Below are 51,946 nucleotides of genomic sequence, written 5' to 3' on the forward strand. Positions count from 1 at the left end.
TCCCTTCTCTCCCTCTCTTCCCTTCTCTCTCTCTCTTCCCTTGCTCACCGCCGCCGCCTCCGGCCGGATTCCACCGCCGCCCCACCGAATCGCCCGTCGCCGCCTCACCGTTCGACATTTATCGGTATATTTTACACACTCCGGTAACTTTTTTATTGTTTTTATGTGTTTTGTTGAGTTGTTTGTAAAGTGTTTGTAAAAATGTCTAAATGAAGTTTCTAAACATTTACTATGAGGCTGTGTAAATGTTAGTTTATGACGTTAATTTAGAATTATTTTTGAACTAGTGGTTAATTTATTAATTTACATTATTTGTTAACATAATTAGATTTAATGCCGAGGAATGAAATTTTTTTGTGTATTTAAATATGTTACTCTAGATGTTAATAAAATGTTAATTTCGGTCACGTGAAATTATGTTCGATGTTTCAATTTGATGTAGGCATTTGATTTTTCACCTTCATCGTTGTTTGCCCGGTTTCTCCGACATAATCCCGCTATTTTCAGCCCCCGTTTAATGGGTTTAAACTTTGTAAGTTTTTTATATTTATTGTACTTTTAGTTTAAAATTGTTGTAGTTTTTGGTTGTATGAATTCGGGATTATAATTTTGATATTTGAACTATGATTTTCTTTTATTGTTGAAATTTAGTATATGTTTGTGATTCTTGTTCTGGGTGGCACATATTGCAGGTATGGTGTGCTGAAATCTTTTAAAGTTATTTTTCTGCAGGTTTAGATTTTTGGATCATAAGAAAAATAAGCCGTTATGTTACCGAAATTTAGTTAGAAAACGAGAATTTTAATAAGTTCATTAACAAACTTTAATGAATAAAATTTAATTGTGTTAATAAAGAGTAAAATTAAAATTAGTTAAACACATTAATAAATTGTTATGTCTGTTGTTGTGTATAGTTGAAATGCCGATTGACAAAAGTTAGATTTATTTGAGGAACCGATTGTCGGATCAATATTGGAATAGGTTATCTGCTTTTATTGAGGTCGCCAAAAACTATGAAACTTCAAGTGGCCATATCAGCTGTCCTTGGCCATATCACGTGAAGGTGTTAGAGTTGATGGCTAAATTGCAGCCCAACATCCAATTAACTACGATTGATCGTCCAGAACCAGTTGACCTAGACGCTCCTCTGCCTCCTTCAGATGATGACGGTCCTGATGATGATTCAGATGCTGGCGATGCTGCAAACTTAGACGATTAGTTCCGTTATATGTACTTTTTTATTTTTCACTTTATTTAGACTTTTATATTTGTTTAACATTATATATGCACTTCATGTAGTATTCATAATATATTTTATAAATTTATTTAGATTTACTGTTTTTAATATTAATTTATATTTCACTTTTAATGTATCTTAATAAATTCTATTCAGTATGTAACATAATAATGTTTAATTAAAAATATTAAAAATTAATTAATTGCCATTTTTTAAAAATTATAAAAAAAATTAATTTTAGTTTTTTGCGATGACTTTTTTAGACTTGTCGTCGCAAAAAAATAAGATTATTTGCGACGATAAGTTGAAATCTCGTCGCAAAAAATGGATCATATTACGAGAAATTTGCAACGACGTATTGGCGATGATTGTCGTCGCAAATACATTTGCGACGACACCATGTCGTCGCAAAAAACGTTTTTGTGACGAATTATTTGCACCGACAAATTTGGGACGACGTGTCATCGCAAAAAACCTTATTTGCGACGACATTCGGGTTTTTGTGACGACTTTTTGTCGTCACAAAACCCTCCTTTTTCTTGTAGTGCCAATACGGAAAGATAGAAGAATATTGTATTAGATTCTTAAGTGTGTGTTTGGTTGGGGAAATGAAAAGGAATTAATGTTCATTCTAATGTTTAGTTGATTTCAAGAAAAGAAATGAACATTCAAAATGAAATGATTTTTTCATTAAATGAGTGAATCATTATTTCTTTCTTATATGAGAAGAATACTAATTCTAAGCTCTTTTAATTTTCTTTTCCATCATTACTCTTAAATATTATAATTATAAATATTTATAATATAATTAATATCATATTATAATAATTTATATTATAATGTAATTCTATCTTATAACATATAATATAATATATTATAATTATATACGTATATTAAAATAATATCATATTTAATGGAAACTCCATACTGCTGCACTTAAATTAAATAGGAGAGTTGACCGAGTAGTTGCAACGATTCAGCTAAATGTTAATTCAAAGACTTGTAATCTGCGGCATTGTCAGGTTCATCATCTAAGTTATACAACAAAAGCAAAAATCAAAGTTCCACCCACATCACACCGTAAATACCGACTGCCGAACTTGAATCCTAGCCATTTCCAAGGATTTCTTTGCAGCATTTATTTCCATTTCTCTTTCCTCGTGCAGCCTCTTTGCTGTTTCTGCTTCCTGCAATTTCTTTTCTAATTCCAGGATGTCCTTTGAAATCTTTCTTGATCTAGTCTTCAGCTCTGCATTCTCTTTCTCGAAATGCCTCAACTGATCCTCAACTTGAAGTAGCATTTTCTTCAAGCGTGAAGCCTCTTCCCCAAGTGACTTCAGCCGCTTATCAGAGGCCGTAACTGCAATCCTTATAATTTTATATATATATAATATTAGTTATTAAATGATTATATTAATATATATGATATTAGTTATATTAGCATGATGGGTAATTTTGTCAATATGCTCATTTCATTGCATTTATAAAAGTAGAACCAAACAAATGAATTATCTTTTCTTTCCATTCTATTCTATTATCATTCCTATTTCTATTCTCTTACCATTCTTATTTCTATTCCCATTATCATTCTCTCACTGCAACTAAACGCACCCTTAGGTCACCCAATATGGCTAAAGGTGCACCAAGTGGAATATGCCTAGAACTTTCCGTTTGCCTTTTATTTAGGTCTTAAGCATAAATATTCCATTTTTCTTTTGCACTTTCTAACTTTCTGAGAGCTAGTTTGTTAAGGTCAGACTTCGACGTTTCTATTTTGGTCAATTTCCAATACAAAGCAGAGTAATTACATCCAAATGCACAATCATATAGTCAACTAGTTAATCTTGATTCTAATTAATACAGAGTTTATGAGTTAATGGTGATCAATTGAGTGGAAAATTGAATATGGTACGTTCGAAAAAGTTTTCAAAGGGTGGGATTCATTTATATGGTATTTATATATTTTTAACCTTTTTTTTCTAATTTGTTTGGTATTAGTACTATTTCATAGGACATTAGTGTTCTATAGTTCTATTGCATTGCATAATGGACAAGTATATATGCCTAATTCTAAAGAGGAAACGAGACAAATTATTCTTATATAAATAATGCTATAAGGACCGGTTGTGTTGAGCACCATCCATTACTAGAATGTAGGTTTCACTATATAAAATTTACGGTTGGAGTTTATTTTCTATTAATAGTAGTACTTAACACTGATAGTATTTCCAAATTTTTTTTTTAATTAAAGCGTCTAAGAGAGAGAAACATATGAGTTGTAAGCATTATTACGGTATTCCTTGTGTTAATGTAGGTTTAGGTTCTTTAAAAATCCTATTTCTGGAAACTTTTTTTCCCCTCTTTTTGAATCTTAGCTTGAGCATTTATCATTAATATAATCTGTTATTAATCTTATGGTTTGTTTTTTTGTTAAATTATGTATTGTTTCTTAATGCTTACGCCAACTCTGAAAGTTATGTAAAGGAGTGAGAGTGGGCTGTTATCGGAGATTTTTATCTCCGAAGAAAAGAAACAAGTATTCTTTAAAGTATATGGATTTAGATTTTTAACTTTTATTTTTAATTAATATCTTTTTAAGTCAAATAATTATATTAATTTAAAAATATTAATCAATAATAAATAATAAAATTTCATACTCATTGACTCTAAGACAAGTTCAGTAATTTTTTAAATTTCTCTCCATGCAAAACGTTCGTGAAATACGCCAAAAGTTTCATATACTGGCTTCCTTGTAGGCTTGAACTTTTGTTTTTTGTCTGGGCTCCATATCTTCTTTCGTGGCCTATATAAAGACGAACAAGGACAATGCAGGCCCGAGTTTTTTCCATGCAGATTCTCGTTTTTGGAAGGTTTTATATTCGCCCCTGCTCCATAAATAATTTCCTTCCTCAGACTCTGGAAACAAAAAAATAAAAAATAAAAAAAATTCATATCTTTTTGAGGTTACTTGTACATTTAAGCCATGAAATTGTGGTGTTTTGGTAACTAGCTTTTTAAAATTTTAATTTTGGTAAATTGCAAAAAATTCGTAATGTGTACCATTTTAATAATACTTATGTTAAATTAGTGATAAAAAGCATATTGAATAAAAATTTTAAAATCCCAATTTAAACCTAAGAAAAATCTCTTAATTGTCTAAATCTCAAACCCTTAAATCTAAAAATAATCAGAATAAGATTGATAAAATAGGACACATTATAAAAAGTAAAAATACAAACAAATCTAATTAAAAAAAAAAAACAGAAATAACGCATTGGGTCACAAATCGACCATGAGAGAGTAAAAGAAATTAAATGGTTTCATAAATTTCCTTAAAAGCTTTTAGCATTGTAATAATGTGCTCCTGAATTTGAATTTGTATCATTCGTTTCTCAAAACTTCAAAGTTATATAAGGGCTTGTTTGATATTGTTTTTAGAGGTTGTTTTTAGCTTTTTAAAAAAAAGCTACAACAAGTTAAGATGTTTAGTAAATCCTGCTTTTGTCCAATAGCTTTTAAAACCTATTGTTGAACAACAAATTTAAAAAGCAAGTGAGGCGTTGTTTTTACACAACATATTTTATTGTCATTGTCCAAATTCACTGAGATAATCTTAATAATAAAACTTATTTCTTAATCTACTTATTTTACTTTTTACATACCAAATTAAAAAATATACATTTTTAATATAATTATTTGAAAATTAAAAAGCTTTAACAATTATACTATGCTAAATTTTATTCAAATATTTTTAATAATTATCAAAATGTTTAAAATAACAACATTAAATAAGAAAATCTATAGATGAATAATTTTTCCCTATCAATAAAAGTAATTTATTTTTAAGAAATATTTTAATTAATACTTTTTTTTTCATATTTTGAATATTGACCATAAGAATAGAAACAAAACTAACTATAAATATGTTCTATAGTATGTCTACTTTCGTCATTATACATCACCACAATAATTTTATACACAGTTTATAAAACACATAAATTTTAACTTCTGGTATTCACAATAATTTTGTAAAAATATTTACTAAACACCTATATGCTTCTAGTCACAACAACTTATTACTAACAGCACACAACAACAAAAATTTTCAACATAAACATGTGAAGGTCACATATCCTTTTTAGGGTTATTAGGTAATTTCAAACCATAAAATTGTTTAACTAAAGTTTATTAGAAAAAATCGAAAGATTAATAAAATATTATAAACTAAATTGTTTAACTAAATATTGTAAAATATTGTAAATATTGTAAAGTTTACTTAGTTATCTACTTACGATCTTAACATGTTGTACTAGATTTTTTAACACACTAAAAGAATGGGCTCTAAATTTTGGGCAAAGCCATTCCGGAAGATTGTGGAAGTAGAAGAAAATGCGAGGAAGCTTCAAATGGATTTGTGTTTCAGCCGAAATCATCGATAACACATTAATTCTGATCAACTAATATATATATAAAAAATATATATTTAAATCTCAACTATTAATTCAATTATTGTCTCCGTTTTCTTCTTTGAAGCACCGAATATTTGCGAACGTGCGTGGAAAGTGACGGGAAAATGACAAACAAAAACAGAATTGGGCTCCTGCTGTTCAGTCTAATAAGACATGAATATCGCTTACGTACCCCTTTTGGGTTCTACAAACAAGAATATCGCTTTTATCCATTCGGAATTTGATCTAGCTCGCTCAGGGTTTGTAACACCATATATATATATATATATATAATATGAACTCATGTAAATCTCATAGAAAATGAATTCCAGCTCATGTAAAATAAAAAATTCTGTACATGCGCTAATTGATTATAATGTACGTAACATAAAATTGTTACGTACGCTGACTAACATCTTGATACAGGTCTAGTACTACTACGCTTATTAGGAGTAGTTGAACGAGGACGAGAATTGCTCTCCGGTAAAAACATGTTTGAATGCAGCGCAGTGATTACTATTAAGATCAAACACACCAAAAATGAGATAGCTGACAAGACTAGCATTAACGCATGAGCTACGCCACTCTTCACCTCCTCTGAATACTCTGTGGCAGCTAATGCCAACACCGTCAAGGGAAACGAGTATGCCCACCATGCCATGTTGAACTTTCTCATTGATTTTTTGAACAATGTAGGTCTCGAAACCTGTTATTATATATGATCAATATATACACCGAGGGAAAAAGAACATATATATATATATATATATATTAGAATATACATATACTTAGCAGCTAGTAGTTACTTTTTATGGATATTTATTTTTTTATGGCCTTTGAAATTTAGTAGTGGTCCTCTCTATAGTGTCTTTTACTTATTTATTTATTTATTTTTGATAAATAAAATTCTGAGGTTATGTCTTTATTGTGTCTTTTAATTCGGCTGTAGTCCACTTGAACTTAAAAGGACGATCCTATGACGTTTTAGAAAACCAAAAATTCTGATGTTGCTTTCAATATGAAAACGACAACAAGGATTGGCTGCACCTGGACACAAAATCTTTACTTACCCGGCATGTTTGGACTTTTTTGTACCTAAGACCGCATCTTGTACGGCATCACCATATGACACAAACTACGTTTCTAATTGTCACCTTAATATTTTCAAAATATTATCTTTTATTCAATCTATAAAAAATGTATATACTCACCAAGGACATGAAAAGGAATAGGGAGAGGAAGAAAAGCATCTTGGACGCGGAATCAAACTCCCCGGAAATAGAGCTCCAAGAAAAGCTTGCGACACTCGGAGCTCCAAAGAACAGGAAAAACACCGGCCTCAACATCGCCGGAAGGCTATTACTCCCAGCTAATCTCTGATAGAGCGTGACAAAAAGAACCAAATAATGAGCCATTCCTAGTGAAAACACGCACACCGCGCACTCCTTCCACCCCATCTCCGCCGCCGCCCTCGCCGCCACCAGGTTTCCTATCACCGAAACTTGGCTCGTCGGGTTAGCCACCGTCGACAAAAACCGCTTCCCCTTGGTGAACCACTGGCCGTAGATCTTAACGTCAAGGACCACAATCGGAATGACGAACCCCCACCAGAGCACTTGGTAGGAGAGAGTGTTGGGGGTGATGAAAGGCGAGGATTGAAGCAAGAGGAGCCAGGAAATCCAGGGAGCGAAAAGGTAGTTCACTCCCACGTGGTGCAAAAACTCGCCCTTAACCATTTGAAAATAAAACAAACATCTGAGGATGTAGAGAAGCGATTGCGAGGCCAATGTGAAGAGAGCTAGTGACCATAGGAAGCTGAGGGCCGTAGGGGGCACCGCGCGGAAAACGCTTCGCAAAGCGTGTACGTCGTCGTTTGGCTCCATTAGGATCTTCCATAGCAAAGCTTGGCCGCAGAGTGATAGGCTTATGCGAAAGTAGCCCGCGTGGAATTTTGTTAGGATTGGCCTTAATACTGTGCGCCCCTTGATAATCATGGAATTTTCATCATGATCATGATCATCAGGCTTACATTTTGGTTTTACCTCTATGGGTGTTTCAACCACAAGCTCAATTTGGATTTGTCCAGATTGTAGCTGATCCATCTTTTTTTTTTTTTTTTTAACGGTGAGTTTTGGTGTGGTCTAAGTTGGGGTATGTGTGTGTGTGTATATATATAGGGATGCGTGGTGACACTATGAGCTATGAAGTTGAAAGAAGATAAAGATAAAAGGGATCAAAAGGTACGGTCAGAGGGTACATAAAAGGGACTAATCGTGAAGGCGGCTGAGTCGTTAGCAAGCCCTTTTGGACTAATTTGTGCGTGGATTACGCATGTGGTCACGAATCATGACTCGTCTTGAGCTTCTTTACAGCTAGATCGAGCCTCAGTGGGGACCCACTGCCACTCTAGATCATTTCATATTGTTTCTTTTTGGTTGTGCCATGGATTCAGATGTAAAAGTACCAACTCCTTAGTGGTTCACTTCTTTTAACCAAGATTAGAGACCAATTACTGATTAATGTAAGCTTTTGCTACATTTTTTTTCTCCCTTAATTTCTAAAGTAATTAAGTGGCCGACTACACTAATTAAGGGTAGCTAATTCCTGCATGTCGTCTAAATTTACGAAGGTATAACATCCATCTTTAGCAATTATATTGGGAGATCAATATCAAATGCAAGGACAGATCTGTTCTTTTATTTTCGTTTTTCTTTCGACTTTTTTTCCGTAAATTGTATACGTAGTAGCCAGGATGCGTATACACATTTGATTATATATATATATATATATATATGCAGTGGCGAAGCCACTTAGAGATGAGTAGCGCAGCCGATCTCATTGAACTTTTTTATTTTCTGAAAAAAAGCGCTGGCCTTTAAAATTTGTGATTTTCTTGTTTTGTCCGGTTAAAATACCGTTTTTTTTTTTATATATGTCTTCATTGAATTTCGCTTTTTTATTATTTAAAGACAAAAATTTAGTATATACCTCCACTAAAATAGATGTCTGACTTCTCCACTGTAGATATGATAATACATGTGACCCTACCACACTTTGCCTATCGATCAAATTATTTATTAGGTTTGGACTTGGGAAGATTGCCAACTAAAGTTTTTGTACGGTCGGAGAAATATACAAGTAGTGTCGTAGCTCAGCTGGATGAGAGGTGCAACGAGTTAATCGTTAATATTCATGAACGGAGCAGTGTCCAGCTTTGTGAACCACGGTAGGGCCCTCCAAAGTCATAATCGCGAAATCTCTTGGAGACAAAAATAAATAAATGTTTTTGATTTTTCAATATGGAATATATTTCTCTCCCAACTTGCATGCTTTCCATTCATATTAGTCAGAAATATATTGTCATCCTATGTGGGCCATTCATTTTGTTTGATACTTCTTTAAAAATCACGTTTTCTCCTCCCTAGTTGATCTTTTTGCAATGTTCCATTTTCAAATCTAATTCCCCACGAAAAGGCAGAAATATGATGGTAAGTGATCGTTATCAGCAAGCAGGCAATACGTACCATTTATTTATAATACTAGTTTAATTATTTCATACAATCCACTTGTGAGAAAAAATTATTTCTGTAAAGAATTAAAGAAAATTATTATAAAGGATATTATTGGCCATAATAATATTTCAGTGGATTATAAAAGAAAAATGTGTTTTCCAGTTAAAGTATGTAAATTGAGCTGTCTTTAAAAAATTGATTTTGGTAAAGAGTAAATTAGAAGCAAAAAAAAAAAAAAAAAAAAAAAAAAAAAAAAAAAATAGAGAAACACATTTAAGAAAGTAAGGAATAATTTCGGAAAAGAAAAGGCAAAAAAAAAAAAAATGAATAGATGGAAATAACAACATGCATAAGACGATCTTAAAAAAAAAGAAAAGGTAAAAAAAGAAGCAAAAAAGAAAAAGAGTGAACAACATGGATGAACACCGATAAAAAAAAAAAAAAAAAAAAAAAAAAGGTGGAAAAGCCAATCTGTCATAAAGAGAAGACATCAAAATAGAAAAATCATGTTTTTAGTTAGAAACAAAAAAGTTCTCATATTTACATATAATATAAATAGACATAAATTTATAGCGTACTAATAAATGAATTCTCCATGTGCACATATCGTTCACACATAATGCGCCTTGGCCATATTTTCTTGATTTGGACTTGTCGATACATTGAAGCGCAAATTAAAGTGCTTATTAAAATCTTCTAGCATGATTTTCCACTGGTTTAACTTGCTTAGTGGCAAACTTAACAGCATGGGATCGTAATTACTTTTTTAGTCTAGTGATATTATAACTTATAGTTAAATGAATTCTCCATGCAGATAATTTGTATTTTTATATGTAGGAATATTATTAATATATTAAATGAATTCTCCGTGCCGATAATTTGTACTTTATCATGTTGAAATTTTATTATATTAAATGAATTCTCCATGTGCGGACATGATCTTTTATGCATGAGGCGTCTTGGATTTCGTCACTAGTGCATTTACAAATCTTGAGAATTTTCATTATTTGATAGCCTGAAAAACTTGTGAAGGAGTACTAATAGCTTGTTCTAATCTTCTCAAAATTGCTAGCATTTTATTTCATTTTATTTTTATGAGTCTTTTTGACATAAGATGGGATCGAATTCACACTTTCTTCCAAACGATCTACGTCATTTTACGAAAATTGAGTGTATAAAACTAAAGATTATATTATAGAATATAATTTGCTAATGGTATACACTTCAAGTTCTAATTACTTGGAGACAAAATATTACCAGCAGAATCTAGAGGAACCGCATCTTACACGGCTTTAGGAAATGTGATCTCCTAATTAATTATCTTTAGTACGTGTGAGCTGCAAAAAAAAAAAAACAAAAAACAAAAAACAAAAAAAAAAAATCAGTGTGGTCCATAATTTTATAATTAATGTCATAGTGAGTCAGTGACTTGTGAAGAAGCTGGATCCAGGGCATGCCAAGTGTGTTGTTTCCGAAGATGACATCATAAATATAAGTGTACAACTGTATTAATGTACTTTTTAATTACTCCTAAAATATAAACTGTACTGCGCTTTTCCACGTGGCCTCCATTCTCAAAAGAGGAAAAGTTAGGCTGCATGCAGCTGTAGAGTCCAAGTTTTTTTTAATAAAAGAAGTAAAAAATTCTCTATAAAATTAAATTTTAATTTAAATTAACAAATTAAATAGATCTGTAGATATATAATTAATGATTTAATTTCTAAATCTCTGAGTTGTAATAGTTATCTTGTATAAAGTAATTGTAATTTAATAGTTATTGTCATTAAATGTCTTTAATCTAAACCACATAAATTATTGATTTTCACACATTAAGGCCTCGTTCATTTCACCGATTCGAGTTTTCAGTTTTGTTTTTACAGTAAAAAATTCTTAGAAAATGTCATATTTAACTTTTTCTGCTACAGTGAAAAGTTCTAAAAAAATATCATATCTCAACTCGAATTGAAAACTCGAATCCACGAAATAAACGAGGCATAAACACTCATAACTACTTCTTTTCTTTTTCTTTACAAGCACTCCTACATAAAATAAGAAAATTAAACTTTCTGAGACATTAGGTGGTGCTCTTGTTACATATTATAAAGAGTTCATAAGTTCAGCATAAAAATCACATGACTCTTCACAAAAGTGAGAAAGAGATCTTTCGCTAATAGTACTTGAGGTTAATTTTCGTCCTCAGCTGAGGCGTATTATTAATTCAGAAATGCGAAGAGTTACTATTCAAAGCTCAAGCTGTTTCTTACAAGTGTTCTAGTTGATCATATCTTTGACTAGTCTTCAAACAAATTAGTTAATTTCCTCTGTCATTTTCTTTACTTTCACAATTCAGTTATTTAATATGTACTTTTGAGGCAATATGCATTCCAGCTTAAAAAGGAAGGGAAAAAAAATCAAAAGTATATTTGTACTATTAGCACTTATTCACTGTAATTATTAGTAGGTAGGAATTAAAAATTATCTAGTCATTTACTTTCACAATTTTTTTTTTTCAGAAAAAATAAAACTCACTACTATTTGGAAACTAATACGTACAAGACCGAAATTTGAAGTAGCAATAAAAGTGATGCGAAACTTTATTATACTATCCACCCTTAAATATTTTCTTCCATCACATCGTGATTATATTATATAATAATGTGCTGAATTCTAAATCAGCCTAACGTAACGGTACACCTAATGATTGTGTTCGAAGTTGCCCTGTCATAATATATAGTCTCAAAGATAGCATAACCTCTCGCAAACCTAAATCTCCCAGTCCCTGAAACCACAGAAACCTCTCTATATCTCTCATTTTGACGTATAACGCCTTGAAGCTCCAAAGTGCTACCACTATACTCCAAATTGTTGAACACTATTGAGATTAAGACGCTCACATTAGACCCGTCCAAGGCCGATGTTACAAGCACTCCCTCGGCTCGGCCAACTTGAGCTGAGCTCTTATCCGGGGTTTGTGTGACTTGATCGTCGATGGCGAATATCGTGCCGAATGAGACGAATGACCAAGTCTTTCCGGTGATTCCTACCACCGGGACGACGGTGGCGTTGCGTCCGGAGGCGTAGTCCTGGAAGAAGAGCACTAGGTTGGTTTGGTTTTGTCTTTGAGTTTGAGCCTCGCTTGGACGAGTCATGAATAACATGGCTAGAATTAGCGAAAGCAAGAACAACTTGGCGGGTGTTGAAAATGGGCCGTTTGATGCCATTGATAGAAAATTTTAGACCAACTTGACCAAACAACAAAAGGGGTATTCTGGCTGATCACTCTAGTTTTGTTTGAACTAATTCGGTGCTTCATCTATTTATAAGAGATAAATAGGGACGGTTAAAGTAGGCAATTCGTAGTGATTAACCATAAACCAAGTCCAATTGGCGTTTTGGTTTTCTTGTGAAACGATATTAGACTGTCGCAAAGTGTGATTCATGAAAATGCATGCGAGGAACATATGATGAGGAAAAAAGGGTCTTGCCATTATCATTGTAGCTCAATTAATTGTGCAGTTAAATTAGCATTTGGACTTTTCCGTTATGTTCAAAATGTGGCGTATATCATGTGAAAGATCCTAGCCATAATTAATTTGCATTGAAGTGAAATGATCATTTCAAAAAGAATATATGTAGAAATTTGTGCTTTGGGCTGCGTGTAGGATGTGAGTAACTATATGTACATCCCCTTATGGGTTTAAGTTGATATATATACCTTTATTCTAGCTAGAATATATATGTTTCTTTTTTTAAAAAAAAATTAGATAATGAGAATATATGTGTTTCTGGTAGAGGGGTAAGTTTGGGTCGTTCGGCTCGAGCTCAGCAGTTCAAAAAAAAAAAAAAATAGGTTAGCCTAACCCAGTCCTAAAGGAGAAAGAGTCGGGCCAGCCTAGCCTTAAGATCAAAAAAAATTTGGGCTGGTATGGAATTTTATAAGCTATTTTCAAAAAAATCTTTAAAAATATGATATTTAGGCTGGCCCGACCCGGCTCTAAAAGAGAGAAGATCGGCCCAACCAGGTCCCAAACCTAAAAAAATTTAGAGCCAGGCTCAGATCAACAGTAGTGAGCCACGAGCTGACCCATTTAACCCGGTCCAAACTTGCAACTTTAGTTTCTTAAATATAGTTTTACAGATTATTAAATAAGCATGAAAAGAGTTCCACTGCCTCTGTACGACAAAGGCTTATTTCTATTTTATAACCTATATTTGAGTTTGTAAAAAAGTAACCCCTTATTTTGAATGTTTTCAAGATTATAACTACTACAAAAACGGAGTTTATAGTTGAGTCAAAAACCATTGTTAAAGATGTTTTGACGTCAGTTTTGCTACTGACGTCGTATTGAGTGATATTAAAAAATGTCATTTTAATAACAATCTTTTATCGATATCATATATTAAGCACAATTGTTAAATTTATACATTTTTTTATCACTTGGTAAAAACAAATAGTAGATGATGATCCTTATCGTCATCTAAAGAAAATAAATTCTAGAATCTACTATTGAACTTTTAGAAAAGAATAGAGAGAATATAGTAAATAGCAATTTTGTAAACTAAATTAAGTAAATTAGTAGATTTTAAAACTATTTGAAGTAAATGGAACTGTATAAATGTTTCATTTATAATTAATAAAAAGATTTTTTTTTCAAGTAAATAAAAATTGCTTACTAGGTAAATTATCTTTTATTAGCGTACATTTACACGGTAAACTGCTATTTATCTCAAAATACTTTTAATTTCTGCTATTTACTTAATTTAGTTTCATATATCTGCTATTTACTATAATTTTTAAAAAGAAATGTCATAAAGACGCCAACTCTAATCCCAATTGTTATACCAATTTGGAATTGTCATTTTTTAATTAATTGATAGTTATTTAAAATATTGTCACATTAATTAATAACAAAACATTGTATTTGTTATTGAAAAAATGACAACTCAGTGTTGGTACAAAAATTTGAGATTTCAATTGGTATATCTAACGCAACTCAGTAAAAAAATTTTACAAAATCAGCCCTTAAGTTCAAGTGAAATACTATTTAAATTTAACATTATATTTCCAGCGATTACAAAAAGTATATTTTAAATCTTCAATTGCTTAAAAATGGTGTTTGATTTAGTTAAAATTGGATACAATTTTTTGAGGTTTTAATTAGCACTGTTCAGCCTATTTGAGTATTATGTCACTAATTTGATTCCGGAACTTTTTTTTTTTTTTACTGTTTTGGTCCTTTACATTAAAATTAATGAATTAAGTTTTAAAAATTTAACATAGATAATAGTAATTAACTGAGAATTTTATATAAATATATTTACATTAAGTGCAAAATAAATTATCAACGTGCCGGCCGCATTATGTGATGGACTTGTTGAAAAACGAAAGAATCATTTTTTTTATTTTTTATTTTTGTATGTTTTTCAGTCTCAACAATCAAACCCAGAAAAGCTCTCTAACCTTTCAGACAAATCAGATCAAAGCTTTCTCATCTCTCTCCGGAAAGAAAATTTCTCAATAAAGGGTGTGTGATTAGAGACAATGAACTTGAAGGAGAAAAGAAAAACTAAATGGAAAATAATATAAGAGGAGAAAAATAAAATTAAGAAGAATAATTAACCAGAGTGAGATAACCATGCAAGGATAATGTGAAATCCCCCGGGGAACCAAAAAAAAAAAGCAGAAATAGGAATGCTTATTCGATGTTGAAAAAAAAAAAAACAATCCTTTTCATTTTTCCGAGTCAGAAGTTATTAGAACGAAATAATAATTTCTATTATATATAATAAATGTGATGAAGCAAATAGCTGGTGACCAATTTTTTTTTTGTTTATACCCTTTATCTTTTGTACTATTTAGTTAATTGTTATCCTTTATTTTAGTTAGAGCTTAAGAAAAAGTGGTTAATTTATTTTTCATTTATGCCCTTTGCCCTTTGTACTTTTTATTTATTTGCTATCTATTATTTTTTTTATATTTTTTTTACTTAGAGCTTTAGAAAAAACAGAAAAAAAAATACTTTGTACTTTTTATACTTTTTACTTATTTCTACTGATATTTACTTTAAATAATTTTAAAATCTGCTATTGACTTAATTTAATTTTAAAAATATGTTATTAATTACTACAATTTCCTTATTAACAATACTACCTTCAATCATGATTAGAAAGTCTTAATTTAGTGAACCGGATGTACCACGTCATTTTAGTGATGTGGTATATCAATTCAATAAATTTTTAACATTTGTTCTGGTTTGTTTACGTCAGCTTTAGTTAATGATCTTTCTCTTTCCTAATAATGTGTTTTCCTTGTACTTTTATTGTTTGATTAGAATAGTCTTAACACTTCTTGAAAAAATTATTTAAATTGATTAAGGAAACTAACACCTTCTAAAGGTGGTCGGACGTGATCAAAAAGCATTAAAACCTTTTTTATCTGGTATAATAATAAAATAAAATAAAAAACTATGTGCGAGATCTATTTGTATTAAGTAGTATTTTTCCACTAAACAACTGTTATTGGGGAAAAAAATCTTTTTCTTCTAAAAGACGATGGAAGTCGCAGAACTTATAAAAAAATGGTGGAACTTCTTTTGTTTGACAGGAAAAAAAAATGCTCCATAGCATCATTTCTGTATTTAAATTAAAAAAATAAATGTTTTAATGTTATTTTTCTCAACAGATTATAAATAAAAAAAATAAAAATAAATAAAAACACACACACACACACACATATATATATATTTGTCAATATTAAAATCAATTAATTCGCATATTTATTTCCCAAAAATTAAAAAATGTCATATAATATTTTCCTTAAAAAATTCTGCCAGAATCATTTTGCAAGAAAAAAAAAATGAAGAATCACTCCATGACTCTTTGCTCATCTTTTAGTGCTTTTCATGGTTTCGTATTATTTATTTCAATTCATCAAGTTCCTGCCAAATAATGAAAAAGGTTTAGTGTTTTTTATTAATATTATTTTTAAGATAATCCAATAAGTTTCCTAGAGTAGAAACGATTGTGATAAATCATTAAGAATATCGTTGTTTAAAATTAATTAATAATGAAAATTTAATGAAATATTTATGACAATTACAACTAAACAATAAAAGTTTTTTAAAAAATGAATATTAAGAAAGAAAAATATTATTAAATTGGATTAATATGGACAAAATGCACAAATATCTATAATTCATTAAATGAGTATATTACATAATACACTAGATTTATGGAATAATTTCTTTGATCTTACTAGTTACTTGGGGGTGGGGGTGGGAAATAAAAAACATCACGTTTTCCTATTAAGGAGATAATTTATAACTTAGATCTCAACTTTTATTATTGCATTTTCTATTTTCAATTTTGTCGTGACTTGTAATTAATGAACAATTTGTTTCCTATCTTTAAGCTCCCACCAACTTTTAGTTGCAATTTAAGATATTTTTTTGCCTAGACAAACTGAAATGTAATCGCTAGAATCAAGTGGTTTCCATTTTGAATGACTAAGTTCTAGTGGTCAAAGGGATTAATTAATTAGTTATATTATTAATTTATTTTGATTTAAGGAACATAGAAGCACTAGTAAACTTAGAATAAAATAAGAAAAGAAAAACTATAGGTAAATCAAATATCTAAACAGTACGTACTATAATAGTATCATTAGTAGAAATTTGGGATTTAACGACCGTTAATAACTGTTGTTAAAAAATTAGACGCCGGTTAAGAGAACCGTCGTCTAATCAAGAGTCATTAAATTGTTGTACGATTTAACGATGATTTTTATCTGTCGTTACACAGAACATTAGACGACTATTTATATACAAAATCGTCGTCTAAGATCTTCCCAAAATGATAATTTTGACGGTTAGGTTTCATATTTAACGACAGTTTCTTCAATTGTAAGTACAACGGTTTCACATTTAAGGCAGATATATTGACGGTTTTTAACTAAAACCATCGTTATATATGCCTTATACATCAAGAAAATTGGTTATGTTTTATTGCTTTTTCCACAAGTAGGCTTATTAATCCCGTGATTTATCAGCATTTTGGCCACACAATTAACACAAGTCACAAGTAACAGAATATAAAACATATATTCAAATCAAAACGCATACATAAATTAAATTATATGTCCCTTTACATATATTATATGTATCTTTAAAATATATGTCCCTTTACAAGATGTACCCATTCATTTATCACTTCTACCAAATGCTCATTAATATATGCCTCTATGTTTTTTAAATCATTAACACCGACTCTCATTATATCGTGCATATAACGTAAGACCTGCATTCTTTGTTCCCCTCTTGTGTCAAAATTTTCTGATAATGAATAAAAAATTTAGTACATGAAAATTCCTTAAGTTTGAGTAATTCAATGAACGAAATTATAAACAACAACTTACCTTTGGGATGAGAAATTTTGTGAACCCATCCGTATGGCGTTCAAACTTAAGCCTTGTTTGCGCCTTCCAACCATGTAACACACTAATAAATGATAAAACATCAATTAATTAATAATATAAAGTAGTAGTTCAAAAGTTATAAAGAATGCTAAACTTACAGGGCAATCATTCTTCTGAAATCTACGCGTACTTTCACCGTGAGGAGATCCAACCACACAACCTTATCTTGTGTGGGAGATATCATGGCCAACATCCGATGTCCTCTTCTATTTTATGGCATGAAAAAAGTGTGTCAGGCATCCGATTGTAATAAAAATGTACAAATGGCGTTTGCCCGCCGCTCTATATCCAGTTCCGCTTGGCCTGGAACGTATGACATGAGCATTGGGGACATGAAACCCCAACATCTTAGGACATTCTCCTGGTTGCACACATGCCACAAGTGACTACATGAAAAATGAAAAAGATAGTTATACATTTAATAATAAATAATAATTTATTGTGAAAAAGTAGTAAGGATAGTTATGTTACCACATGCAAGCCATGATACACACAACACTAAGTTCTTGATAGGTGACCATCCATTCGATATCATCGGTCGTAATGAAGATCTGCATATTATATACCGGAGTCATATCGAATCAAAGGTGAATCTAAATTGTTCCACCGATGTCCATCGATTGTCGCACATGAATCATTAAGACATGCATTTTTATGGGCAACCCTTGCAACTGCTCTGACAATGATTGTGTTGCTTCCTCGTCCCTGGTGGGTCCTTGTATATTTTTCAACTTTTTTTGTTTCCTAGATTTTCTCTTCGTCGGCTCCAGAGGATTCTCCATGAGTTTGTTTCCGGCCGGAACTTTACTAACTTTACTCAAGGACCCTAGTTCAACCAAATTCCTGGGCCAGACAACAAATCCTCCGAGAGCATCACCCACAGTTTTGCTATGTAGGGATAGGCAGAGGTGCGTCTCTCACATAAGTCGATTGAATAGAGACGCGTACATTTTCTCTCCCAAGTGCGACACCGTGGACAACATCAGTAGGGCGACTGTCCAACCATGTTATCCCCGTCGTAATAACGATAAAATTGTTCTTTCCCTCCATTGGAACCAAAAGAATGCACTTACTACCATCACCAAGGCCTGATGAGGAGGGCTCTGCCAGTGGCGTACATTATGGACAGTACAACTCTCCTTAACACTATGTCGTTGATCCACTGTAGGAGTTCCCATTCCTTCTCCTCCAGGTGCTAGGGTATGGCGCAGCATTGCCAACTCCTCATCCTTTCTTGATCTGTTGGCAGAATGAAAATAAGTTGACTTTTTGATAAATTGGGATTGCTCACGAACACGACCTGAGTGTTCTAAGTTTCCCAATGATCTAGTAAGCACATCATCAGTCTCATGAGATTGAGACTTTTTCTAGGACTCTTCTTCATCATATTGGTTCCACAAAATTTAGAACAAAAGTATTAAAAATTTCTTGGTATATTTCCCATTGATCGAACAAATATTAAAAAGAAAAGCAATAACTCACAATTAATTTGTTGATTTTTCGCATTCTAAAATTTTGTAAGTTCTGTCCCGTTTTTTGCGTATGAACTGCCATAAAATGGCTCGATCCAGCATCTCCGTAGTGTTATACATTCGCATCTGCATTCAATTAAAAAGTATATTAAAGATTGTAATACAAATAAAAAGTAATTAATATCATTCAAAAAAAGTAATTGAAGACTTGCATAATCTTCCTCTGCTTTCCTATATCCCCCATGAGCATTCTTATGCAGGTACTTATATGATCCTCTTCTCTCATATGCTTCTTTAGATCGGCTTGTCGATCGTCACTAAGTCTATACTCCACAAACATCCTCCATTGCTCCGGGATAATTGAAGGGTAGTTTCTAGCCACTTTCTTTGGGAGTTCAAAGACTTGGGGACTATCCTTTAATGACTTTAACAAATGTCATGAATAGGTTCGACATAAAGTCCCGAGTCATCTTCGCCGCACAAGTAAGCTCGTATTTTTTGTAGTCTCTGGAACCGTGAAACTTTGAACCAAATCATGCTAAATTTCATTCACGCTATCTTTATTTTCTTTATGTCTCCAATCTTCTATTGTTATTGGCACATGTTCACGTGCCAAAACACTGACATAACTTTGTAGCTCATTTTCTACTTTTCTAATGGGATTATTTTTTTCATCAAATTACACTTATATTCTTTCTCCTTTATCCCTCATTTTGGCAACTCTACGCATTATGGCTGCCCTTCATTTCCCATCATCATCCGGGTCAAATTTTGTTCTTTTCCTAAGTTTATTTTGATCTGCACTATTAGAAGTGCCTTCCTCACCAAATAACTCGCATGCGGTATTAAGTTCTTCCTCGAATCAATCATGGCTCACCATATTTCTAAGAATCAACATATATAGATTTAGTTTTATTCTTAATCCTAAACTAAATAACTTAAAACTAGCCTAATCAACATTGAATTAATCTAACCTAATCAATATATACAAAAAAATATACTAAATAACTCAAATTTAGATTTAGTTTCATTCTTAATCCTAGCCTAACTAATTTAAAACTTCTTAAATCATATACAATAAATATATTCACATTTACATTCAAATATTCAAATAATATTAGAAATTTAATTAATTAGATCTAATCCTAACAATCATATAATAATTTAAAAAAAAAAACCGCTGTCTAATAGTCTAACCTAATTGAAAATAACCATCATCTAATCTATAGTTATAAATTTTAAATCTAAAAAATATTATAACTTAGCGACGACAGTTGGTGGTTTGGCAATGACGGTGAAGGCTGCTGGCGGACGCTTGGCGGTTTGGTGAACACCAGGGCGGCTTGGAGCGTATGACAGCGAGATACGGAGTGAGAGACAAAGTGAGAGTCGGAGAGAGAGACGGAGAAAGAGAATGGCTGTGGTGGCGTCAAGAGAGAGAGAGAGATTTTTGGGCGGTGGATGGCGGCGATATGGTTCACAGGAAGAGAAATATCGGTGAAGGTTCTGAGTTTAGTTTCTCTCAAAATGAAGACAGATTCGAGGTTAAATTTTATTTTTGGGTTCCGCGCTCACATTAGACGACATTTTTATGTAAAACTGCCGTCTAATATAAATATTAGACTACGATTTATAAGAAATCGTCATCTAATATTTTGTTAGTTGGCCTATGTTTTGGGCCAGCACATTATACGATAATTTCTTATAAAATCGTCGTCTAATTAGAGACATTAAAGGTCAATTAAAGCATAAAATTCGATTGAGGTTTGAAAGTAAACATCAAATAAATAGTTGAGCATATATATATATATATATATATCGAAAAATAAGAATATCAAACTGAATACATAAACATATAACTAAAATAAATGAGTATATCTCCAAGTATAAACAAATTTTACTTAAATATATATCAAACGACTCATGCAAGTGATCATGGTGATGGATGGCAGTAGTGGAGTTGTTGGGATGATTGAAATTTGATAAAGATGCTCCTCTAGTCTTTTCATGAAAATTACCATCTCACTTCGCACGTTTTTAAGAAGGCTCTCATTTCGTAGCTTTGATCAGCAAATAAAAGAAGGCTCTCATTTCGTAGCTGTTGTTGGAAGATCGTACCCATCTCATCTTGCTCTCTTTGAAAATAACGCATTTGTATTTGATCATTTATGTCACCAACACGTTATTGAATTTCACTACAAGAATTTGAATTTTTTGTTACCAAAAATTTGGTAACCAAAAGTCCTGTTTTTGGTAGCAAAATGTTTTTGTTACCAAAAAAGTTTGGTAGTAAAAAGTGGGTAGCAGAAGGTATTAGTTACCAAAGTTTTGGTAGCAAATAATTTTTGCTACCAAAAAATTTTTTAGTAATAAAATGTATTTGGTAGCAGAATGTATAATATTCGGAGACCAAAAATTTTGGTAGCAAAAGGTTTTTGGTAGCAAAAAGTGTGAACTTTCTGCTACCAAAAATTTTAGTAACAAAATATATTTGGTAGCAAAAAATGTGACCTTTCTGCTACCAAATATATTTGGTAGCAAAAAGTGTGAGGATTTTGCTACCAAAATTTCGGTAACAAAAGGTTTTTGGTAGCAAAAAGTGTGAGCTTTCCACTACCAAAATTTTAGTAACAAAATCTATTTGGTAGCAAAAAATGTGACCTTTCTGCTACCAAATATATTTGGTAGCAAAAAGTGTGAGGTTTTTGCTACCAAAATTTCGGTAGCAAAAAGTATTTGGTAGCAAAAAGTGCGAGCTTTTTGTTACCAAAATTTTGGTAACCAAATATATTTGGTAGCAAAAGGTATGAACTTTCTGCTATCAAAATTTTGGTAGCAAAATATATTTGGTAGCAAAAAGTGTGAGCTTTCTGCTACTAAAATTTTGATAACAAAATATAATTGGTAGCAAAAAGAATCAAATACCAAATATTTAGTAGCAAATAGACAGATTTATGTACCTGTATTTTTTTTAAAAAAATATATAAATAAAATACCAAATATTAATTTAAAAATCTCTAAATATTTCAATACATATTAGAATCCAAACAAAATACTAAACACTTATGCAAATATTATACTAGTAAAATCTTAATATTATAAGAATTAAACGCTCTAACAAACAACAGCAACAATAACAACAGTAGCAGCAGCAGCTAGCAGTAGCATGCATTTATTCCGGCAATATAGCTACAAACAACAACAACGAGCAGCAGCAGCAGCAGCCGACAATATAGCTACAAACAACAACAACAACAACAACAACGAGCAGCAGCAGCCGGCAATATAACTACAAACAACAACAACAACGAGCAGCAGCAGCAGCATGCACTTATTCCGGCAATATAGCTACAAACAACAATAGCAACAACAACAAAGCAGCAGCAGCAGCAGCTTTATTCCGGCAATATAGCTACAAACACCAACAACAACAACAGCAACAAAGCAGCAGCAGAAGAAGAAGAAGAACAACAACAACAACAACAAAGCAGCAGCAGCAGCAGTATGCATTTATTCCGGCAATATAGCTACAAACAATAACAACAACAACAACAACAACAACAACAACAACAACAACAACAACAACAACAACAAGGTTAGAGAGAGAGAGAGAGAGAGCAACAACAACAACAACAACAACAACAACAACAACAACAACAACAACAACAACAACAACAACAACAACAACAACAACAACAACAACAACAACAACAACAACAAGGTTAGAGAGAGAGAGAGAGAGAGAGAGACCACATATTCTTATAGAAAACACATGTTGCATAAAGACATCTTACTGTGAGTGCTTGTCTTCATGCACAATGATGAACAAAGCATAAAAACATAAACATGTTAATGCCATCTTGTACTTTCTTTCGCATGAACTCAGCTTAGGAACAAGTTTTATTTATTAGTTTTTCTTTAATGCAAGTCTAAAATTCTTAAAGAGAAAAATACTTTATATTGCACTGTCAACATCATAATTATTTTATCATGTCAAGAAGCATGAGGAACCAAAGAGCCATACGACTTGCATATCAATGAATGTTTTAACAACCAAAGAAAACAAGAGACTGTTATGCAAAAGCAAATCAATGCTCAGGAAATTTGTAAATTTGAAAAATGAGACGAAGAGTTAAAGAGGACAAACCATCTGACATATGCTATCCGATAGCTGAAGAACTTCATCCCACTTATTAACTCTAGTTAGTCCTTTGATAAGTTGAACAAACGTACTTAACTCCGGAATTCCACCTCGCCTTAACATATCTGCAAACAGTTCAAATCCCTTTCCAACCTTACTTGTATTTGAGAGGCTTTCAATAATTGAATTATACATATTCCTGCTCAAAGGAGTTAAGTGTGTAAAGGATGAAATCTCCTCATACAACTCCAAAGCCACTTCCAGTTTTCCAGCCTTCACAAAATTATCAATCAGTATACTATATGTAGGAATAATTGGAACTGAATCATTCTCACCCACCTCGTTTAAAATCCCGAGAGAGGCTAGGAACTCTCTGCTGTAACCTTCAATAACCTTGTGGTAGCTCGCCATATGCTTTGGCCAATACAAATAGCAAAGCAAAGCACCTTGGGTAATTTAGATACGAATCAAAACAGTTTGCACCCATTTAGATACGAATCAAAACAAACCCAATTGATCAAATTCCAATTAAATAAAGAATACAATCCACAGACAAGCACCTTGGGTAATTTGCTCAGGAAAAGCAAGATAAATAAATAATAACCACTATTCTAACGGTAATTTTATCAAATAGCATGCGGTCATAACAAACATAACAAATGAAAGTACTTAGAGCATGCGGTCAAACAGCAGCTCCATCCATGAGAGAGGAAAAGAGTATTCTTTCAATTTTATCTGGCTTTTTGGTAGAACGAATGAAAGTACTTAGAAACTTACAGCAGAACGAGCTTCCTTTGTAATAGCTCTAATGTCTTCTTTCCCAGTCCTGACCCTTGGCATCGAATCATTGTCATGATTGAAGACTGTTGAGAAACTAAAAAAGAAAAAAGTTCCCAAAATTGTAGGTGTGTCCAAAAATTAAAATTAGCAGAAATGGATCACCAGTTTTTTATTTTTTTTACCTATCTTTCATGCGGATCAAAACCTTTCCAGCTTCTTCCCTTGCCTTTTTCTCAACCACATTTCTTGCATAATCCCTTAGATTTTGTATCGATTTTGTAACAAAACATAACATCAAGAATAGGGCGGCGGTGCCGGTGGGTGAGGGTGAGGATGGGTGGGCCGTGGGTGGCTCTGGACAAGAATCTGATTCAAACAGATTCTTGTCCTAAAATGCTATAAAAACAAAAACTATTCCACGATGAGAAAGGGAAAGAGAAAGAGAGGGAGATAAAACTGACCGGAAATGAGGAGGCGTTGATGGTGAGGGGAGAGATCTTAGATTTGTCGGCAACTAGATTTGTCGGCAACTAGGCGGCGACGACGACAATAGGCGGCGACGACAGTGACAATCGAAGGCGGCGGAAGCTAGAATCGGAGCCTACGACGCCGAGAATCAGCGGCTAGAGAGAGAAAGAAAGGCGGAGGAATTTCTGGCAGAGATGCGGAGATGACGAAGTGTTTCCTTTCCGAAGAAAGAAAATCTTTGGGCGGCCGAGTTTCTAAGGTAGAAGGGGAAGGGCTTTTTTTTGTTTTAATGAAACTGAAGTGTGTGTGTTTAATTTTTAAGGTTAAATTGATTTTCCCACCAAAATTTTGTTCTTTATTTGTTACCAAATATTATTTTGGTAGCTAAAAGTATATTTTTTTGCTACTAAAATTTAATTTGGTAGCAGAAAGACATATGTTAAAAAATTAAAAAAAAATACTTTTTGATGACAAATATTATTTTAGATTCATTGTTCTAATAACATTATAATAAAAAATATACTTTTAAAATTGAGATACATTATTCAAAGTTAAAAATCAATCAAATAAGGAAATTATATACTACTCTATGTGGAACATATACTTAGTTAACAATATCACATATATATACATATGAACATGTCTCTTGCTACACCTACACAAAATAATTAAATTATCAAATAATTGTTATACAAAATATACTAGAATGATTGTTAAAACTTAATATAGGACATATTTATGGAAAACAAAAAAAAACAATACATGCACAAAATGTAAGTTTTAAAGTTTTTATATGATTTGCTACCAAACACAACTTTTGGTAGCAAAAACTTAATTTTTTGCTACCGAATTTTGGTAGCAGAAAACATGATTCTGCTACCAAATTCTTATTTTGGTGACAAAAACGCGTTTTTTGTTACCAAACATTATTTTGGTAGCTGAAAGCACACTTCTTGCTACCAAATATGAATTTGGTACCAGAAAGACATATATTAAAGATTAAAAAAATAACGCTTTAATGTCAAAAATTATTTAAGAATTATTGTTCTAATAACATTATAATAAAAAATATACTTTTAGCTACCAAAATAATGTTTGGTTACAAAAAATATAAGTTTCTGGTACCAAATTCATATTTGGTAGCAAGAAGTGTGCTTTCAGCTACCAAAATAATGTTTGGTTACAAAAAATATAAGTTTCTGGTACCAAATTCATATTTGGTAGCAAGAAGTGTGCTTTCAGCTACCAAAATAATGTTTGGTTACAAAAAATATAAGTTTCTGGTACCAAATTCATATTTGGTAGCAAGAAGTGTGCTTTCAGCTACCAAAATAATGTTTGGTTACAAAAAATATAAGTTTCTGGTACCAAATTCATATTTGGTAGCAAGAAGTGTGCTTTCAGCTACCAAAATAATGTTTGGTTACAAAAAATATAAGTTTCTGGTACCAAATTCATATTTGGTAGCAAGAAGTGTGCTTTCAGCTACCAAAATAATGTTTGGTTACAAAAAATATAAGTTTCTGGTACCAAATTCATATTTGGTAGCAAGAAGTGTGCTTTCAGCTACCAAAATAATGTTTGGTTACAAAAAATATAAGTTTCTGGTACCAAATTCATATTTGGTAGCAAGAAGTGTGCTTTCAGCTACCAAAATAATGTTTGGTTACAAAAAATATAAGTTTCTGGTACCAAATTCATATTTGGTAGCAAGAAGTGTGCTTTCAGCTACCAAAATAATGTTTGGTTACAAAAAATATAAGTTTCTGGTACCAAATTCATATTTGGTAGCAAGAAGTGTGCTTTCAGCTACCAAAATAATGTTTGGTTACAAAAAATATAAGTTTCTGGTACCAAATTCATATTTGGTAGCAAGAAGTGTGCTTTCAGCTACCAAAATAATGTTTGGTTACAAAAAATATAAGTTTCTGGTACCAAATTCATATTTGGTAGCAAGAAGTGTGCTTTCAGCTACCAAAATAATGTTTGGTTACAAAAAATATAAGTTTCTGGTACCAAATTCATATTTGGTAGCAAGAAGTGTGCTTTCAGCTACCAAAATAATGTTTGGTTACAAAAAATATAAGTTTCTGGTACCAAATTTTGGTAGCAGAAAACATGATTCTGCTACCAAATTCTTATTTTGGTGACAAAAAGGCATTTTTTGCTACCAAAATGTTTTGGTAACAAAAAACGCGTTTTTGTCACCAAAAATAAGAATTTGGTAGTAGAATCATGTTTTCTGCTACCAAAATTCGGTAGCAAAAAATTAAGTTTTTTGGTAGCAAAATCTTGATTTTTTGCTACTAAAATTTGGTAGCAACAAATTATGCTTTTGGTAGCAAAAACTTAATTTTTCGCTACCAAATTTTGGTGGCAGAAAACATGATTCTGCTACCAAATTCTTGGTAGCAAATGTTATATGTTTTGCTACCAAAAATAATTTGGTAGCAAATTCCTCGGGCGGGAAAAAAATTTGCTTCCCGCCAACTTTTTGTTACCAAAACATTTTGGTAGCAAAAAAGTCATATTTTGCTACCAAATTTTTTGTAGCAGAATCTTATGTTTTTGTTACCAAATATTATTTTGGTAGTAAAAAGCTCTTGGCGGGAACCAAAATTCTTTTACCGCCATGTTATTTGTTACCAAATTATATTTGGTAGTGAATTGTGTTGTTTTTGCTACCAAATTTGGTAACTGAAGCCTTGATACTTTCAGCTACCAAAGTTTGATAGCAAAAAGTGTGTTTTCTGCTACCAAAAATATTTTTGTAGCAAAAGGGTTGGTCTCTTAAAGTCACTATTTTTGTAGTGTTTGTACCTCAACTTGAGATGAATATTGGGATAAACTAAAGTTTTCAGCAAAACACACATAAAAAAAAAAATAAAAATAAAAAACACATCTTTTATTATTACGTACTAGTAGGGGAATCAAATTTGAGAAACCATGTCACAAATACAACTTGCAGGGACAAATTAACCACATATGATATGATCATTTCATCATTTTATTCCATATCATATCTTAGTCAAACCATGATCAAATCCAAACGCTTTCCAAAATCCAAATACATGCATGCTTACTTTAACTATAACAAGATCATCAATAGTGAACTAGTTAATTATTGGTCATGATCATTAGATCAGTTGTGAAAAACAGTCACGTTGCACCTAAGGATAGCATTCAAGGTTGGCAAGTCGAGGAGCATTGTTTCTAAAATGGCAAAACCCCGAGCCATTCGGAACTTGCCCGTCCCAGACATCACCGATAGCTCCCTGTACTTGATGAAAAACCTATCAGAACCTTGTATCTGCAGGGTACTTCCGTTGTATTCCCTGTTGGTGAAAACCAGCGACATCGACAGATACAGATCGTTGCCCTCCACTGCGGAGTTGGCGTAGACTCCGCGAGCCCTCCCAACCTGCGGTGAGTCCCAGTCGTAGGCCTCAGTTAGCTTGTCGTCGATCGCGACCATGGTTCCGAACTTTAAGATGTCGAAATGGTTCGCGGGTCCGGCTATGTTGAGCACCGTAGCGTTGCGGCCGGTGGCATAGTCGTGCATGTAGAACACCAAGTTGGTCTCTTTGAGCTTTCGGAATCGGCTTTTGGTGGCTGCTTCTGATGAAGATATGACTAAGGCTAGCACGAAGAGTGTTGCCATTAGGAACCGATCAGAGGCCATTTTGGTTGCTACAATTTGCGCCATTTTGGGTTTGATTGGGGAGTAGTACTGATGCAATGGTGTCTGTGTGATACATATACATATACATATATATATATATATATATATATTGAACTCCACGTGAAAATGACATAAAAATTGTCAAATTATATCCATTTGAAATTTTGAATTCTTTAAATTAGAATGAGGCAGGTTAATTTTTGGTCACCTTGTGGGCTGTCTAAATTTTAGATCGAATATTTGGTTAGAAGTATTAATGTTCATGATCCAATAATATTGGTAAGTAAGCACGTGGAAGATTCTCTGCATCATACAACTTCAACGAATCGGAAACAAATTAGGTAACACCAAAGCTCCTCACTATATGTTAGTTATTCTACAACCAAAACGTCGCCTTATGTGATGAACTTGTTGGAAAACGAAATAAACAGAAAATGAATTAGTGGTGTGTATTACATTTGTCTTTTGCTATCAACGACATGCTGAGGGTTTAGAATACATGCTAGTGGATGGATTGTATGGACAGGCGTATAAACTTTAAACGATAAACTTTTAGTCACAATTTAAGAGATATGCCTTGATAAACTAAAATGTAATCGTTAGAATCAAGTGGCTTCTATTTTGAATGAATAAGTATTTTAGCATGCATGCCAAATTAGTTAGTTATATTATATTCTTAGAGGGCCCATATCACCTACCTAACCCCTCGTTCCGAGGGACCGTAGATCAGAAAGCGCCTTCTAAACCATCCCATTCATCCAAAGGAGAAGGAAAGGGGCCTATGTATTTTTATATCCCCAGCAGATTTTACCCTATGTACACCCGGAGCCAATCCCTCCTTAACAAGAAAATTATAATCTTCCTTTTGGTATCTCAGTCTCTAATTTTCTTAAACAACTTTGGTTTAATTTAAATATTTGTGAAAATATTTGGAGACGTTTATTGAAAAAAAAAAAAAGGAAAACATTTGAAGATGTAATTTTTTGTGTTTCTATTTATGTATTGTTATTAAATGTAATGTTTAATTGTCAATTTTTTTTAGTTAATGTAAGCTCGTGTTTAATTAAATAAATTTTTATTTAATTAATATTATTAAGTTATTATTTTCTACGAGTTGGTTAAATAATATACTATTTTATTACATTAATATGTACTATTGTCACGACCCCAAAAGATGAGACCGTGATTATTAAATAATATACTATTTTTATATCCCCAGCAGATTTTACCCTATGTACACCTGGAGCCAATCCCTCCTTAACAAGAAAATTAAAATCTTCCTTTTGGTATCTCAGTCTCTAATTTTCTTAAACAACTTTGGTTAATTTAAATATTTGTGAAAATATTTGGAGACGTTTATTGAAAAAAAAAAAAGGAAAACATTTGAAGATGTAATTTTTTGTGTTTCTATTTATGTATTGTTATTAAATGTAATGTTTAATTGTCAATTTTTTTTAGTTAATGTAAGCTCGTGTTTAATTAAATAAATTTTTATTTAATTAATATTATTAAGTTATTATTTTCTACGAGTTGGTTAAATAATATACTATTTTATTACATTAATATGTACTATTGTCACGACCCCAAAAGATGAGACCGTGATTATTGGAATATAATTAAAGAAAATTAACTTAATTAAACTAGATTAATTAAGAAAAATCCATAAAAATAAAATAAAATATACAGATACCAAAATAAATATTAAAATATATTGCTCCGGAGTCTTTCTTTTACAAACAATATTTAAAACAGTCAATAAAGTTAAAATAATACAATTCTGAGACAATGTCGACCAATACAGTTTATATGCAGGAATACAGTACATCTCATAATTAAAACTGTAAATCCGAAATAAATGTACCGCTTCGAATCTCGTGCATTCAATCTATTGGCATCCACTTGTCATATTATAAATCTAAACTGCGAACTCTGAATGAGGTTTAAAACATTGAAAACATAATAGTAAAGTGAGCGGAAGGCTCAGTAGGATATAATTTTATAAAACTTTATAAATAAAAGTGCTCAGGGTCTGAACATATCATTCGGAACCAATCGTCCTTTAAATAAAGAAAATAAATCTTAAAGTTCCAGTTTCATGCATCAGCAAGTAATTTAATGATAAATTACTTACAGCATCGCTAAGCCTTAATTCACCACCGTAGTGGCCCGTACGGGTTTCGGGTCCTACCCCCAAGGATACGATCTCCATATCCTGATCTCTAGATAATCAAGCGTTTTATCATGTATTAAAATATCTCATTTTAAGAAAATATCTGTTAAAACCTTAATTCAGTTCATTAAGAATTCAATAGCATTATTCATGCTATTTCCTTAAACTACTTTTCTTTATAAAATATATTTCTCAAAACCTCATTTAACACAATGATGATTTAATAGCATAAGCCATGTTATTTTCTCAAAATCATTTTCAAAATGTTTACATAGGCCAAAATCATTTAAATTCCCTATTTGTGAAAACAACTGACATCAGGAAACCACCACCTAATATTTTGCTAGCTGACCCGCATTTTGGACCAGCATATTATACAACAGTTTTTTTATAAAACCGTCATCTATTTAGAGATGTTAAATGTCAATTTTGTTGTAGGTATAGAAAGCATAAAATTCGATTGAGGTTTGAAAGTAAACATCAAATAAATAGTTGAACATATATATATATATATATATATCGAAAAATAAGAATATCAAACTGAATACATAAACATATAACTAAAATAAATGAGTATATCTCCAAGTATAAACAAATTTTACTTAAATATATATCAAACGACTCATGCAAGTGATCATGGTGATGGATGGCAGTAGTGGAGTTGTTGGGATGATTGAAATTTGATAAAGATGCTCCTCTGGTCTATTCATGAAAATTACCATCTCACTTCGCACGTTTTTAAGAAGGCTCTCATTTCGTAGCTTTGATCAGCAAATAAAAGAAGGCTCTCATTTCGTAGCTGTTGTTGGAAGATCGTACCCATCTCATCTTGCTCTCTTTGAAAATAACGCATTTGTATTTGATCATTTATGTCACCAACACGTTATTGAATTTGTACCTCAACTTGAGATGAATATTGGGATAAACTAAAGTTTTCAGCAAAACACACATAAAAATAAATAAAAATAAAAAACACATCTTTTATTATTACGTACTAGTAGGGGAATCAAATTTGAGAAACCATGTCACAAATACAACTTGCAGGACAAATTAACCACATATGATATGATCATTTCATCATTTTATTCCATATCATATCTTAGTCAAACCATGATCAAATCCAAACGCTTTCCAAAATCCAAATACATGCATGCTTACTTTAACTATAACAAGATCATCAATAGTGAACTAGTTAATTATTGGTCATGATCATTAGATCAGTTGTGAAAAACAGTCACGTTGCACCTAAGGATAGCATTCAAGGTTGGCAAGTCGAGGAGCATTGTTTCTAAAATGGCAAAACCCCGAGCCATTCGGAATTTGCCCGTCCCAGACATCACCGATAGCTCCCTGTACTTGATGAAAAACCTATCAGAACCTTGTATCTGCAGGGTACTTCCGTTGTATTCCCTGTTGGTGAAAACCAGCGACATCGACAGATACAGATCGTTGCCCTCCACTGCGGAGTTGGCGTAGACTCCGCGAGCCCTCCCAACCTGCGGTGAGTCCCAGTCGTAGGCCTCAGTTAGCTTGTCGTCGATCGCGACCATGGTTCCGAACTTTAAGATGTCGAAATGGTTCGCGGGTCCGGCTATGTTGAGCACCGTAGCGTTGCGGCCGGTGGCATAGTCGTGCATGTAGAACACCAAGTTGGTCTCTTTGAGCTTTCGGAATCGGCTTTTGGTGGCTGCTTCTGATGAAGATATGACTAAGGCTAGCACGAAGAGTGTTGCCATTAGGAACCGATCAGAGGCCATTTTGGTTGCTACAATTTGCGCCATTTTGGGTTTGATTGGGGAGTAGTATTGCTGCAATGGTGTGTGTGTGATACATATACATATACATATATATATATATATATATGTATTGAACTCCACGTGAAAATGACATAAAAATTGTCAAATCATATCCATTTGAAATTTTGAATTCTTTAAATTAGAATGAGGCAGGTTAATTTTTGGTCACCTTGTGGGCTGTCTAAATTTTAGATCGAATATTTGGTTAGAAGTATTAATGTTCATGATCCAATAATATCGGTAATTAAGCACGTGGAAAATTCTATGCATCATACAACTTCAACGAATAGGAAACAAATTAGGTAGCACCAAAGCTCCTCCCTGTATGTTTGTTATTCTACAACCAAAACGTCGCCTTATGTGATGAACTTGTTGAAAAACGAAATAATCAGAAAATGAATTATTGGTGTGCATTATGGCCCTGTATATTTCACCGATTCGAGTTTAGAGTTTGAGTTTTGCTACAGTAAAAAACTCTCAGAAACAGTCACATCTAACTTTTTTATTTTAGTAAAAAGCTCTCATATAAAGTCACATCTCAACTCGAATCAGCGAACTAAACTGGCCCTACATTTAGTTTTTGCTATCAAGGACATGCTGAGGGTTTAGAATACATGCTAGTGGATGGACTGTATTGGACAAGCGTATAAAATTAAGGCAAAACATCAAAAATAGGAATTATGAAATACGTACGTAATTGGAATAATCTTCGGCGAGTCTATAAGATTTTTTGCTTTCTTGCTTTGTCAAAAAAATAAAAATAAAAAAAATCATTCTTGATCTTGAAGATCTGAATCCTCTCATAATCAACTTTGAGTGAAGTAATGAAGTTGTCCCCTAAACTAAGTAGAATTAATACCAAGTCATAACCATGTCATAACGCTTAAGTAGCATTGTAAACAACTAAAAATAATGAAGAAAAATAACCATGTCATAACTTCTTGAGACTAAAATTACTCTTTTTGAAGATGGAGCAACTCTAAAATGGAGTAATGGATTGTAAATGACCTAATGAATTTTATATCTTTATCTTTATTCTACTAAAAAGAACAATAACTAAAACGAAACTGCTAGCAAGGTAGAAGTTTAGTCATAATTTCGAATCAAATATTACATACGTGCGAGTGTTTGCTTTTCTTTGTGCCTGCTTGCGTTCTATTGATCTTGTGGCTTTCATTTGTTTTCCCGTTTTATGTTCTTATTATTATTTTTCTCTTCTTCATTAATAAATTTGAGAGTGAGGAATTCGATGTGGAATGAGGGCTCTAAAGGTGCCAACTTTTATGTTGAGATGTTCTACACTCTCTCATCATTTGATTTGAAAAAAAAAAAAAAAAAGAAAACACACGCACACACGCACACACACAACTAACAAGAAATTTGGTTTTTGTACTTCCTTGAGCAAAAAAAAAAAATCTTATTAGTAAGTGTAGTAAAGCTTGCATATTGAAAACTTATATCAAAACGCTTCTTTTCACAGTTTAATATGCTCCAAAACAATGGGAAATCTCGAGCGCTTATTTTCGTTATATAATAATAATCTTATAAGAATGACTGCGACATTTTCTATAGTTTGATATTTACCCCACAAAACGGCTGAGAAAAACGAAGGCGTATAATCTCAACACTTAATAAGGGAAAAATTTTGAGAAAACCATCGAGAGATGCAGGTCTCTTATTCTAGAGACACATGTGAATAGCATTAATACTCAAAGAAGAAAAAACACACATAAGACTTCTCCTAGAATCCAAAGAAATGCATGCATACTTAATTTTTTCATCAATTATAAGTGATCAGTAGTAGTTGAAAACAGTGAGGTTCCACCTAACGATGGCATTGACGTTAGGGATGTCCAGGAACACAGTTTCTAAAACGGCAAAACCCCTGGCCAACCGAAACTTGCCTGTCCCAGACACCACAGAAACCTCCCTGTACTTCAATTTGCGGCGAGTCCCAGTTGTAGGCCTCCGTCAGCTTGTCGTCGACCACAATAGCACTGCCGAACTTGAGGATGTCGGCAGGCTTGTTGTGTATGTAGGTGTCGGTGACATTTCTGCCGGTGGCATAGTCGTGCATGTAGAACACAATGTGGGTCTCTTTGAGCTTGTTGAAATTATATTTGCACTTATAAATATTGGTATTGGCTCCTATTGAGGTTGCGGCTAAGTCTAGTAGACATGAGAATGCTTTTAAGAAGAGAGTACTTGCCGCACGGGGATATCCTGCACTTAAAAGAAGAAGTCGAAAAAGAAATAAATATAATGATAAATTGATTCTTCGTTGCTGCAGTAAATTAGAGAGAAAATAGAATTATTTCTTCGTCTTAAAAAAATAAAAGATAGGAGTGATTAATTAAATTTATAATTAATGGGTATGGGCGACGGGAATTGAACCCGCGCATGATGGATTCACAATCCACTGCCTTGATCCACTTGGCTACATCTTTTGACCATTTTGGTAGCTAGCTAGACAAGGAAATATTTGAAATATTGACAATCTAGTGAGTGAACTTTTCTGTATTTAGTAAGTGATGACTACTATCCATGAGCCTAATTGTCTATTCATGATGTGCCACATTGAGCTTGTAAAGATTTATCAAAGTAGGTAATTTTTCTCCAATATTAAAGATGTAGCTGGAGTTTTTAAATTTTTTTCTTGAGCTAACGACGCACATGGTGCCACCGGCTCCTCCTTGGCATCATCTGCTTAACTGTTCCTTATAAACACATAATGTCACGTTGTTCTTAACATAATCGATAATATGTATGTATGTGTGTGCGTGTATATATATGTATATAGTGGGGTAGGTTATAAGTTATGCATCTAAATTTGTGTCCAAACCCATGAGTTTGATTCCCATGATTGAGCTAGATGAGTAAAATGAGAGACCAGATTCCCAGACAAACTAGTAACCAAACATTCAAAAGAGTACAAAAAAAAAAAAGACGTGAAGCTGCATAATATGGAAAGTCCTTAATAATATATTCATTGTTTTATTGGTGAATATGTGCTATCTTAAGTTCCCAAGGTCTATACCACTTGATTTTGCAAGTTAAAGTTTGTAACGAGACAGGCAGTACTTGATCAACTTGCTCTTAATTAATCCGGCTAGTGCTTAGGGATTGCACGATACGGTCCTTGGTGCAATGGACACAAAAGTGCCAGACAAATTTACTAGGAATGGTCCACTAATATCTTAAAATATGTATTTGCTTTGTGATTAAGTTGGGAAAAGAAAGTGTTACGTTGTTTCTCAATGAAGAACAAAGTAGCTCACACGCTTACTAAATTTGCGGTTGGCTTTAAAACAGGCACGCTGTAATCCCTTGGAATGTATTTTTGCTAGAGATTTGCCGTTCGGGGTCTCTTTATCGTTCACCGTCCACTAATTTTTGTGAAAGAATTAGCTAGATTATAAGTGAATTGTTGCGCAAAAGTAGTAGGAATACACTGATCAGTTGCTTTTGACATATTTCTGCTACATTTGAGACGACGTACGCTTATGTGCTTTTCTCAAAACCTTCACTTTGTTTTTAGCAAAAATTATAAATAAAAACACTAACTAATATCCATCTTCTCTTACTATCTAACTATTATTCCCGTCGTCATGTCAGTTTATAAAGTGTCCATTAATCACCACCGAGTGTGGTGTCTAGCGGTAATGGTGTATCGTGGTGGACTTGTGGTCAAAGATTTGAGTTGAGTGTTGTGTCATCTCTTTTGGAGTATTTATTGTGAAAGCTTGTTTACTATCAGCCTGGTATTGATCAACTTAAAGTATTTGGAAAACCACGCCTCCTCATATCCTTAATATTAGTACATTCAGTAGGGTTGAGGTGGCGCGCTCTGATAGAGCATGTCTGTAGAGTCATCAGTAAACATTCTTTTTCAACATTTATGAGATCCCTTTAGTAACGCCCAAAGAATTTAAATATGCCAATGTTGGTTGTCTCCTCTCAGACTTTTTACTTTATTAGGAAGAAAAATGTGATACAATCTAGAGACAGCTGCGCCCATTATGAATTGACTCTTTTTCTCTGGTTTATGGTCGATTGCACATGTCTACTTATATATGCTTTTATCGCATCTCCAGTTAACTTTTAGTTTTAATATATTTTGTGAGGTTTTCTCCACTAAAAATAGATTATGATAATCTCTTTTTGCATGATGGGGTTTTTAGTCCCTCACAATGAGGGAAGACAAGGAATTTGGAAGGACTGAGCGGATCAGTTTCTTTTATATACTAGTGAGTGTAGGACTACAGTACATGAGCCTAATAGTCTATTTACATTGCCACATTGAACATGACCAGATTTTATTTTTTCTTTTTTCTTTTATTTGCTAAGAAGAACTTGAGCAGATTTATTAACCAAATTTTCTCCAAAATTAAAGGTGCAGCTGGAGTTTTTAAGTTTTCTCCTTGAGCTGACGACCCACATGGCCGTGCCGTTGGCTCCTCGGCATCATCTGCCTAATCATTCCTCGTACACACGTAATGTTCTTTTCCCAATTAGTTGCTCCTGAACGTGATTGATAATATATATATATATATATATAGCGGGGTAGATGTAAGTATTTTCACCTAAAGCTGTGTTCAAGCGGACGAGTTTGATTCCCATGATGAAGCTAGATAATTAACGAGACCAACTTTCCGGATAAATTAGTTACCAAACATTCCAAAGAAAGGGTGGAAGCTATATTTTAGAAAGTTCTCAACATAATATATATGATTTTATTGGTGAATATATATTAAGTTTCACAGGACTGTACCACTGGATTTTGCAAGCTGGAGTTTGTAACAAGACAGAAGTCACAGAACCATAAATTTAGTAAGTAGTTCAAATTACGAAGACATCCTCATTACGGAGCAGGTAGTACTTGAACAACTGGCTCTCAGTCCCCATTACTCCACTTTTCCATACTTCTGTAAAGACAGCATTATCAATTGGCATTGATACAGTACCGAGGGACCACGACGGTGAGATCCTTGGTGCAAAAGCCAAAAATAAAAATTACACTTAGGGAATGTTCACTTTGCATCAAAGGGAAAGAATAAGTAAGGAGTGATTCCTTTTCTCATCTAATAACGTGTTTACATACAAAATTAGTAATAAAAAAAATTAGTGGGCCCCACATAATATAAGAAATGAAGAAAGTGAATATCAATCCTCACACTCTCTTAGTATTTATTTCTTGTCAAATAGAATGAATGCTAAATTTACGTATCTACTGTTAATGAATTACTATACGATAAATGATTATTTAATTGTGTAAAAAAATATTTTAGTGATTACATTCATAATATTGATATTCCTAAGTTTAGTAAACATAAGAAAGAGAATAGGGTTGTTTCTCATTACACTATCTAATAGTAAATAAACACATAAAAGAGAATGAATGAAATGCTCTTACTTTGGTTCTCAAATAAGGAAGAAAGTGGCTCATACCGTTAATTTTGTTGTTGGCTTGAAGATAGCCGCTTTTCTAATCCCTATATATTTTCGATAGAGATCTAAGGTCTCTTTTCTCGATCACTATCGAGACAAATCCGAGTAATTTTGTGAAAGAAGCTGGATTGTAAGTGAAGTTTTTGTTTTCTTTTGTCATTTCTTCTAGATTTCAGACGAGAGTTTTGTACTTTTCTTGACAACGTCGCTTTTGACGTAAGCTCACCAAAAGGTTGTAACTTGTGGTTGTTTAGACCCCACTAACTAATATTCATCTGCTCTTGCCTCATAGTATCCAACTGCCATATTCCCTTCTTGTTATACTAGCAAATGAGGAACGTGCCTCAGGCACGTTCTCCATGGTAACAAAAACATTTTTGTTCTCGTCTTTTTTCTTTCATGAGGATAACCAAAACAACCTTTTCTTATCTTTTTAACGGTTGATTGCTCATGACTGCACATGTATACTCGTGTGCTTTTGGTTTAGTTTGAACATATTTGCGAGGTTTGCTCTACTAAAAATAGATTAGGATAATCTCTTTTTGCCTGATAGGGTCTAGTCCCTCGCGTGTTTACAATGAGGGAAGATCGATGTCGAGTTCATACGGTGCCTATTCGGACCAAGGGCGTTTAACCGGCTACGTTTGGAAAGTATATAATCAAATAGAACTCATTATTGTACTCGAGACTGCAGAGTTTGACAACACATTAGAGGAAATCTAGTGATACAAATCAGATTACAGGCCCCTCCTCTTCTCTCTGATCACGAACCACATCTAACATAGCCCGTCCTCGCACAACTAGTATAAACAGAAAACTGACTTTACTAGGAAATTGCTTCATCAAATGCTCTTTTTGTTATCAGACGCCAACAGGCTTTGATCAATCGACTCTAGCTGGTTCCGAAGATTTTGATTTTCCGCTAGCAAGTGATCATATTCCATAAGAAATCCTTCTGATTGCTTTTTCAGGGCTTCAGCTTTACCTTCTGCAGCCTCCGCCTCCTCTGTTTTTGTCTTACATTCAGATTCCAGCTTCTTGATCGTTGCCTTCAATTGAGCAATATCTTGCTCCGAGGCTTTAAGTTCTGCTGCATTGCCATTTTTCCCATTTTCGTGGCCTCGGTTTTGTTTCTTTGCAGCTTCCATGGTCTTCCTGAGTATCCGAAGTTCTCTTATGTAATGGTGTAATCTATCTATCATCAAAGATAGGAATAGCAAAAATCCTGCATGCAATTGATTACATGGAAATCAAATTTTAGAACGGCTAATACACAACAAAGCAAACATTGTACCAAATGGAGAACGCCAGTTGCTTAGTATAGTCAAAAGATGACATATATAACTGCAGAATCTCCTAGGGTGAAAAAAATCCTGCAGAATCATGCCTTCTTTATTTGTTTAAGATTAACAGTATAGGACGTAAATGGTTAAAGAAACAACATGCATCATTCAAATAATAACATAAAAGATGGGCACAGCATATGGGCCTCTTGTTTTGACAAATAAATTAACTTTCTTGAAAACAGTTATTCTTAAATGAGAGGATGCACTGAGCCCCATGATGTTGCTATGGTTTCTCGACAAGAAGTGCCTATAAATGGTGTCAGATTGTCACGAGAGTATTATTGAGGACATGTGATGCGTGAAATGCCTCATTTGGTGTTTCAAGTATCGCAAAGTTTCAATGCATATGTGCATCAAGTTAGTTAGAGCGTGTTACTTGTTGGTGACTACATTTAGCAGTATAATGATGCCAAGCAAGAGTGAAGAATGCTCTTCATCCCCTTCTGTAAGAGCTTAATTCTGAATTATGCGATCTTAATGAAATGTAATCCTTATGTCTAGATAATAAAAAGTGATTCTTGCCAACCATCCCCAACCTTATTTGTCTCCATAAATGCTAGTTTGGCACCTGGATTGCTAATATATTAAGATGAGAAGAGATCATACTGCAGAAAGCATAAAGCTCTAACACGGCCGTAAGGCTATGTTTGGTAAGAGGGAAAGGAAATAGGAAGGAAACAAAGGCATATAACCTAGGTGGGTAAATAGAGAGGAAGGGGAGGACATTTCTCTTAATGTGTTTGGTATGTATTCCCTACTCTAATCTCTCCATATTTGGAGAAATCAAATTAGGATTTTTTGATGGATTTGAAATCCCTCACCAAATCCGTTCCCTCTTCCTTTCTATCTTACCAAACAACCATATATAAATCATAAAATCCTTCCCACTAATCCTCACTCCTCTCCCTCTCATTCCAATTTTCCCTGCTACCACCAAACTCTAAGCGTACAAAGCCACCAAAAATAAAATAAAATAAAAGATTAGCTACGACATCATGAAAATTTAGCAGAAACAGCAACATAAATGCAGAGGGAGATAAAATGAAGCGTTAAAGAAAATGAAAAGGACCAAAGAATGCTGGCACCTTAACACACTCATTTAATTTTAACTCCAATCAATTTGTTCCAACACTTTTCTGATACAAATGCTCCACCAATTATGTGGCGTTACTGGGCTGCATCACCCACAAGTACCACCAAATTTCTTACAATTTTTATATACACTAGCAATTATAGCATAATCTTTCATTATGGCAGTGATGGAAGCGAATCCTAAATGTGACCCTTCAACGTATAGGTTCGGAAAATTCATAATAATCTCAAGTTGAAAACCTATGAATTAGAAACAGAGCTAAAACATAATTCTTCACAGCTATCCTCAGCTATCCAATTTTAAAACTTAGCCTAAGGTAATTAATTCCACAGCTATCCCAAATATGAGGTTTTGATTTCAAATTAATCGGCAATTAAATTGCAATTCCCAATTTTCTCACATCCCCAAATTTTCAGTCACTTAAAAATGAAGATATACATATCTTAAGGTCATATTTCACTTCCTCGGGAAGATTGATAAAACGCACACCCAAAATCCTACATAAATTGGAAGTTCTTTAGAAACTTCTAATCTTTATGCAACTAAACCAGAACCAAACAACCCTTAATATCTAAACTAAAAAGAAGAAAAAATCCGAAGACCAGAAACAAACAGAGGAGTAAACCACTTTAATTTATCACTGGAAATCCAATCCAATTATCATAAAAGCAACTGTATTCAAAGATAAGCATAGAGAATAAGTTTACCCATGAGAGAAGCTTCGAGCAAGTGCTTGGCCATGAGAACCTGGTCGGTGGGATTGATGCCGCCACCGGCCTCGGTGATGTGGTTCTGGATGTTGACGAAGCTGCAGACGCTGACGACGAACAGAAGGAACACCGTTATGGCGATCGTCTTTACCATGACCGGTCCCCTCCCTCGCTTGACCTTGTCCAACGCCATTAAAACCAACTGCCTCAGAGGCGTCTTGAAGATTAGCGTCAGAATCAAAACCATCTCCACCGCGATCACCATGTACAGAAGCTCTATCATTTTTTTTCTCTTAAAACCCTAGACCGAGAGAGCGATTGGGAATTGGGGAATAATTGGGATTTCTGTGAAGCTCTCTGTGTGTTCCACTTACAGCTACTTCCTTTGCTTTGTGGCGAATCCGATTGGTGTTTGGCTTTATTTATGGGTGACTGGTGAACCTCTCTCATTAAATGGTTGTTTTCTGACTCGCCATTTGGATTTGACCACGTTGAAGAAGCTTCCTTGACTTTCCGTGACTCCTATTTCAGGGACTTTTTTTTTTTTCTAAATTTCTTCCCACAAATGCACCCTGGTTTTTCTTTTTTTTTTTTTTTTTCGGTCGTTTGCATTCTAGACGTTTTACCTTTGATTTTACCATTTAGGATCCAAAATTTGATAATTCTTACGATTAAAGTTTCCAATGCCACATTTTATTGACATGTTTACTTATCAAGATTAAAGAATAAGAGTAGAGAATAAAAGTCAATCTCATGTTTACTTATTCTTTTTTATCCTGAAATGGAAGTAAGATTGGTGGATCCTACTCAAATTTGGGATTGACATTCCCATGCCCTCTTAGGATTGAGACTCTCATTCTTAATATTAATATTAATTTACTATTACACCCTTATTTTACTTATAAATACACAATTAAAAATAAAATTCAAAAAATAATAAATGTAACATATATTTATTATTTTATTTGCCTAATATTATAGTATTAACATAATTATTAACTTTAATATAATAAATATGTACTTTATTTTTTTATAAATTAATAATATACTTTATTTTTTAACATTATTTTTTTTTATTTAAATTTATTTAAAATTTATTTTTATATTTTAAATAGTTGTACAATTTATATTTATTATTTTAGTACCCAATTATTACACTAAATATTTTAATTATGATTAATTTTAATATAATAAGTACACAATATATTTTTTAAATTGAAAATATCAAATTGATTTAAAGGGTATATTAGTACTTTTACACTTTTTCATTCTAATTCTGGGTGTAAATAAACGTATGAATGAGATTTAGAATGACTCTGATTTTGAATCCTATCACCAAGTAAACAGCTTATTCTGACTCCGATTTCTCACTCCGAATCCTACCCACTCCAAATCCTGCCCACTCTGATTCATGCTCATTCTGATTACGTGTAGGTAAACATACCATATATATAGTTTAGGGTCCAATTTATCAGTTAACAGAAAAATTGCGAGTATTTATGAAAATATATGAGGTATTTTGTCTATTAATTAACAATTGTTGTTGATGAGAACAAAAATTATCAAAGTGAGATCTTAAATATTAAAATTAAGCATTTTATTAAGAGAAACTTGTACTCAAATAAAAACAGACAAACAAAAATCACAATATAAGATTATTGACCTAACAAAGAGATTGACGTACACTTATAGTATGAAAACAGAAAATAACCTCAGCACACTAAGATCTAAGGATGACAATATTTCCTGTAGGGATAAGGCCCATAGGGATTCGCACCGAATAAAGTGGGGATGGAGGATAATAATTGGGGATGTGGACAAAATCTTATCCCCGAATCTTAGCGGGGCGGGGACGGAGAAAGTACTCCCCACCTACCCCTGCCCCGATATACATATGTGATATAATATTATATATTTTATATACATATACATACATATACTTTTCACATATGTGTTAATTATTACTATTAATAAGACATTTTTTGGCTCTACAACTTTTTTTTTTTTGGCATAAGTTTTGAATTTAGTTTGTATTGAGGAACCATTAATTTCAGTCTAAACTTACGTTGAATTTCTACTTTTTTTTTTGCTTTAAGTTACAATAATTTTGAAATGCTTAATTACATTCGATTGGGAAGGGGGTGGGTATGGGGAAGACCCCGCAACGGGGAATCCCAACACTACAACAAAAAGGGTTATTAGCGATGACATTTGTCGTTGCTAATAGTAAGATATTTGTGACGACATGTCGTTGCAATAAAAGAAGCAAAATTGTTTCGTCGCATTTAATATTTACGAGGACTGATTGTTGCATATATGTCAATATTTGCGACGACATGTCATCGCTAAACCTTGGAAGAGAACCTTTTCATATTTGTGGTGACAACAATATTTATTGGCGCCAAAACTAATATGGCGCTAACATGTTTGGCGCCAATTTGACCATTAATTGTGACGACATGTTGTCACTAAGAGTCACGGTTACAGCTGGCAGTGACGTGGCCAAAAAAAGTGAAAAATTTGGCAGTTTCTCAAAAATTAGTTCCAAAAAATTCTTTCAACTACTATTAATTTTTTGCGACGACATGTATGAACTGTCATCGTAAATATTTATCAAATTGAATATTTCACAAAAAAGGTAGAAAATTTGGTGATTTTCTGAGAATTATTTGCGACGACAAGTATAAAATGTCATCGCAAAAATTAGTTACAGAAAATTCTTCCAACCACTATTACTTTTTCGCGACGACATGTATGAACTGTCGTCGTAAATATTTATCGAATTTAATTTCTCACAAAAAAAAGGTGGAAAATTTGACGGTTTCCCAACAAATATTTGCGATGACGATAATAAAAAGTCGTCATAACTAAGGAATATGGGAATATTCTAAGAATATGCTCATAAATATTAATGAGGTGATGCGATGACATTTTTAATTTTTTACGACGACATATTGTCGTTGTAAAAATCCACCTATATAAACTTGATTGCAGAACCCTTTCCTCCATTTTTTTGATCACCCTCTCGGTTTTCTCCTTCCCTCTCCGTCTAAAACCTCTATAAACCGCCGTAAAACTCTAAAAAAGTCAGATTTATCATTCCCTCTTCAAATCTTTGATTTGTGGGGAAAATGTTTTCAAGAAAGTCTAAAAACAACAGTCTTTGGTAGTCGCCGCCCGCTTTTCCGGTCGTTGTCCTCATATTCCAGCCGCCGTCACCCTCCCAGCCCTGCTACCTTACCGTTGTTCAACCCCCGGTGTTTGGATTTTGTGAGTTAATATTTTTGGTATTTTGTAATTTGATTTTTTTTATTTTGATTGTGCTTTGTGGTTTTGTTTTGGATTTTGAATTTGGTTTGTGGTTTTGGATGTATTTAGATGTTGTTGGTAGATTGTGAATGTGGTAAATTAGAATTAGAATTGAATGGGGTAGAATTGTGAATGTGGTATATTGTAAATTAGAATTGAATGTGGTAGATTGTAAATTAGAATTAGAATTGCATGTGGTATAATTGTGAATGTGGTAAATTAGAATTGTGAATGTGGTAGATTGTAAATTAGAATTTAAATTGGAATTTGTGATAATTAGATTGAAATTTGTATGATAATTTTGATGTGATGATGATTATGTTGTTGGTAAAAAAAAAATTTAAATGAAAATGTTAAGAAGTTAAAAAATAGTGATATGTTTAATAATTAAATGATAAAAAATAAAAAAAAATGAAGTTGAAAATTAAATGAAAAAAATGTAAATAAAGTAATTATTTATTATATTATAACAATTTGAGAAAATGTTATAAATGAAAGAAAAAATATGTTAACAAATTTAATAAATGAAAAAAAAGTTTTAATTATTATTATATTAATAATAAAAAATTTTAAAAATAATTATTATAAAATAGTTAATAGAATGTTAAAGACTTATTATAAAATAATTTGTGTTAATTTTCATAAAATTTGATAAAACTTCATAAATTCTTTGTAGTTGAGATGCTTATGGACAAAAGTTAGATTTATTTAAAGAACCGGTTGTCTGATGAGTACTGTGATGGTTTGTGTGCTTTTTATTGAGGTTGGAAAGAATTATGCAAATTCAACCAGGGGTATTAGTTGTCTGTGTATCAAGTGTAGAAATCATGAGATGCTGCCACTAGAAACAGTGAAAGCGCACATACATCGATGGGGTTTTTATACAAGTTACACCACATAGATTCACCATGGTGAAGTACGTGCTGCTAAAGTTGTTAGTGAACCAGTTCACGAGATGTTTGCAGTGCTAAATGATGTGGCTGGAATTAATGATGATCATGAAACCTTAGGTGAGACAGAAGTGGTTATAGAAGATACACATTACGATGAATTTAGCGATCTCTTATCCGAGCTCCAAGTCAGATTGTATCTGGGCCGCACTAAGTATTCATCGTTGAATTTCTTTGTGAAACTAATGCATCTAAAGGTGTTGTACAAGTGGCATAATGAGTGCATGGATGAAATGTTAAAGCTACTGAGAGATGAACTCCCTGAAGGGAACAAGTTACTTACATTGCATTACGAGGTGAAGAAGTTGTTGAGTAAACTGGGTCTGAGCTACGAGTTACCTAAAAACGTCATAACTTTTTCGTTTTAATTCCGATTAAGATGATTCTTTTTTTATGCGTTCACAACGAAGAGACGAATAAAAACCAACTCATATACCCTATTAAATTTTCCATCATCATTGAGTTTTTATTAAAATACTATCTAAATACAAACTCAAGTTTTGACCCACCTAAACACAAACTCAAAAAGATTTTCATCTCAAACCATAACTCAAATGTACACAACCAAACACAAACTCAAGTTACAACTTCACCTCAAGTTATAATTCAAATTCAACTCAAAATCTACACTCAAATCACCATAACTCAAAAGTGCAACTGAACAAGCTTTAGGGCTTGTTCTTTTGCAAGTATTCTTGAGTAAGTTTTTGAGTTGAGTTTGAGTTATAACTTGAGTTGAAGTTGTTACTTGAGTTGGCGTTTGGTTGTGTATACTTGAGTTATGGTTTGAGATAAGAATCTTTTTGAGTTTGTGTTTGTTTGTGGTAAAACTTGAGTTGTGAATAGTGGATATGATTTTTTTTTCCTTTAACAATTTTATTCAATTCTTTTACAATTTTTTTATTTTCTGAATTTATTATGTTTTTTGTAATTGAATATGAATAATTTAAATTACTTGTAAATAATTATTGAGTAATCTGATAATTTTAAAAAATACATAATTACAAAAATAAAAAATAATAAAAATAAAAAGTAGAAGATCAGGAAATTGGTTCCCTTGGTTTGCATTATATTCACATTGACATTAGACATACACACAAATATATATATATATATATATATCTATATTACAAAAAGTAATCTTGCATTGAACCACGTGAAATGGCAATGTAGAAAGAAGAGCTGAAAGCAAGCTTCAGCAACGCACAGCTCTCAGGGTCAGGAATCTGCACTGTAGAAGTGCAGAGAAGTAACTCGAGTAGCATGGGAAAGTTTAACTCAAAAATGGGTTGGTAACTCGAATTAATTTTCAAGTTCGAATTCGAGTTTTCAAATGCCGAACGCAAACTTGGGCCAACTTCAGCACTCGAGTGGGCCTTTCTTGAGTAAGGACCCTTAAAAACTTCAAGATTTTCGAAAGTCAAAGACCAATTTATAATTTAAACAATAAAAATAATCTTAAAACAATTTTTTAATTGCTATTTTGCTGAATAATATTTTCTTTGCAGTGGTTGAATGTAATTATTCAAAGAGAAAAATATTATAAATAATTGCCATCCTTATACTACACGACTGCATAATAATTGAGATAGTGAAATTAATTTCTATTATTAATTGTATAATATTTTAACATTCTGACATATTGAATTCAATATAAATAGTTGTTTGTACCCTAAACAAAAGGTTGGCTTGTGCCATGTGTCGAAATTTCTTTCTATATTCATTTCCAACAAAAATAAAATAAAACAAAATAAAAAACCGACTATATTAAAGAGCCACCGTTTCAAGAGTTGGGTACGGAAGATTCCAAGGTCCGTAGTCATAGCAAGCCAGCGGCTCTGGGCCCATTATGAAAAGCCCAGAAGACCATTTACGGTGCATGCGTGCAACGTGGGACTGGGTAATCGTTGCCTGCCGGGTCCAAAACTGCTTCTCACCCATTTTAGTCAACCGCTTGAAAAAGATGCTTCTTTTGCACAAAGCCACGCTGGATTTCTGCGACTACGACCTTCTCTTCATCATGTAACGTGGTTCAACGTCAATGGATGTTCATTTATTTATTTATTTATTTTAAAAAAGAATGTCATTTGCTCCTAAACTTCTTAGATTGTGACAACTTGCCCCTTGTAACGTCTAGTTTTGTAATTCATTCGCTCAACTCATAAGATTATTACAATATATCTCATTTTTTATGATGATGATATTAAGTTAGTGACGAAAAACATATTCAATAAAAAAAAATGAATTCTTATATCTTAACTCAATTGTAACATAAATTCTGTCATTTTTTAATTACCAATCGCTTAAATGTGATTAAAAAATCCGAAAGAAAGATTAAATGGCACGGATAGCAATAATTTGCAAGTACAAGAGAAAATTGTAAAAGTTAGAATTTTGTAAAATATGCTGCTAAAACCTTATAAGTTTATGGGATAAATATGCAAAATAAAAAAAAACTTCAATGGATTTAACCTCTCCTTTTTAGTTCACGGGAATCATTGGATGTGACCTTCAAGAAAGTTAATTACCAAACCAACCCTTCAAAAGACATTATGGGGAAATTATGGAATCAAAAATTTTGATGGATGTTGGACCATCTTGTTCATTTCACCTATTTGAGTTTTCAGTTTTAGAATTTTACAGTTAAAAACTCTCAAAAAATGTCACATTTAACTTTTTCTGCTATAATTAAAAACTCTTAGAAAATGTCACATCTCAACTTAAATTAAAAACTCGAATCCGCGAAGTGAACGATGTCATAGAAATCAAAAGCAATTCACAAATTATAAGAAAAGGAAAATTATGTTTTATAGACATTTTTGATAAAAATTTTGCTCTTTTGTTTGATCCAACTTGACAAGTGTATATATGCATTTCATTTTATGGAGACATAATTACATAAAAGAAAAATGGTGTTAGCAAAGACTGCTAAGTCACCATTAATACACGACAGTAATAAAAGAAAAATACATCATTATCATTAAAGAAAAGCAAAACTCTAAAAAAAAGCAAAGTGGTTACTAAACATGATATTTTCAATTAGAATAAATTTAGTTTAATAAATACACCACACATATAATTTTCATTAGTACATATTGAGAAAACAACCCTCACACTATTAAACAAAAGCAGCAAAAGGAGAAAAACTATAGAAACAGAAAAATTAAGCAATTAATTACATAGATAAAATAATCATATATAAAGCAATCGGTTTAGGTATTTTTTTTCTATCGCTAACAACATATATCATGAGTAACTATAATATTATTCAATAATGTCTTTGGCTGTCAACCAAATTATTAAAGGATTTACACAAATTACAAAGGAAGGAAAACTGCGGTGAAATAAAGAGAAGAACAAAAGAAGAAGAAAATGAGAGAAGAAGAAAACTGAAAATGTCAGGCCCTGAACATCACAGTAAGAAATTCATAGACAAAACAAATAGGCGACCATAGTCACAATACGGAGGAAAAGTTGGAAAAGAACAATATAATACCTTATGGGACGTTTGTTTTCTATATTCATTCCTGATTCTAAATCATGATTCATAATTCTCTACAGTGTTTTCTCTCACAAAAAATACACGTAAAACGAGAATGATTCTGAATACATAAATCAAATGTCCTCTTACTGATTCACAAACACGGATGAAAAAAAAGGAGTTCAGAACACAAGAGATTAAGACTAGGAAAAAAATTGAAAGAAAACACAGTTTACCATTAAAAGAACAATAAACTTCGACCTCTTTTATGTTGAAGACCAAAAAAATAACAACATAAATCCTAAATAATCCGGACAAGATCAAAAACTGCTAAATCATCATTTAAAATTACGCAATACATGGTAACAATAAAAGAAAAACACATAATCACCACAGAACAACATGACTCTAAGAAAAAATGAACTCAGCAATAAACAGAACAACAAATAATATACATTGGTATGTTATTATTGTTGGAAACCGAATCGAATTCGGATGCGGAAGCGTGGTGGAGAGCGGATCAAGTATAACAAAAATTTTCACAAAACTTTTGAGATACTCTATAGATTATATTAATTTATGCATGAATAAATTAATCATATTAATTTATATCAAGAACTCAATTAGAAAAAATACCTGGAGGCCGACTCGAATGATAACTTGAGTTCTTTGACCACGAACGATCCTTGTTCCAAAGCCTTGTGTTTAGAAAACCAAAGTCTTCCACGTCAATTCCTTGAATCTACGTAGACGTATGTGTGGGCACACTCGAGACAAAATCAGGTTGGAACAAACACTCGAATTTCCACAAACACTAACGCATGCACGATGTGGAATTTTTGGGAAGGAAATTTTTCCTTCTCTCTTTCTTGGGAATTTCGGCCAGCCCCAAGTAAGTTACGTCAAAAAATTGTCAGGCGTAATTTTTTATCATATCTTATTTATTGAGTAGAAATCAAACTTCTAGAAGGAATCAAATCTCTATCTCCTATTTGAATTTCGAACAAAAATTCTCCTCTCTCTTATCTCCTTATGGCTGGCCAACCCTAGGGTTTTTTTATCCCTGTGTGTGGCTCCAATTGCAGATAGGGAAGGAAGAGAAAATCATCATTTATCTTGTAGTCCAATTTTAATTCAAATTCAAATTTAAATTTAAGTCAAACTTAAATTAATTTGAATTCTAAATTGCACAACTTATCAAATAAGTTTAAAAGGATAAATTTAAATTATGTTCATGATTCAAATTCAAATTTAAATAATCACATTATTTAAATAATAATTAATTCTCAATTAATTATTTTTGAGTATTTAATTTTAGAATTTCATAATTTTAAAATTTCCATTTTGCCCTCTATGTCTGGTAGAATTACAAGGACGACATGGGGACTAATTAACCTATAATCTCGAGCTCTAATAAAATTAATAATTAATTAAACATTTTAATTAATTAATTAATTCTATTAATTCTAGTAGTTACTCCACTATAAACTTAGAATTGAACTCTCGAAATTATAGACATTAATTACTTCTAAACTGTGAAGTGTCCATTTGATATAGTCATTGCATATAGATCAATCCTCCATAAATAATTCATAATTAGAGCTAGGTAGAATCCGTTAACCTCTCTAATTATATCTTCATCCTTGAGTACCATTGATTCTCTAATAGATAGTGATTCATAAAACACATTCATGAACACATTTCCAGCTACCTATTTCATCATGTCTCCAAAATACAAGGAATAGGATTCAGGGTCTCGGAATCCGTACCGAGTAAATCAAAAGATACAAATCCATAAATAGGAGTTTGTTAAGAACTCAGGATTAAGATCATTCTATATATGACCATCGGTAGACTTAATTAGAATTTCTATACTTAACGGAAATTATTAGAAATTCATATTGTGTCTGTGTCCCTGTTCCACATAATCTCATTATGTAAAATATACTCATTCAATATCTCACCATATTAACAGTGCGGATAACACCGTTCCATTCTAAATGGGAATGACATATATTAATAATGTTTTTAATTTAAAGATTCTGAACTTTAATTAAATTCATTATGAACAATATTTTTTATTATTATCCTTAAACATTATCATTTCGTATATAACACTTATATACAATGTTTAAGGTTACATAAATAATCATGAAATTTTCATTTGATATTCATAAAATATTCATAAATATATGCACATAAAATGATAAAATAAACTATTTTATTAAATAAATAATAAATATCCTATTACATCTCATACTTCTAGGACACAATTCCCAACAATTATATTGAATGATTCAAAATTAATAATACTATAAAGAAAATAAAAAGAATCAGACATATAAACATGTATAGATTAAGAAATAAATATCTCAGTCGAAAGAGAACAATGGACAGAGTAGATGAAGCAGAATAACTAAAACTCCAAAATAGAAAAAACCAAACGGAAGAACCCAATATCCAAAACTGACCAGGGCAAACAAATGAACAGAATATTCATAAAACAGTAAAAATACTAATAGAAGACTAACATCAACAAAATCTGTAGAGAGCAGGAAAAGAAAAAAAGGTAGAAAACAGTAGATTGTTATAGTCGAAGAAGGATAAGAGAAACAGGATGACAAACTCGAACCACTCAGGAGAACAAACTATTATTATACAGAGAAAAGAAACTCCTCGTGATTATCAGATAACAGTGGCTAAAAATAATCATCTATTAGTATAATCATTCACTAACAACAGGTGTCACCGAACATGAAAACTAAACTATAACTTAACCAATAATCAAAAGACAGTAAAAAAAAAATATATATATATATATATATGCGTTAAAAAATTACAGCAGAAAATAATACATGTCTAAGGAAGATATAAACTGTTGGGAATAGTGTCCTAGAAGCATGAGATGTAATAGGATATTTATTATTTATTTAATAAAATAGTTTATTATTTTATGTGCATATATTTATGAATATTTTATGAATATCAATAAAAAATTCTATGATTATTTATGTAACCTTAAACATTGTATATAAGTGTTATATACGAGAGGATAATGTTTAAGGATAATAATCAAAAAGCAATGTTCATAATGAATTTAATTAAAGTTCAGAATCTTTAATTAAAACACTATTAATACATGTTATTCCCATTTAGAATGGAACGGTGTTATCCGCACTGTTAATATGGTGAGATATTGAATGAGTGTATTTCGCATAATGAGATTATGTGGAACAAGGACATAGACACAATATGAATTTCTAATAATTCCGTTAAGTATAGAAATTCTAATTGAGTCTACCGATGGTCATATATAGGATGATCTTAATCCTGAGTTCTTAACAGACTCCTATTTATGGATTTGTGTCTTTTGATTTACTCGGTACGGATTCTGAGATCCTGAATCCTATTCCTTGTATTTTGGAGACAT

General features: G+C 32.4%; 6 protein-coding genes across 7 annotated transcripts; all 6 read right to left on the reverse strand.

Moving 5' to 3' along the window:
- Positions 1-5,953: 5,953 nt before the first annotated feature.
- Positions 5,954-7,814, reverse strand: LOC21395168 (S-type anion channel SLAH1). Its single transcript, XM_010091175.2, has 2 exons — positions 6,897-7,814; positions 5,954-6,391 (listed from the first exon to the last, which is right to left on the reverse strand). Exons 1-2 carry the CDS (start codon positions 7,785-7,787, stop codon positions 6,095-6,097), a joined length of 1,188 nt encoding a protein of 395 aa, XP_010089477.1. The 5' UTR covers positions 7,788-7,814; the 3' UTR covers positions 5,954-6,094.
- A 4,055-nt stretch (positions 7,815-11,869) lies between these two features.
- Positions 11,870-12,418, reverse strand: LOC21395169 (dirigent protein 23). The gene has a single exon (XM_010091176.1). The coding sequence runs from the start codon at positions 12,416-12,418 to the stop codon at positions 11,870-11,872; it is 549 nt and encodes a 182-aa protein (XP_010089478.1).
- A 9,841-nt stretch (positions 12,419-22,259) lies between these two features.
- Positions 22,260-24,742, reverse strand: LOC21395170 (pentatricopeptide repeat-containing protein At1g06710, mitochondrial). Of its 2 annotated transcripts, XM_024177297.1 has the most exons (6): positions 24,525-24,742; positions 24,246-24,429; positions 24,061-24,157; positions 23,623-23,697; positions 23,290-23,556; positions 22,260-22,490 (listed from the first exon to the last, which is right to left on the reverse strand). In XM_024177297.1, exons 2-6 carry the CDS (start codon positions 24,356-24,358, stop codon positions 22,332-22,334), a joined length of 711 nt encoding a protein of 236 aa, XP_024033065.1. In that variant the 5' UTR covers positions 24,359-24,429; positions 24,525-24,742; the 3' UTR covers positions 22,260-22,331. The 2 variants fall into 2 exon arrangements, with proteins under 2 accessions (XP_024033065.1, XP_024033066.1); XM_024177298.1 differs by lacking the exon at positions 24,525-24,742 and having other exon boundaries at positions 22,260-22,669; positions 24,246-24,496.
- A 2,931-nt stretch (positions 24,743-27,673) lies between these two features.
- LOC21395171 (dirigent protein 1) lies at positions 27,674-28,237 on the reverse strand. Its single transcript, XM_024177276.1, has one exon. It carries the CDS (start codon positions 28,235-28,237, stop codon positions 27,674-27,676), a length of 564 nt encoding a protein of 187 aa, XP_024033044.1.
- A 3,363-nt stretch (positions 28,238-31,600) lies between these two features.
- LOC21395172 (dirigent protein 1) lies at positions 31,601-32,164 on the reverse strand. The gene has a single exon (XM_010091179.1). It carries the CDS (start codon positions 32,162-32,164, stop codon positions 31,601-31,603), a length of 564 nt encoding a protein of 187 aa, XP_010089481.1.
- Positions 32,165-38,232: 6,068 nt separating this feature from the next.
- On the reverse strand, positions 38,233-41,192 carry LOC21395174 (B-cell receptor-associated protein 31). Its single transcript, XM_024177290.1, has 2 exons — positions 40,774-41,192; positions 38,233-38,852 (listed from the first exon to the last, which is right to left on the reverse strand). The coding sequence occupies exons 1-2, from the start codon at positions 41,057-41,059 to the stop codon at positions 38,470-38,472; spliced, it is 669 nt and encodes a 222-aa protein (XP_024033058.1). The 5' UTR covers positions 41,060-41,192; the 3' UTR covers positions 38,233-38,469.
- Positions 41,193-51,946: the final 10,754 nt, after the last annotated feature.

This window comes from Morus notabilis, unplaced genomic scaffold (assembly GCF_000414095.1).
Source record: "Morus notabilis unplaced genomic scaffold, ASM41409v2 Scaffold801, whole genome shotgun sequence".
NCBI lineage: Eukaryota > Viridiplantae > Streptophyta > Magnoliopsida > Rosales > Moraceae > Morus > Morus notabilis.

Coding starts and splice junctions, on each gene's coding strand:
- LOC21395168 (XM_010091175.2), bottom strand. CDS start 7,787: ATGGATCAGCTACAATCTGGACAAATCCAAATTGAGCTTGTGGTTGAA. Junction 6,392..6,896: donor TATTCCTTTTCATGTCCTTG/GTGAGTATATAC, acceptor ATATAATAACAG/GTTTCGAGACCTACATTGTT.
- LOC21395169 (XM_010091176.1), bottom strand. CDS start 12,418: ATGGCATCAAACGGCCCATTTTCAACACCCGCCAAGTTGTTCTTGCTT.
- LOC21395170 (XM_024177297.1), bottom strand. CDS start 24,358: ATGTTATGTTTTGTTACAAAATCGATACAAAATCTAAGGGATTATGCA. Junction 23,557..23,622: donor CTCTCGGGATTTTAAACGAG/GTGGGTGAGAAT, acceptor AATTTTGTGAAG/GCTGGAAAACTGGAAGTGGC. Junction 22,491..23,289: donor CGGATAGCATATGTCAGATG/GTTTGTCCTCTT, acceptor TGTTGTTTGTAG/CTATATTGCCGGAATAAGTG.
- LOC21395171 (XM_024177276.1), bottom strand. CDS start 28,237: ATGGCGCAAATTGTAGCAACCAAAATGGCCTCTGATCGGTTCCTAATG.
- LOC21395172 (XM_010091179.1), bottom strand. CDS start 32,164: ATGGCGCAAATTGTAGCAACCAAAATGGCCTCTGATCGGTTCCTAATG.
- LOC21395174 (XM_024177290.1), bottom strand. CDS start 41,059: ATGATAGAGCTTCTGTACATGGTGATCGCGGTGGAGATGGTTTTGATT. Junction 38,853..40,773: donor GCTCGAAGCTTCTCTCATGG/GTAAACTTATTC, acceptor AATTGCATGCAG/GATTTTTGCTATTCCTATCT.